Source organism: Taudactylus pleione, unplaced genomic scaffold (genome assembly GCF_031769625.1).
Source record: "Taudactylus pleione unplaced genomic scaffold, aTauple2 ptg000012l, whole genome shotgun sequence".
Lineage (NCBI taxonomy): Eukaryota > Metazoa > Chordata > Amphibia > Anura > Myobatrachidae > Taudactylus > Taudactylus pleione.
Genome location: NW_028284415.1, coordinates 17228991 through 17301079, shown reverse-complemented (window position 1 = coordinate 17301079; position 72089 = coordinate 17228991). Strand labels below are relative to the sequence as shown.

Genomic DNA, 72089 nt, shown 5'->3' with positions numbered 1-72089 from the left:
GCATCATTTTGCATTTTACTCATAGAAATAACCTGCACTTTGTTTTATCTCCATCCGCAGTGTCGGACTGGGGCATGAATGTCCCACCAGGAGAATGCAGTCATAAGGACCCACTAAGGAATTTGCCACTCTCCGAAAGGGGTGTGGCTAACCACCAGAGAGGAGTGGCCAGCCATTATAGTAGTGTCATAGTATACTATATAAACAAAACGTGGACAAATAATATGCAGTAAAGGCCTGATTCTGAGTCGCACACGATGCTGATATTCACATAATTTAGCGCTTATGTGCTACTGTGTGTGCATGAAAATTTTAGACAACCCATACGGCGCATGCATAACCCTGAGTCTACGCCCAAAGGTGCTACTGCATTCTGGACGAATTTCATAATTTAAAAGTCAAAATGTTTGAACTTGACAGAATGCTATAGGGGACACTGAGGGCTCTATTCTTCATCACTTAATTTATACAAAAGCAGATGGAAATTATTATTTTCACCAACTATTGTATATATTATCAGTTCGAACCATTATTATAAGATAACGTCGGAAATTATATCATGATATCTCCTGCTTACCTTTCACTCCCAGGGCGGGGTTGGGCGGAGAAACAGGTGGACGGAGTGGGGGCGGGGCTGGGCGGTTAGCACCATTAAGCACCGCCTTTTGCGACAATTTGCAGCAAACTGCACATTTTTTAAATAGGGGGCGGGGCCAAATGACGCAATTCTCATAGAATCGCGTCATTAGAGCCGTCCCCGGGAATATTCTCCCCATTCTCCCCACTTCACTAGGAAGTGGGTGGAATGCGGGAGAAGTGCCTACCCTTGCAGGGGCGCGGTGAGTTACCTGAAAAATTGGGAGCCTCCTGTGACTTCCAGGAGGGTAGGTAACCCTGCGCTGTACCCATACACTAGTATGTGGACCTAAATTCATCAAGCTCCGAAAATACAAATACATTTTCAGAGCTTGACTGTGGGAGCATTCACCATCTTCAGATGGTTTTTGTTACCACACTGCAGCTGCTTCACTATGGAAAGGAGTCCCAGACATGAAGAGGAATCCATTTGCATCCCTCCGCCACTGCTCGTCTCCTACCACCGAAAGTTGCGCATGCCTGAACCCAAGTTCACACATGCGCAGGAGCACTGCCAAAAATCAGACTCGGCAGTATTAAGCATCACCTCTACTAAAGGGGACAGCTGATTGTCACACACCAGCGGTGATATTTAACATAATGAATAGGCCCCTGAGAGAGGTATAGGGGTTAGTGACAGATATAATGGACACAGAGATGTATAGAGGACAGTGATAGATATAGGGGGCAGTGAGTAAGGTATAGAGGACAGTGATAGATATAGGAGGCACTGAAGTACATATATGGGACACAAGAGATAGAGAGGGGGTGATAGAGAATATATATTTTTTAAATAAAGTATTCTTTATTCCTTTTTTATCATTTAAAACATATACAAAATAAAACATACACATACTAAACAGAATTAACATTCCACATACAGTATTGTTAATCAACAAAATAATATGAAATAAAATAAAGAGATCACAGTATAAACTAAAATTAGGTCAACCTTACAAAATATAGCTCTGAGGGAATGCATATCTCGGATCTATCCATCTAGTCCAAATACGGTCAAACTTAGACTCTGCTTTACGGACAAGGTACAAATATCGCTCATGTTCCACAGTAGCATTAACTAAAGAAACCCACTCCTGAAATTCAGGCCCACTAGGAGCCATCCATGAGCGAGCCAAACAGACTTTTGCCAGAGTACATAAATTAATAGCATATTGAGTGCTCTAACGGTCCAGCTCATCATCTTCTCTAGCCCCCAAACTACAGAATTTTGGTGTAAGTACTGTAATGGGAATACTGGTGTGAAACATAGCAGCCTTTACCTTAGTCCAAAACACCTGAATCACCGAACATTCCCACAATAAATGCCAAAATGTGCCCTGAATAATACCACATTTAGGACAGAGATCAGACTGTCTAGCTTCAAAACGTACCAATCTCACAGGGATTAAATATGTTCTATGTAAAATAAATAATTGTATCTGCTGAAAACGTATAGAATCATGGAAACCCTAAAGCAAACTCCCACTCCATAGATTCCCAGTCACTACGCAGTTTGGTTAAACCATCCCCATGTTGCGATGATATCATATAAGAATATACAATTGACACTGACTTCCAAGGACCTAAGGATAACACAAATTCCTTTACTTGGGAATTGGAAATAGAAGGAGGAACATCCTGAAATTGGGCATTTAGGACATGTCTGAGTTGCAAAAACCTATAGAAATATGTAGCCGTATGTATTCATTCAATTGAATAAAAGATTTCAAAACTCAATTTAAATATAACTGTCCCACTGTACCGATACCTCTTTTATCCCAAACCTGTCTAATAGAAGAGTGCCCAATTCAGAGAAACGATGCGAACACCACAAAGGGGTGTCCGGATCAATCCCATCAAACTGGACCAGTGCATGAACCTCACGCCATATCCTAATTGCTTGGGCAAGTAGGGGAGGACTACTCCTAAAAATCTTGCCACTTAGCAAGGTCTGCAACACAAAGAGAGTAAATAAGGAGGCAGCATGGCTGTCCTGCAACCAAGACCGAACATGAGACAAATGTGCAGCACAGTAGTAGAATCGAAAATGCAGAAGGGCCATACCACCATTCACCCTGGGTCTAGTGAGAACATCAATTTTTAATCGGGGCCTCTTACCTGCCCAAATAAGAGAAGAAAGCATACTATTTAATTTCCAAAATATAGATGCAGGAATATATACTGGGGACAGTTGCAATATATAAAGAAAAGTTGACGCGTGCTCCTGGGTATATTGTGTAGGGGGGGGAGGGGATGGGGAGAGGGAAATGGTGGGGGGAGTCAGTGTGTATTGTGGTGGATGTTTTGTGGTGGGTGTGAATGACAACAGAATGCTGGGTGAGTGGGTATGAGTGATAATTTATTCAATTTGTGTTTAATTGTGTGGACACAAGTTCCTTCCTTTGTCTGGAGGCACAGTGCTCCTCGAGAATTAGTTCAGACACACGCGTTACACCATCCATGGCCGCCATAAGCTCCACACACACATATCCACACTTCCCGATCCGAGAGCAGTCACCCACACCCACACTTATGACTGAATCCACAGTCCTCAAGCAACCCATGCACATGCCCACAGATCCACACCGCCTGATTGGACATCTGCCACCCACGCCCACACCAATCCACACAGCCGAACTCAACACTCCCACACACCTCTGATTGGCCCAAAGGCGACAGCTGAAAAATTAACAGGACTCTGCTGCTAAATAGACAGCCCTCAGAACAGCTCAGTACCTCCCTGAGAAAGGCCAACGGGCCTCAACGTGTCACAGACTTCCACACCTGCACCAAAGAATACTTACCTCTGAACTCTTGAACCTTTTTCCACGCATCTCCCGCCTGCTCGCACTTCACCAGCGGCACCCAGAATTACGTCCGGGTCCCTCACACCCGCGAGCAACAGCAGCGGCACGCCCCTATGGACACCGGCACCTCTCACACATGGCTGCACCCCCACCAGTGTGCAACCAACGCAGCCGTGCCAGCATCTCCCCAACCAGCGCTGGGTTGAGTTCGACACACACAGCCAGCACCCTTCACGCAGCAGCTACCGTCATGGCACGCGCCACTGTCTCGCACCTACACAGGGCAAACGCATAAAGCCAGCGGGTCAACCCTGCCCTGCACCCATGGGCACGTGGACGGCCCATGTCAGCCCAACAGAACATCTGGCCCCAATTGGACGCCGCTCCCTGCCACAGGAGTCGAGCACCTACCGGTAGGTACCAACCACCCCTCCTTAACAGTGCGGGACGCCGCCACTGGGGACACCCCCCAACCACCAATAGATCATCCCAGTTCCCAAGACAGTAGACCATAGGTCCAGCAGGGGTACATACAGTAGTAAGGACCGCATGGTAAGGAGCCCCCTCAAAGGGTCCACCCACCCCCATACTGTGGATTGCACCAGATCACCACCATCAGGCAGCACACACCCCCACGAACTATCCAGAGACAACAAATTCCAGAGAAGCACATGTCAACCTTTCCATATATAGCCAACCTACAGTAGGACCAGGTACCCCTACTCGCACGTTTCAGCACCAGCTCCCATCCCTCCTCCCCCCACCCCAGACGGTCCCAACCACACATCCCCTTACCCCACTCCTACACGAAGCGCATCCTAACCAACCAACTTCCTACAGCAATATATAAAGAAATTTGGTTTGCAACACCATTTTTATCAGGTTCACTCTGCCCATTATCCTTAGTCCAGGAACCAATCTTCTCCCTCAGATAAGAGAACAAAGGCATTAAATTCAAATCTATAAAATCTCTTGTTAGATTAGATATCCAGACCCCCAGATATTTAAATCTAGAAACCCAACAAAGAGGCAAAGGTATCTCAGGAGCAACAGGAGGAGCACCCCTTAATGGTAATATAGAAGAATTACCCCAATTAGTAACAAGGCCTGAATAGCCACTAAACTCTGAAATACTTTGAGAACCACGGGCATGGCATCCCTATAATCCTTTAGGAACAAAAGTAAATCATCTGTGTACAAAACTATTAAATCAACTATAGTCCCCAGCTGTAATCCCACAACATCAGAATGAGCCCGCAGAATACATGCCAGTGGTTCTATTGCTAGGGCAAAAAGGGCAGGGGATAATGGACAACCCTGTCTCGTACCACGAAATAATGAAAATGGAGGGGAGATAAAACCATTAACAGAAGCTCTAGTACTGGGTCTATCATATATAAGTTGTACCCATTTGAGGAAAACAGGTTCCACCCCCATACAACGCATAACCTCCCACAAATATGGTCAAAAGCTTTTGTCACATGTAATGAGACAATAACTGAATTTGCTTCTTGGTCATGAGATGCCTGCAAATGAGTGTAAAGACGTCTAATGTTTATTGAGGTAGATTTACCTGGCATGAAACCAGTCTGATCCGGATGCACTACAGAGGTAATAACCCGATTAAGTCTCAAGGATAAAATTTTTGCAAGTATTTTGGCATCGGTAGGGATCAGGGATATTGGTCTGTAGGCATAAGGGAATCTAGGATCCATCCCAGGCTTCGGCAAGACAATTATGACAGCCTCCGACATAGAGGACGGAAACACACCTTCCTCATACAAATCATTAAATAACTGAAACAATCTAGGAATAAATATCCCAGCATGTTTTTTATACAATTCAATCGGTATTCCGTCATTACCCGGAGCTTTGCCACCAGGGAAGGACTTGATAGCAACCTCTATCTCCTCCAAGGTGAATAGGGCATCAAGATAGGCTTGTGCCTCAGGTGACAATGAAGGCAACCTAATATTAGCTACATAAGACTGCAGTTCGGCCATGGAACAGGACAACCTAGAACTATATATATCCTTATAAAAAGTGAGAAAAAGATCAGCTATATCTGGAGTAGATGTAACAACCGTACCATCAGGATGCACAAGCTCAGCAAAGGTCGCAGATGGACGATCAGCATGTGCTAAATGTGCTAGAGAACTCCCTGTCCTATCTGCATTCACATAGTATGTATGTCATTTAAATAATAGAGTGCACATATTCCCATCAGAGATATGAGCTGTCCACGCAGACTGAGCTGCCAGCCAATTAATCCTAGACGTATCCAATTTGTCCCTCAAATAGACCAGTTCCAGTCGATGTGACTCTGACTCAAGTTCAGCTTCTTTCCTCCTATAATACAGCTTCAGTTCAGCAACACGCTTAATCAAAGTACCTTGCATATATGGTTTAAAAGAGTCCCACACAACGGCCGCTGAGGCAGAACCAATATTATCCGCAAAATACCCATACCACAAAGCCTCTAACTCAGAACCCGCTTTCATTTGAATAAGCCAGAAGGGATGTAGCTACCAAAATACTTGACCCCTAGGACTATCTACCTCCAAAGACATCATGAGGGGAGAATGATCAGATACCCCTCTAGCTTTATAAGTAACATGGCATATTTTGGGGAGCAGACTGGGGGAAACTAAAGCCAAATCAATTCTAGAAAAAGAATGATAAGTCGCGGAGAAACATCAGAACTGCTGTAAACCCAGATGTTTAACCCTCCAGGCATCTACCCACGCCAGGCTCTCTATAAAGCTGGCAAAACCCGATTTCCCTCTACCCAACTGTATATGAGAGGTAGCACGCCATTTGTCCATAGAGGGGTCTACAAGATTGTTAAAATCCCCTAAACAAATTATCGGAGTAGTTGGAGATAGAGCCACAAACTCAGCTGCACGTTTCAACACCTCATATGAAAAAGGAGGGGCTAATATATATAAGGTCATGGAATGTATCCTACAATCAAGAAACACATATCGTCCATAGGGATCCGACTTAACTGAATTTAACACAAAGGAGACAGATTTTTTCAATTAAAATCGAGACCCACCCTGTACGATGACGTGCGGGAGGCGTGATATTCCCAGCCCACCCACGGCCGCCTAAGAGAGAGGAGTCTACTACCAACTAAATGGGTCTCTGTTAAACAAACAATATCAGTGTTATATTGTTTAAGCATCTTCTGTACCAAAGAGTGTTTAACTTTATCATTGATCCCAAGGACATTCCATGTAAGAAAATTTACCTTAACCATAGCATAATGGAGAGCCCATAACTGCAAATTTCACAACATTTCCCCCTCGAACCCAGCATATAGAAACACTGAAAAAATAGCACCTAATATAGCACCAGATATAAAAATATTAATAATTTTTATATCTCCCAAGACCCCCAATACTCCCCTAACCCCACCCCGTATACCACCCCCAACATCGGCATAACTATATCCCAAACACACACAATTGGAAAATTAAACTGATATCAAACCCACAAGAAAGGAGCAATAGATTATAGCAGCTACCATTGCAAGGGAGCCCCCCGGCTATACAAAATGGAACCGCGCAATAGACACATATAATCAATTCTAAACTTCACACATCAAATTTAGAAAACAAAAATATAAAATTTTTGTAAATGACATATAGAATCTGCATCTTAAAAACAAACAAACACAGAACTATTATATAACAGCAATAAACATAGAGAAGTTCAGGTTGGAGCCAATTGACGTTTCCCCGAAGTGTAACGATCCAGCCACGCAGCCGCCTCCCGTGGAGTTGAGAAAAATTTAGAGTCCACATCTGCCACAATTCGGAGTTTGGATGGGAACAGCATAGCATATGATAAATTAAGGTCCCGGAGTCTACGCTTAGTAGGAAGGAATTGGGCCCCTAGCCTTTTGGACCTCCATTGCAAAATCCGGGAAAGTAGAAATCTTCACGCCATTTCTAGACAGAGGACCTTTAATGCGTCCCAGCCGTAACACTGCATCCCAGTCTTTATAATTGAGCAATTTCGCAATAAAGGTACGAGGTAGAGCACCAGGTGGAGGACGGCGAGCAGGAACTCGGTGTGCCCTTTCCACAGGAAATTGTAAGGTAAGAGAATCCCTGCCATAGAATTCAACAAGCCATTTTTCCAGAAATGATTCAGGAGAGGAGCCCTCCTCACCCTCCGGCAGCCCAACTAATCGGACATTGTTGCGGCATAAGCGACCCTCCATATCCAGCAATTTGTTTTGAATAGTGGCAATTTGTTGACTCATAGAAGACACCTTGGGGTCTATTTACTAAGCAGTGTTAGGAGACAGAGTGAAAAGTGATAAGGTGTCAGCCAATCAGCTCCTGCCATCTCACAGGCAGTGCTTGAAAAATCACAGATGGGAGCTTATTGGCTGGCACCTTATCACTTTTCACTCTGTCTCCTAACACTGCTTAGTAAACAGACACCAAGGCTTATTTTTCAGGGGACCATGCGAATCCTCTAGGGTAGATATACGAGTTTCCACCTCACCCACCCGTTCCCTGACTTGCTGCACAACCTGCCGCAGGAGAGAGAGGTTACATTGCACCTTTTCAATTTTATCCAAAAGACGTTTCTCACTACCGCCAATGGCCTCCAGTACCTGCTGCAGAGTAACCAGAGGTGGGGCCCCAGTACTTGATCCCTGTGAGTCACCTGCAGCTTCTGGATTAGAAGATTCGCTTTGTACCGGAGGATGCGGAGCCTGAGAGGAAGGCTGGCGAGCAAACCTTTCCAGCTTAGCTGCTGTGGCAGCAGCCTGCCCAGACTTTCCCATAGTAGCAGCACTCAGTCCCGCTGTGAGAAGATATAATATGCAGCTACTGTAGGGAGGGGTGGAAAAGGATCCAGACATGAACTGTGTTATTATATAATATATCAACAGCACTCAGTCCCACAAAGAGCCAGGCAGGAGCAGTGTTAGTATAATATGCAGGCAGGAAGGGCTGGAGGAGGATGGAGCATACCTGCCGACTTTCTGGCTGCTCCTTCCGGGAGGGAGCAGCCAGATCGGCAGGACAGGGGGGGCGTGGCCGGTACAAGGGGGAGTTGCCGGGCAGGTGACATCACTTGAAGGCGTGCTGGGGGCGGGGTCACACAATCGCGTCAGTTTGTCCCCGCCCCCGCTATGCAATGGCGATAAAATAGGCATTGTGTAGCAGGGGGCGGGGCCAAAATGATGCGAATCGCGTCACCGGCCCCCTCCGCTGCGGGGGTTGCAGGGGTCATTGCGGGGGGGACAGGAGGGTTGGGCGGCAGCCGGGAGAATTGCCTGCCTTCCCGGGAGGTCGGGAGCGGCACCCGATTTTCGGGAGGCCCCCGACCAAATCGGGAGGGTAGGCAAGTATGGGATGGAAACACTCAGAGACTGTGGAGTTATATACTATATTAGCAGCACTCAGTCCTACACAGAGCCAGGCAGGAGCTGTGTTAATATAATATGCAGGCAGGGAGGGCTGGAGGAGGATGGAGCCACTCAGAGACTGTGACGTTAGATAATATATCAGCAGCACTCAGTCCCACAAAGAGCCAGGCAGGAGCTGCAGAAATATAACATGCATGCAAGAAGGGCTGTCAGGGAGTGTAGTACTATATAATATGGCAACAACACGCAAACCCCCAATCAGGAACACTCTGTCCCACTCAGTGAAAGGCAGAAGCTGTGACACTGGCATGCAGGGTAAACTGTAGGAGGAAGGGAAGATGGCCGCCGGACCCGAGAATCCATGCCCACTTGTGTCCGGTGATTAGCAAACGGGCAGCAGAGGGAAGGCAGGCTTGCCGAAAGTACTGCAGGGCACCTCTGGGGAAACAGACCAGGGTCTGACTGTCCTCTCCAACACGAACCAGCTCCCAGCGTTCAGATGCAGAAGCTCCAGCCGCGCCCAGGACATCACACAGTCACAGGAGCTCAGCGCAGAGGAGGAGCAGGATCTCAGCAGAGCAGCGGCTGACAGCGGTAGCGGCAGCAGAGACCAGGGACCGGAACACACACTCTCAGGTACCCCAGACACATAGAGGTCTAGTGTGACCTAATTATAGCCAGTCTACTGGGTCAGGATTGCCAGGAATGGATCTTGAGCCGTGGATCTCTCCGGAATCACGTCTCACACCCTTGCCACCATAGCCAGGCCCCCGGGTGATAGAGAATTTAAGAGACAAAAAAAACCCTTGACTTTGAAAGAGTGATAGGGAACAGAAGGACACCTTGAGAGGTATAGGGAACAGGGAGGTATAGGGGACACAGAGAGGTATAGTGGACACAGGCATAGGGAACATTGAGCGGTATAGGACACATACAGATATAGGGGACACAGAGATATGTATAGGGGACACAGGTATAGAGGACACCAAAAGACATAGGGGACACAGAGAGGCATAAGGAATACATGTATAGAGGACACTGAGATAGGTATAGGGGACACACAAATATAAAGGACACTAAAATATGTATAAGGGACTGACACGTATAGAGGATACAGAGAGGCATAGATATGTATAGGGCATAATTAAAGGTATATGGGATACTGAGATATGTATAGTGGGCCCAGAGAGATAAAAGAGACACTGAGGGGTATAGGGGACACTGATACCATTATATTTATAGAGGGGAGTCTGAGGCTAATGATTGGTTACAGAAGGATCAGTACTCACTGTAGTCAGCCAGAAGAACCACATAGACAGTCAACTGGAAGAGCAGCAGACAAAGCCCCACAATGAATGGAAAGATATATTTACCCTTCAGTTTATGAACCTGGAAGTGACGTGGAGTGAGGGCGGAAGTGCGTTTCCCTGCCCATACAGCCCACCAAAAAAGGAACGTGATCCCCTTGCAGGCTCGCTTCACTTGGGTGGCTCGTCACAAGATTATATTCCCCTACTATGCCCACGTGGATGGTAGGGAATGACGTTGGACAGTAGCTGATGACATCATGGTACAAAAACTGTAGGGGATCTATCCACTTCCCAGAAGGAATAAATAACTCCCATGAGGCTACGCTGCTCTTGATCATCATGTTTCAGAGGAGCATGTGATTGCCTCCTGCAACCCTGCACCCATTATAGATATGCCCCTGAGGCCAGATCTGGGTACGTCCATCTGTGAATGAGTCTCTGTATCTCTCAGACTATACCTCTCATTTGAAGGTTCTACATCCTATCCACTTCCTCTATTAGTTGGAGTAGCTGAGAGATCAGTACTGGGTTTGGTGTGTTCTTCTTCCGGTGGGTCCCTGCGACTTCCAAGGGCTGTGCTCCCTAGGTCTTATTCATCTAGCAGACTTCAGCAGTGCTCTCCTGTCCCACGGTGTAAAGTAGTAATATTGGCATTTTAGTTGTTGCAGCTATGTGACAGATGGTGATATCCTGTCAGATTCAAATCACACAATCTATTTTAAAGCTGTTCAGTGCTCAGGATGCTGCCATAGGATTAGGGACCTGATTCAGACCCGGACGCTAAAGGTGCCTACACACTAGGAGATGTACTCACGGTTCAACATTGTGTCCGATTTCCCCTTGAACTCACCCCAGCAGCTCCCTGGCAGTCGCGCGCACGATTTGGTGTTAAAAACTGTCCAATGTGACAAACGATCTATCGTGCCTCCTAACTATTCCAGTGCATCGTGACTGAGATTGTCAGATCTGCCCTACAGCACGGCAGATCTGAAGATACAATATACGACCTGCGGGGAAGCGCATCGGCATCGTTAGTGAACACTCACGATTTGGGCATATTTTACACGATTTGTCGTCACGATGCGTCGGAATCGGGCAAATCATGTAAAATATTGCTAAGTGAGTATGCACCTTAAGAAGCGTTCGCTCGTAGATGGCCGATGTTCGCATTCTGAGCATGCATCGCAGTGGTGGTGACGGTCAGGCCACTAGAAATGGGGGAGTGGAGGTGCGAACGCAGGCGTGCCTGAGCGTCTTAACGCCGTTTCAGAGGCATGCATAATTAACAGGCAGTGTCATTGTACATGTCACCTGGTTGTATTTCACACTGAAGTGATCTCAGTGCTTGCGGCAGGGTATAGTCAACCTCAAACGCTGCGATCGCATCCGATGGTTACATACACTTCCAGGAGATGACGTGCGGAAGTGGGTGTCTTAAGACAGGCTGGTGGGCGTCTTCATACACAAAGTGATCACACGCCAAGGCATAGTAGGCGTGCTTATGCCTTGCCGTGCGATCGCCTGCCTTGCTGGGTGTGTGACAGATTTGCATACGCTGGGTGCGAGCGAACGCATCTAACGAGGGGGTCTGAATAAGCTCCTAGGTCTCCTTTATTCCAGTGTTCCTGTGCTTTATTACTATTAGATGTCCTATGCACCTGACTTTTGGCTTGTCTCCCATTCCTGGACTTTCTCTTGTGAGCCAGGATTGTCCAGACCGCTCAAGATGAGAACTCGGGCAAGGAGATGCGAGCTGCATGTCACTTGCAGCAAAGACCATACTCCCTTGCAGGGGTCCCTCATGAAAACCAGTGGCATGTTAGACTCCAGGGGCTATATTTACTAAAGGTCGGTTTGGGGTTTTTAATCAATTTATAGTTGGTTTTTCGGAAGGAGGGAGCTGAATGTAGGCAAGTATGGCCTGAGGGGGGGAGCAATCACACTGATCGCACCCCCCCTGGCTTCGCGCTGGGCTGAGGGGCTAAGCGGCACTGCAAAAGTATGTTGTTTTTTTCAAGGGGGTGTGGCCATGCCTCCTACAATTAGGCCACGCCCCTCTTTACCCCCTGATAATTTACAGTAGCAATGTATATTATCCATGTCCTTGTCCTGCATTGTATTGTAAGTCACTGGTCACTTATTTGTTTATGTACTCTGTAAGGCACTGCGGAACACTTGTGGCACCATATAAATAAATGATAATAATAATAATAATAATAAAATCACACTACCATCTCTATGCTCATGACAATCAGCTGTATACCTTGTACGGTGAAAACTTTTTTGCTCTTATAACACCAGTAAGAGCCTCTCAGCTACAATTACAGACAATTCTGGTAAGTTTATTTGTCTGATTTTGTTCCTCATTCCTTAGGTTGTCACTTTTCTAGCAAACATCAGTATGGGCTCCCACATGAGTGAGACTGGTATAAGTAAATATTCTCTGCCTCTCCTTACTGCTTTGTTACATCATTGGACAGAAGTAGAGAAGAGTTCATTCATGGAGGAGGAGCCACTACCCAGACTTGTTTTTTCAAGTAACCAGCTCTAGAAAAGGGAGAACATTTTCATGAGATTAGGAAGAGTCATGCTGCCAGTTCTATTTGCTGGGTTTCTGGCTGTTCTGGCCTTTCTCTACATAAATGCAAGGATGAAGAGGCGAAACCTACCCCCGGGGCCAGCTCCATGGCCAATTATTGGCAATCTACACCAGATTAATAAACTGGCTCCTTACGAAACTTTAACCCAGGTAAGTTGCTAAATCAACCAGAATGAAAGTAGGTAAACAAGGCAGCTATTAGTCTTGTAAACTTGTGTTCAGTTTATATTGTGCAGTAGTTTTACAGCTGTCTCAGTGCAATACTATTTACCATCAGAAACCTGTAAGGCAGTCTGCAAGTCTAAACAGGACTGCAGCACCAATACTGTAAGACCAGGTTAGAGAAGAAAATACACAAGCAGTCTCCTATTGGACAGCTCCATCCTCCCTTGTTTGTTTGTTTTTAATCACATAATTCAGCATTTTTTTATGTGGCACATATTCTCTCTGAGATAAAATTACCTAAAAACATAAAATATATATTTTTGCAGCTCTCCTTCTTGATTAAAACAATGGTAGTGCATTATTTACTATAGTGCAATTATATATATATATATATATATATATATATATATATATATAATTATATATACAGACACACATATGGGTTGGGTACGGGATGTTGGCAGTCAGAATCCTGACGCCACCATATATCTATCAAAACTGAACAGCTCCTCTCTTTGTAGTGTATGCATACCCTGTCATCTACTGTATACACAATTATTTTCAAGGAGGCAGACACATTTTTACTTTTAAGGTCTCTTGACCAATTGGTGGTTTATTGTGTGAAGAGTACTGAGGTTGAATGGACCTGTATTAAGGTGCGTATCCGCTAGCAGATAGTGGAACGACAGTACGATTACAACATTGTAATCGTACAGTCGTTCCTCTTCCCCCGTAGTGCCTACACTGAACGATATGTCGTTCAGTGCAGGCACCCTCCCTCATCCCTGAACATGCCCAATCTGTCATTATCGGCAGATTGACCGGCATGTTCAGGCGATGATTGATGTCGAAAACGACCAGCGGGAGTGAGCATCGCTGGCCATTTGCATGGCAGATTTATGCACGATTAATGAGCGATTGAACGATAACATTATCGTTCAATCGCTCATTTATATCAGCAAGTGGATACGCGGCCTACGTCAGAGCTTTTGACTCAAGGTTTCAGAATGCTGAAGTTCATGTAGTTGAATGATTATTTGCAACTGCGCATGTGGAAAAGTTCTGAAAATCCCAATAGTGCATGCATTACACAGAGTGTACGCACAAAGGTGCTATTGTGATCGATTTGGACGGTATAAAAGGTGGTGGAAAGTGATGGGCGTTCCTGGGAGGTGGCTAGATATTGGGCTGTTCAGTTGGAGAGCATTACAGGTGTGTTGATGCAAGCGGCTGTGTTCACAAACGCACAACCTCAAGCATAGGAGGCCAAGCTCAGACAAAGAAACTGCATCTGCGTAGGGATGGTGCAATTCTCGATGGTAGAACCGATGGTGATATATAACATTGCACTAATTGTTATTACAGCATGTATGGTTGTTAAAAGTGGGCATCTCAGTCCTTACACATTCAACCATATGGATGTACACATGGGAAAGAGGTAGCGGTATTTGTATAAACTCGCAAACAGGCGACTGCCGATTCACGCTGCTGCATGTGCTTTTGCATATGACTCAGAATCAGACCCAAGATGGTTGGAGTACCGAAAAACAATACTTTCCTACCTTCTGTATCAGCTGGCATAGGGGTCTTCTATTCTGAATTGGTGAGATTTCTTGATGCTGTATCCTATGAACATACCTCCCAACAGTCCCGATTTCAGTGGGATAGTCTCGCTTTTCAGGCACTGTCCTGTTGGCCCACCCACAGTGTCCCTCGGGAAGTCGGGAGGTTGGGGGTGCGTGCATGTGCACAGTGTCAATTTAGTGCAGAGAGAGACTGGAGACAGCTGCCGAAATGCTGGGCTCGCCCAAGCGTCATGAGAAGTGAGGGCGTGACATGCGGTCACACTCATTAAAACATCATACACCAGGGGGTGTGGTAGCGGTCACAATGTCATGCCCACTTTCCCACGCATGAGAAGTCCTGACCATCACTTTAACAATGTTGGGAGGTATGCTATGAATCAGCTCGTTGGGTTAATGAATATTATAGTATAATTAGAATTTTGGATGGAGTTCTGTATGGGACTAGTGTATGAAAGTATACTAAATTAGGACCTGATTCTGAGTCAGGCGCAGCTGAGTCTGTATCTGTGTCTTTTGTCCGTCACATGTCTGTGACTTGCGAATGCCGCTCATTAAGCCCTGCCCCTCGTGGTAAATTGGCGTGAATATTGCATATTTAAATGACGTGATTCTTATAGAATCGTGTCATTAAGCTTCATCCCTACTCACGGACAGCCGATCTACGGGAAAATGCTGCCCATTCTGCCCACCTCACTATGAAGTGAGCAGGATGTGGGAGAAGTGCCTACTCCTCCTGCAGGTTCCTGGAGAGTAGGCAAGTATGAGTTGTATGCAAATCCGATGGTCCCATGCGCATGTGCAGAATGTATCCAGCTTTGTCGCATGCATTGCCCCCTAAGCTCCAGCCTGATTGACAGGCTGCAGCTGTTTGGAGGCAGGGAGGGGGTGGTACCAGTCAGCGTTTTGGAAAATGGGGGCGTGTCCACCACATTTTATGGGAGTACCGGGGCCAGTGTCTATTTTCAGACGCAGATTTACTGGACTCAGCTACAGATATGAAACAGCTATTCGAAGTAACGTGAGAGTTACTCAGATGGCCGAAGTTCTCGCAAGTGGTCCGATGCTTCGTCCTCGGAGGCAGCAGTGGATCACAGAAGCATGCAGGGAGCGTCTATTAATACAAAATGCAGTATTAACATATTTACACACAGCAGCTGCGTTAAAATACACAACTGCTGTGTGTATAGCGTACAACTCTGAATCAGGCCCATTGATCCTAGTCACTTTAAGTAGTAAGGTTATGCTACAAAAAACAAAACAGTACATAGAACTGTGCAGATTCTCCACACATGAATTTGTGACATTTTCAAAGACTCCAGGCCAAATATAATAGTGTGCAGTATCCTGAAACTGCTGAGATTTCGGCAAGTTAGCAGTCAAATTTAAAGCAGCAATGTTTAGTAAGGAAAAACCAACCTGGTTACATTTAGCCCCCCATCATTAAACCTCTATTCATCCTTAGCCCCTCATCTTACATAATTAAACCTCCATTAATCATTAAACACTTATTATTAATCACTTCCATCATTAACCCCTTTCATCATAACTTTTTATAAATACCCTAAACCTGATATCATCAATTTGTTCACCCTTCCCCTCACTCAGGGGTATATTTACTAAAGTGCGGGTTTTTAGATTTCAGATTCTACTTATCATTTATCTAGCATCATTTAGAAGATAAAAGCTAGAATCTGATTGGTTGCTGTGGCAACATCTCCACTTCTAAAAACCCGCAGTTTAGTAAATATACCCCTTAGGATCTGATTTAGAGATGGACGGGGTTGCAGAGCTGCACACAAGCGACTGTTTAGTTCCATCCATCTAAAATGCTAATGTAGGGAACAGACACCTCTTTGCTGCACCTGTGATCCCAACGCTGCTACCGAGGTCGTAGCCTGGGATCACCATCGGTCACAATCAGCGGTGGCTCCTGCTCTCTTACCTGAGGGAGGCTGCTGCTGCTGGTCTGGCTGGGTCCCGGGGGCATGTGCGGCGGTGGCGCCACGCATGCACATGACATCAGCTTCTGGGGGCTGCATTCATTGCAGCCCTGAGAGGCCGTGTAGGGCTGCCCAAAAGGTAGAACAGCACCTTCCACTGGAAGCCGCTCTCTGCTAATTGCAGCCTGGAGACACCTCCCCCCTGGGGCTGCCTGTCCTGTGCGTGACTGGCAAGTGGCACTCCTAATGGGAAGCCACCTCCAGTCACAGTGTGGCCTGCATTGGCCCACTGAAGTGGAGTATTTTACTGGGGGGCTGCAGCCCATAGGTAAAATCCACCACTGGTCGCAATGGTTGCCCCTTTGACAAGGCTGCGGTAGCTGAAGCTTACCGCATGCCTGTCCAAGTCCTGGCAGCTGCGAGGCCAGGAAATCTGCGTCCACCCTGGCCTCATATTTTTAGGAACCAGGACTGGTTGAGTAGCCCGAGGCTGGTTATGCTTTATGGGGGGGACCCTACGTCTTTTTTTTTCAACATTAAACAATTACATCATTATTGCAGGCAGAAACATACACAAATCACATTGATCTGTGTATGTTTCTGCAACACACGCAGCTCAGGGGGTGGTCTATTTTAAACTTCAATTTAGGACCAAGGCCCTCATTCAGAGCCGTACGCTCTGAGCAGAGCGCACGCTCTGAATGAGGGCCGGGCTCCATTTTCATGGAGCGTCCTCCTGGACGCTCGTATAGCTGTGGGTCACCACCCACAGGCTATACGAGCGTGCATTGTGATGGTCGCGATGGTCGAGACCATCGCGACCATCGAATTTGCGAGCCGGAGCCTGCGGTTGAGGTTTTCAACCGCAAGCTCCGGAGTGATTTTGGCTCTATTAGAGCCAAAATCACTCCCACTGACATCACTAGTGATGTCAGTGGGCCGGCTTCTGACGGGAGGCGTTCCCGTGGGAACGCCCCCGTCAGGGAGGCACGCCCCCGGCACGCCCACCAAAGGGGGCGTGCTGTCAATCAACATCATTGACAGCACGCCCCTTTTGATCGGACACAACGAGCGAAGGACTTTCCTTCGCTCGTCGCGTCTGGCGCATGCGCACGACGGAGCTCCCTCCGTCGTGCGCATGCTCAGTCCATAACATCGACCCACTTGCGAGCGGACAGCCGCTCGCGAGTGGGTCTGAATCAGGCCCCAAGTTTGCTACAATTACATCGGTAATTCTAAACACGGTTCTTGGTAAATTCCAGAGTTGTATATTTTCCAGTGAAAGTGCTTTCGAGTTTGATGGTGTATTTAATCGGGTTTGCAATCTCACCCGAGTTTTTCAGTGTAAATAGAGAAATCTCTCCCGAGTTTGTCTTCAGTAAATTTGCGAGTTGAAAAAAATTACTAAACACACCTGAGATTGCAATCTCGACCAAACACGAATCTTAGTAAATTTACCCCGCAGAGCTCAATTTAGAACCCGTAGGACTCCAGGCAAGATATGTGTCATCCACTCCCCATCTGATACATCCCTAAAAATAATACCTATTATAGATATCTCTCCCTCATTTTATATATACATTCAGTGGCCATTTTATTAGGTAAACTTTTTTAGTCCTGGGTAGGATCCCCCTTTTGCCCACTGAACAGCCTAAATAAAAATTAGTCATGTTGTGGATTTAACAAGGATTAACACTCTTAAAGATTGTAGCCCATGTTCATATGATCTTGCAGATTTGTTGTCTGTACATACATGCTGCATATCTCCTGTTGAGATTTGGGACCATATTTACTACAATCTGCATTTAAAATGAATTGCAAATTTAGGGAATATCACAGGAATATGTACAAAATCCATTGCAGGGACAGAGCTTGCGATAAATCCCAGGGAGAATGTGTCTGCGCTGCCTACCTCGCGATTTCTATTTAGACTACACAGCTGATCACTGGGGCCCGGCTCCGCTCTGCCTGTTAGAGCAGAGCAGGACTCGGGGGAAACCCTGGATAACGCCATCTCCAGGTGGCGTTATTATCACAGGGCTTACCCCGGTATTTTTTCACATTTTATTTCTAGTAAAACTGGCCAGATCACATTTTCCATTACAATTATGGGAAATGCGATCTGCTTACTAAAAATATGTGATAATTAGGGTTTGGAGTAGAATTTTATGAATTCTACTCCATCTGCCATTTAGTAAATATATGTGATACTAAAATAATATGAAAATGGTGTGAAAACACCCCTTTTCACTTTATTTTAGTAAAAATAATGTTAATAAATAGGACCCTTGGTGACTATTGAGACTTTGGGCTCTATTTATTAACATTATTTTTACTAAAAATAAAGTGAAAAAGGGTGTTTTCACACCCTTTTCACATTATTTTAGTTTCACCTGTAGTTATTACAGGGCAATTGGAGTAGAATTAGTAAAATTCTACTCCAACCCCTAAGTATCACTTATTTTTAGTAAAGCAGATCGCACTTCCCATAATTGTAATGGGAAATGTGATCCGACCAGAGTTACTAAAAATAAATTGTAAAAAAATACTGGGGGAAGCCCTGTGATAATAACGTCACCTGGAGGTGGCGTTATCCAGGGTCTCCCCCGGTTACCGGGCTACCACTCTGCTCTAACGGGGAGAGCAGAGGCGGGAGCCAGTACCAGTAATCAGCTATGTGGTCTAAACAGACCGCAAGCTGATTGCTGTAAAAAAAAAAAATTGAAACATTTTTTTTTTACTTACCTGAATACAGGGACCGGTGATCGGGCCTCCGGTGATGGCTCCTCTCCGGTCAGCTGGTCTCCCACAGTGCACTGCTGCCCGGTCATCAGGTGATCGGGCCCCAGTGCAGTATGGGAGATCACCTGATCGGGAAGCCTGGAGAAGATCACCGGAGGCCAGGAGGATGCAGGTAAGTGTAATGAAGGGAGGGGGGGGGTCGCGGGGGTCCGCGATCGCGGGGCTTAGCGTCGGTGGGGGGTTGCAGCGACGGTGGGTCGGCGCATGCGCGGGCTCTTAGTCGTGGTATTTTTTCTGAAAATACCACGACTAGAGTGCGGATGGGATCCGCAGGGACAGAGCTTTATCGCAAGCTCTGTCCCTGCAAGGGATTTATAGTAAATCCCTGTGATATTGCCTGAATTCGCAATGCGAATTCACTCGGTAATATCACACTACAATCCGCATTCAATATGCGGATTGTAGTAAATAGAGCCCCATAGGAGTACATATAAAGTTTATAAACAATGCACAATTGATATTAAGGGTCCTAATGTGAAAACTTTCCCTACACCATTACATTCCACCATCAGCCTGAACCAGTGACATAAAGGAAGGTTAAATCATACTTGCCAACTCTCTCACTGGATAGTGGGGGTCGAGGTGCGGCATATGGGGCGTAGCGCGGCATAGGGAGCAGAGTGAGGGCGCGACTGCACTATTGCATCATGGTACCCATCAGGGGTGGATTGGGACGGAAAACCAGCCCGGGAAATTTATGGAAGCAGCCCTTATAGGTGCGGAGTCTGTTGAGGAGGTGGGGACTGTCTAGGGGGCCGGGATCCCTTCTCATAGGGTCTGATTCTGAGATGGACACAGTAGCCTCTGTCCTTGTGTCTTTTGCTGCAGTTGCGTCTGTGACTTAAGGCTATAAACACTACAATGCCCTTCCCTGGTGTATAGCCATGCGTTTGAATATGGAAGTACTGAGATGCCAACTGTCAGTGTCTAAGGGGTCTATGTACTAATAATCGCGGTACTGCAACGATTGTTATCGGTTCAACTCGCATGGGGATATTTTCATCTGTAATGAAAATATCCCCGCTATGTACCAAGGGGAGCTCGCAGGGACAGAGGTTGTGGTAACCACTGTGTCCCTGCAAGTTGTATCACCAGCAAATTATAAAAGAATTCACGTTTGTGAAAGACTTCACCGGGGAAGCTGGCACAGCGTAAGCTTCCAGAGCTGGCTGGGGCTGCAGGGGAGAGATCAAAAGATCTCTCTCCTGCCCCTGGAGTCCCCATTGGCTTACAGTAGTTTACACCATCTGAAGATGGTATAAACTAACGGGGCTAAACTCTGAATAGCATCGCTTTTTGGAGTTCAGTACATAGGGGTCAGATAGTAGCCCATACTTGCCTACCCTCCCGATTTTGTCGGGAGCCTCCCGAAAATCGGGTGCCGCTCCCGACCTCCCGGGAAGGCAGGCAATCCTCCCGGTTGCCGTCCACCCCTCCTGTCCCCCCCGCAAAGCCATGTAAAACCCCCGCAGCGGGGGGGGAGCGGTGACGCGATTCACGCGGAATCGCGTCATTTTGGCCCTGCCACCTGCTTCACACTGCCTGTAATATCGACAGTGAGTAGCGGGGGCGGGGCCAAAATGATGCAATTGCGTGGCTCCGCCCCCATCCCGCCCGCAAACCTTTGTCATCTGGCCGGCCCCACCCCCGTTTGCTGGCCACGCCCCCAAGTTATGCCGATCTGGCTGCTCCCTCCCGGAAGAGGCAGCCAGATAGTCGGCACGTATGTAGTAGTCCCCATTGATAATAATGAGGACCGCTATCTGCAGCGCTAATTAGCACTTTGCTGGAGATTTCTGTGAAATCTCCTGCATTGTGCTTTTAGTACAATACATAAAATTATGCAGAAACTGCAGTTTTTTCATAATATTATGTATCAAACAGCTTGATACATAGGCCCCTAAGTCTTTAGACAACCTCCTGTAACACACTTCTTGGTGCATGTGTCTAAATCCGCACTGCAACTCAGACCCCTGCGCAGATGACAAACAATGCACAAGAAAAAAAATAAAACACTTTGGCCCCCACAGGAAAAAACACATTAGCCTCCACAGGAAAAAAACAACACATTGCCCCCACGAGAAATACATAAAAACACATTAGCCTCAACAATAAAAAAACAAAATACACACCGGTCCCCGCAGGAAAAAAACACATTGGTGCCTGCAGGAAAAAAATCACATTGGCACCTGCAGGAAAAAAACACATTGGCGCCTGCAGAAAAAAAACACATTGGCACCTGCAGGAAAAAAATACATTGGCCACTGCAGGAAAAAAGCACATTGGCCCCTGTAGGAAAAAAAACACATTGGTCCCTGCAGGAAAAAAACACATTGGCTCCTGCAGGAAAAAAGCACATTGGTCCCTGCAGGAAAAAACACATTGGCGCCTGCAGGAAAAAAGCACATTGGTCCCTGCAGGAAAAAAACACATTGGCGCCTGCAGGAAAAAAACACATGGGCGCCTGCAGGAAAAAAACACATTGGCACCTGCAGGAAAAAAGCACATTGGTCCCTGCAGGAAAAAAACACATTGGCGCCTGCAGGAAAAAAGCACATTGGTCCCTGCAGGAAAAAAACACATTGGCGCCTGCAGGAAAAAAGCACATTGGTCCCTGCAGGAAAAAAACACATTGGCGCCTGCAGGAAAAAAACACATTGGCACCTGCAGGAAAAAAATACATTGGTCCCTGCAGGAAAAAAACACATTGGTGCCTGCAGGAAAAAAACACATTGGCGCCTGCAGAAAAAAATACATTGGTCCCTGCAGGAAAAAAACACATTGGTGCCTGCAGGAAAAAAACACATTGGCCACTGCAGGAAAAAAAATACATTGGTCCCTGCAGGAAAAAAACACATTGGCCCCTGTAGGAAAAAAATAAAAACACAGATCAGGTGTAAGCTTGGAGTAGTAGTGTGGGGACAGGCAGGGAGTAGGAGTAGTGCGGGGCAGGCTTGGAGAAGTAGTGTGGAGCAGGTGGGGAGTAGTAGTGTGGGGCAGGCAAGGAGTAGTAGTAGTGGGGCAGACAGGGAGTAGTAGTAGTGTGGGGCAGGTGGGGAGTAGTAGTAATGTGGGGCAGGTGGGGAGTAGTAGTAGTGTGGGGGCAGGCGGGGAGTATTAGTAGTTTGGGGCAGGCAGGGAGTATTAGTAGTTTGGGGCAGGTGGGGAGTAGTAGTGTGGGGCAGGAAGTAGTAGTAGTGTGGGGCAGAAAGTAGTAGTAGTGTGGGGCAGGCGGGGAGTATTAGTAGTGTGGGGCAGGGAGTAGTAGTAGTGGGGGCAGAAAGGGAGTAGTAGTAGTGTGGGGCAGTCATCGAGTAGTAGTAGTGTGGGGCAGTCAGGGAGTAGTAGTAGTGTGGGGCAGTCAGGGAGTAGTAGTAGTGTGGGGCAGGGAGCAGTATTATTTCAAAACAGGCAACAGAAAGGGAGTAATAGGAGTAGGTCACCTCAGTTCATGGGTCCTCCTGGCCGCCGTCCCTTTCTCTGCCCTGATGGCTGCTACACACAGCCAGAGTAAGCCTCCGTATCCTGCACCGCTCCTCCGGCTGCCATGTGTGTCCTGCTGTCTACTCTTCCATCCCAGGCCGACTGACCACTGCATACACCCCGCCCCGCTACATGGTCCCGCCCCCTGGCTCATCTCCCGCAGCCTTGCTCCGACATCCCACGGAGCTGACGGTGGGCAGAGGAGGATGAGTATGCCAGCAGGTAGAAGTCATCGCTGTGCAGTATGAGAGTGTGTGAGGGAGGGAGGGGACACTGGCACCGCACAATTATTGTGGTGCCTGGGGCTTCAGGTTTGCGTTCCATAGCGAAACGTAAACCCCGGAAGTGCTGCAGCCGGCAGTCAGTGCCAGCCCTGCTCAGCCCAACCAGCAGAATCGGCCAGCCCAGCAAAGGGGTTTAGGGGTCGGCCCAGCGGGAACTTTCCCGCTGTCCCGGCGGCCCAATCCGCCCCTGGTGCCCATGCCACCACTATACAATGCAAAGATTACCGGCATTGTAAAGCGGTGGGCGTGGCTACGATGGCGTGATTTAGAACAAATCACGTCATGGGCCACCGGACCGCCCACTTTACTTGGACTGAAACTCGGGGCCTCCTTGCCATTCCTGGAAAGTAGGAAAACATGGTTTAAGGGCCTGATTCAGCAGAGGACGGAATTGCAAAGCCGCTCATAATCAGCTTTGCAATTCTGTCCTTGCTAAATGCAAATGCAGTAGCTGTCTGACACCTCCTGTTGCATCTGCAAATACAGCATTGTGACCGAGGTCGCAAACTGGGATCATGATTGCAACCATTGGTTGCGATGTTGGACAGCGCCAGCCAGCTGAGTAAGCTTCAGCTTGTGCAAGTTGGCCGGTATTCTAGACCAGGAATCTGTGTCCATGATATTGAAAGCCGGATTGGTTTTCTGCTACCCATCCATTTCAAGGTTCAATGTGCTGTTAGTTTAGAGGTTCTCTTCTGTATTCCACTGTTGTAATTCCTCTGTATTCCACTGTCATGTAGTTGGCATCCCGGTGTGCGGGAGTTAAGAGTTGCACTTGTGGTTTCAAATGTATCCATGGAGATTTGAATTGAAAATGTAGTGGTCGTTCTTGGGCGGTGACAGGGAGATGTCTTAGCGCATGCACGGAGATGGTACGTCTTATGGGCATATTACAGGAGTGTCACGGGCGTGTCTGTGAGAGTGCGTACACAGACATTCAATCGCTCACGTAGGAGGGTGTACTTGCACGGAAAAACTGCATCTGCCATATGGTTGGTGCAAGTTTCAATGGTGCGACCAATAGTGGGAGCTCCGTCGTGCGCATGCGCGAGACCCGACGGGCGTGCCTGCCAGACGTAGGCGTTCCCAAGGGAACGCCTACCGTCTGAAGCCGGCCCCACTGACATCACTAGTGATGTCAGTGGGAGTGATTTTGGCTCTGATAGAGCCAAAATCACTCCTGGCCTTGCGGTTGAAAAACTCAACCGCAGGCTTTTGCTCGCAGTTTCGATGGTCGCGATGGTCAAGACCATCGCGACCATCATCCTGCACGCTCGTATATGCTGTGGGTGGTGACCCACAGCTATACGAGCGTCCAGGAGGACGCTCCATATTAATGGAGGTGGGCCCTGATTCAGAGTGAGCGCTCTGGTCAGAGCGTCCGGCTCTGAATCAGGGCCAATGTGTCTGCTTTTATACATTTAGTTGGTGGCACAGAATTGGTTGATGAGATAACTGATAATCAATAAGATAATCAAAAAGCATTTAATAAATGAAAATATATAATAAAATAGCGTACCCATATCAGCCTCCACATAACATTTATACACTCCAATATCAGCGACCACATGACACAAAGGGGTATATTTACTAAGATGGGGGTTCTATTAAGAAGTGATGTTGCCCATAGCAACCAATCAGATTCTGCTTCTCATTTATCTAGCACCTTCTAGAAGATAATACCTGGAATCTGATTGGTTGCTATGGGCAACATCACTTCTTAATAGAACTCCCATCTTAGTAAATTTACCCTAATACCACACACACACGCCCCAGGTAACATTAATACTCATGGCTGACACTACCACTAAGGGAACCTAGTATGTGTCAACTAGTGTTGTGCCAAGGTGTATGGGGAACCTAAAATACTGTACATAATATCACTCATTCTGTGCTTTTATTTTCTCTGAGGTGTCCCCACAATGGCTGCCATCTACTGACATGCAGAGACAGCAGCCAGCAGTTTTGTATCTGTGAAGGAAGCAGCATCAAATCATCTGTGAAACCGTCGGCCATCTGAGTAACCCTCAGGTTACACAGGATGGCTGGTGTTTTCACTCTGCTGGGGCCAGGAAATCTGCATCAGAAGTCGCAGACCCTGTTGGCATGCCTACAAAATCAGGTTGACACCCCATACTTGCCTACTCTCCCTGGACTGCCGGTAGCCTCCCGATAATCGGTGCCGCACCCCGCAAGACTAGGCAAGTCCCCCGGGTTGGGCACCGGCACCCCGCATAAGTGGGCGGTCCGGGGGTGCGATGACACCACATACTTGCCTACTCTCCCGGGACTGCCAGGAGCCTCCCGATAATCGGGTGCCACTCCCGGCACCCTGCAAGACTAGACAAGTCCCCCGGGAATGGCTGCCAGCACCCCGCAAACCCCCTCACCCACCGCAAAAGTGGCCGGTCCAGGGGTGCGATGATGCGATTCGCGCTGAATTGCGTCATCTTAGCCCCGCCCCTGCCTTATAATACCAGTAATATTGGCATTATAAAGTGGGGGGCAGGGCCACTATGATGCGATTGCGTCGGCACGCCCCCTCTCCGTCAACCTGAACCGCCCCCACCCTCCCTGCTGGATGGACCTGGCAGCCCCCTCCTTGAGCCCCCTGCAGAAATGTTGGTAAGTATGTGACACCCCCCGTCTTGTAAAATGCTCACCATTGCCGCCCCCATCCTGCCCCCAAGCAGCTGCAGCATGTCAATCATGCTGCAGCTTGGGGGCACTGTGAGCAATCTGGCAGAAGGAGACCTATATATGCGCACTACTGATCCTGCACATGAGCAGATGTCTTACCATCGGTGTTGTACACAAACCATCAGGTTTGTGTACAAACTGATTCAGGCCCATAGTCCAGTATCACACTCCCAGTCTGACAGGAGCTGACTATTGCTATGTTAGCCATCAGCTTCCATACACAATCATAGCATCAGTAACTCAGTATACTAACCACGGGTGGTATACAGGATCTCTTTTTACTCTCACTATTAATAATTTAACCTTTAGTGCCACTATTGCAACTTGGAACAAACATCCATTGTGTTTTACTAACAGGTGTGTGTGTGTTTACTTTATATTAATAGTAGTAAGGCTGTAACCAGCTTCCTGGCAGTTGATATCTGACAATATGTTTTCTGCTCTGTGTGCCAGCTTGGGGAAAAGTACGGAAATGTCTACACAATTTACTTTGGATGGAAACCAACAGTGGTTTTGTACAGCTATGACACATTGAAGGAGGCCCTGATTGGACAGGCAGACGACTTCAGTGGGAGAGCAGTTCTGCCAGTATTCGAAAGGATTGCCAGAAGAAAAGGTATATAAATTGTGAATCACAAAAGGCTGTCATATACCATTCGCATATTTATTATAATCCGTGAGTGTTGAACTTCAGTTGTACCCGTCGACAGGGCAGTTTCTAGGGTCTGAGGCTCCCAGTGCGAGCAGTCAAAATGCGCCCCCCCCCTCGAAGCAGTAATATTGTGGAGTGGGCGTGGTGTCATTGTGAGGGGGCGTGGTATCACAGTAAGGAAGCGTGATCTAGAAAGACCACAGAATGACAGCCACCGTGACTACTGAGTACAGGGGTGTCTAACCTGTCAGAGGCAAAGCGCTGAAAAATATATGTAGCTAAACAAAAGATAGACAACATGCGGAGGCGCGCGCACAAAAAATGGGGTGTGGCCTAGCTGTCACAAGCCCACGCCGCATTTCTGTGTGCATGCCTTTGGTGTAACATTTGCAGAAGTATGACCTTGCATCACACCCGGTTTTAGTCGCGTTGGGAGCGAGCCCAGCCAGATCCACATAAAATACACTGCAACAAACCACTTCCACATAAAATATATTGGAAAAGCCAGAGGCACATAAACTACGTTTTAAAACCACATCCACCTCAAATACATTATTAAATCCAGAACCACATAAAACACATTGAAAAAACATGATTCACATAATACACACTTCATTCCAGCCCCCTCCCTTACCATTCCAGCCCGACAGGTCTTAGGCTTCCCCCCCCACTGGCTCTCAGGCAAAAGTGCCCATTATACAGTGCCCCCTGTAGTTGTCCCCATATGCAGTGTCCCCTGTATTTATGCCCCTTATGCAGTGCCCACAGTGGTGGTGTAACTTATGCAGAGCCCCCATTAGTAGTGCCCCCTGTAGTCATGCCCCCATCAGTAATGCCCCCAATAGTAATGGTCCCTGTTGTAGTGCCCCAGTAGTAGTGTCCCCAGTTGTATTGCCCCCAATAGTAATGCCCCCTGTAGTAGTGTCCCCTTTATAAATTCCCCAGTATTAATGCCCCTGTATTAGTGCCCCCAATAGTAATGCTCCCTTTGTAGTAGTGCCCCAAGTAGAAAAGCCCCAAGTAGTAGTGCCCCCAGTAGAAGTGCCCCTGGCCCCTGAGTAGTGCACCCAGTAGTGGTGCCTCCTAAGCAATAACCCCAGTAGAAGTGCCCCCCGAGTAATGTCCCCAGTAGTAGTGCCCGGGTGCCCCCAGTAGTGGTGTCTCCCCCAGCAGAAGTGCCCCCAGAGTAATGTCCCCAGTAGTAGTGCCCGGGTGCCCCCAGTGGTAGTGCCTCCGCCAGTAGAAGTGCCCCCCTTATAATGTCCCTAGTAGTAGTGCCCGGTTGCCCCCAGTAGTAGTGTCTCCCCCAGTAGAATTGCCCCCAGAGTAATGTCCCTAGTAGCTGTGCCCAGGTGCCCCAAGTAGTGGTGGCTCCCCCAGCAGAAGTGCCCCTAGTAGTAGTGCCCGGGTGCCCCCAGTGGTAGTGCCTCCCCCCAAGTATTGTCCAGGCTGCCTGCACACACACAAAAAAACCCAAACAGTAATACTTACCTTCAGCCCCGCTCTGGCGTCCGCTCCGCTCGGCTGCTCCTCTCTTTGCACTATGGGAAAGACGTCATGACGTCCCCCCATAGTGCACATTGTGGGAGCCGGAGCCTCCGTCTCCATCTCCGGCTGCTCTGCCGGGCGCCCGCTGGTAACTGAATCTCAGCGGGCGCCCGGCAGTTAACATGCTGTTTCTGCAGCAGGGGTAGGAGGCAGCGCGCCCCGTGCGATTGCACGGGTCGCCTGCCCCTAGAAACGGCCCTGCCCATCGATGTCAGTCTGATTTTGCAGGTTTAAATGCTGTCGGTTTTGGTCTTTTGTTTTAGGCAAATATAACCTAAAACACGAAGGCATACCTGCCCAAGAAGAAGCACTGCACAGATCACTATGATCTGTGCAGTGCTTCCTCGTGTTAAAAGCACTGAAATAGTTAACAATAAAAAAAAAAAACAACAACGGTGTGGAGCACCCCCTGAGTTTATAACCAGCCCTGGACCTTTCAACTTGTTCTGGTCATGGAAAATCAGGGGGGAAACCACTCCACTCCTTCCATTCCACCCTTTCTTTCCAGGATCCACTCTAGTCCGGTTTCCAATCGGGATGCGGCCGCCGGTCACAATCCCAACGACGGTACGCCGAGCGCGACAACCCAAATGAAGGTAAGTCCGGGTCGCCCTTAGCATTAGCCGTGAGGGGGGGAGGGAGGGGTGGAGGGTTAGGAAGTCTGGCGGGGTTAGGGTTAGGTTTTTTTTGGGGGGAGATTAGGGTCAGGCACCCCCAGGGAGAGGTTAGGGTTAGGAACCCCCCCTGGGAGGGTTAGGTTTAGGGAGCGGTAAGGGGGGGGTTAGGGTCAGGCACCCCAGGGGGTAAGTTAGGGTTAGGCACTAGGGGGGGAGGTTGTGGTTAGGCACCACTAAGGGAGGGTTAGGGGGGACAGGGGAGGTTAGGGTACTTGCCTGCCTCTGTCGGGATCTTGATCCTGTCGGGCATCCGCTGTCGGAATTTGAACAGCCGCCGGCATTTCAGTCCCATTCCTTCTAATCCTGCCACTATATGGAAACTATACGGATCTGCCTTCGCCAAGGTCAACAATGATATTCTCACTGCAAAATCTAAGGGCCTATACTTGTTCCACAATCTTCTCAACCTCACTGCTGCGTTCTACACTATCGACCACACCATTCTCCTGCAGGTCCTCCACTCCATTGGCCTCCATGGTACCACAAGCTTTTGGTTCACTTCTTATCTGCCTAAATGCACTTTCTCTGTCTCCATGTCTATCTCCATCTTCACCCCTGATCTCTCACCCGCTATTGCAGCTGCAACTGCATATTTTTACGCAGTGAGACTGTCTTTATACTGATGCCGCAGCCTTTGGGCTTTCTACTGAGATGCTCAACGACTGCGGCGCTAATACGCTGCTGTGTGTACCAAGACATGCCATCGGTCGCACCATCAGATATTTGCACTGTCAGCTATTGCACAAGCCCTATGGAGGTGCATAATGCACATCTGATCATGGCCACCCGTGTCAGTGCAAAAGACACAGTCGCTGGCCACGACACACCCGCAACATGCTTGCGTCTGGCAAGCTACCAGGAGAATTGCGCCCAAAAAAGTTCTGCTTCTCCCAACGGTAACCATCGGGATGCATACATAGTGCAGCTTGGATTCATGCACAGACTCAAAACATTGGCCACTTGTGAGCGGCATTGACACTGCATCCTCCTCTGAATAAGGCCCACTTTAGCTGTTCTCAGCACCTGACATTGACAAAATATAGTACTGCATATGACTTTAGAGATTAATATGTGTTGGTGAGATAAATACGTATATCAGTTGAGTTATAAAGACAGAACAATGTGCAGTGCATCTAATCCTTCTGCATCTCCCTATTTTCTATTGTCTAATAATACTGGTAATCTAAAGACTGTACTATATTTTAGGACTGGTGTTCACTAATGGACCTCACTGGTATCAGCAAAGAAGGTTCTCCTTGACCACCTTACGAGATTTTGGGATGGGGAAAAGGAGCATTGAAGAAAGAGTGACCGAGGAGGCCAATTTTCTGGTGGAAATCTTCAAGGCAAGAAATGGTAAAGTATTTACAATTTTCAATGGTTTAACAATGCTCAGACAGAGACATAATTTAGGGCCGGCTTGACCCTATAGAGGTGAGCAGGCTATCATAATAGACTGTGGGTCTGGTTCAGCAAGGAACTCAGTTGCTAATACACTCGCAATCGGTCGATTAATTCGCACTGCCCATGCATCGCATTGCGCAAACTAGCATTTGCGATCCGAACTGCGATTACAGAGGGTATGCAGACCCAGAGCAGTGATTAACAGGAAGTGCCGTTTGTGGGTGGTGACAGGAGAACACAGGCGTGCCAGTGCATTGCAACGCCGTTGCAGGGGTGTGTATAAATTATCCACTTTGTGGCCATACGCTGACTGAGGCCTCATAGTGTGCGCTGAAGTTAGCAATACCTGAGTAAGGTCTGACCTGCCATTACTGTGCGTATGGGTCAGATGTTACTCGATGTTACCGAATAATTTTGCTATGTTGCCCAAGTATACGGATGTGAGTAAGGGGAAGTGGGCGTCCTTATGTTAGGCTGTGATCGCAATGCGATTGCAAACATTTGCATTTCACTGCTGATATTAGCAACTGCGTAGCGTGTGTATTAGCAGAATACCGATCCTTGCTGAATCAGGCCCTGTAATCTGTGCATCTGCACATCACACTAAATTAATTTCCACAAATCATTTCTGTAATTTTAAAGTATACACACCTGTACAAAAATGTGAATACTGGAGCATAATTGCAAATGTTCCATACTGTACTACAGCTTTGTTTTTTATTTCTAGGGAAACCTTTCAATCCAGGTCCTGAGCTGACGGCTGCTGTTTCCAATGTAATATGTTCCATTGTGTTTGGAGATAGGTTTGACACACAAGATAAGACTTTCCAAACCTTGCATGAAATGATCAGCGAAAACCTCACTTTTCTGGGGAGACGTGGATTTCAGGTGAGCGTACTGTAGATGAGCGTATATATTTGTCAATGAGTCAATTCCCTATTCAAAATCAACTTGATTCTGAGCAAGTAGGGTGCATGAATTTCATGTATATGTCAACATAGAGGTACATTTTCTAAGCAACGGCTTTTGCAAGCTGACGCTTCTAGGCAGGTTTCACCCTGAAATTTAAAGGACACTGTGTTTGGATTTTAATATCAGAGCCATTTTAAATTTTGGGTCAAACCCCATAATTTTTAATAGGATCTTCACATCACTACTCTGTGCTGTTGAAGACCCTGCTCCTCCTACTATCTAACAGTCAGTCTGTTTCTGTTTGCCTCTAATCCCCTCCTCATACTGTATCATGACACAACCCCTATTTCATTCAGCCTGTCCTCAGTGAAAAAAAAAAATCACATGTATAGAGGTCACTGCCTCCCAAATTTGTCTCCAGAAATACAATATGCTGTTGTGAATACAAAGGTCTAAAAAACGGCGTACACAAAAACACGCCAGCGATGAAGGTTAAAGACAATAATGCATCAAAGAGCCGTATTCAATTTGAGCGGACCCGTGATACTTTTCCGCCTCCCAGACTTTTCGCCTACTCGCCTGTTTTGCAAGCGGAAAAGTATTGCGTGCGTCCCCCGCGTATCCCCGTATTCAATTTGAAAGTACGCGAAAACGGGACCCGCCGAAACTGAAACAAGCGGAAGTCATATCAGATTTGGGGAAATCAGCCTGAGACCCCCCAAAAGATGCTCTGACATGGGGGTTCACTATTGTACCCTCCGATTTGGCTTGCTGAAGGTATTTGGTGTTTTTATACGGGCTCAATAGCTGCTAAATTGCGTTTTTGTATAAGTGGTGAAGAATAGAATTCAGGAGTTTTTTTTGGCAGAAAATAACTTATCACAGCAAATTTGGGGTACTTGTAAATGGGGGCCAGCATATTTTAAAGTTGCTAAAGTTTAAAAAATCATGAAAAATCCACCTGCCGGAAACACCTGCAATGAAAAAAAACACCTGATGCATACTTGGGGACCCCCCTGGAGTCTAGTTCGCTAGTTTTTAACTTTGTCCCCCAACATTTTTTTTTTTCGCCCCCAAAATGAAAGTTATTTTTTGGGTTACTATTTTTATTTTTTTTTTTGACGCAGTTTATCTTTGGGGGACTGTCTGAAGGCTGCACGGGGGTTCCCGCAATGTTGCACCCCAAAACCCCAATTCTGCACTCTTTTCCGCCTGCTATTCATAGGCAAAACTTTTTCGCCTGTTACATTGCATTGACTTTCAGCCTAGGCGGAAAGTCTTTCAAATTTAATACGGCGATAATTTTTCGCCTGGCGAAATGACGTCATTGCCGAAACTTTTTTGCTGATTCCGGCTTTTCGCTCCAAATTGAATACGGGCCTAAATGTTTACTAACAACTTAATGATTTGTTTGAATGAGCCATTATTGATTTGGCTGGGGTTTTCACTCTGTGGGGCTGATTCCTGCGTGCACTGCTGATCACAGATACCTGATTATCGGAAATCTTCGCGTGTCTCTGCTGAATTGGCATTTACGGGACAGTGCGGAGGAGGCCGGTGTTCCCGGAAACAGGGGGGTGTCTGTCCCGTTTTCTGGGAGTGGCAACCACAGGATCTGCATGTCCTGGGCTTGCAAGCCGGCCAGCCTGAGTAGGCTGAGGCTTACTTAGCTGGCTGGAGGCCCGGCGTCGTCCACCATTGCGACCATAGATGGTCGCAATGGTGATGCCAGCCTGCGGCCTCCGTTGCAGTGCTGGGATCGCAAATGCCTGCCTGCGTGCAGCTTTGCAATTGAAATCCTTGCTGAATCAGGCCCTGTATACGATTATCTGCAGACCCAGATCTGCACTTGTGCAGTGCGGCTCCTGTACATGTGCAGTTCTTAAAAGATCAGAGATGTGCGTTAACATCGAATTAACGTACATCTCTGAGTCAGCCCCAGTGTTCTGAAAGCCGTACTTGATGATAGTGGTAGTATACTCAGGAAGCAGAGTCAGCAAACTTTCCATTAAGATTGCCTCTGCTCTGAATTTTTGGATAGAAATGAATACTTTGGGTCTGATTCTGAGTCTGGCGTTATTCTGATATTCACACAGACGTCCATTGTTTTTTTCTGCACATGCGATTGAGTCGCACCACACATGCGTTGTCATTTTTTACAGACAGTACAGATTTGAACTGTCGATAGCAGAAATGTAAGAGAGGTAGCGGGGTGGCTAAAAAGATGCACAAAGATATTGCGTTTTGTGGGAGTGTCGCTGATGTGCTGCTGAATGCGGTTGCGTACAAAGTCACTTAACCTCTTACATAGGTGGCCATGCTAAGATGGAGAAACTGCACCTGCCATTAGGGCTGGTGTAAGTTTTGATGGTGCATCCAACACCATGCAGTATTTCAGCATCTACAGACGCTGACTGTGGGCGTCTCAGTCCTTGCACATTGGGAAAAGAGGATGTACACCATGGAAGGGCTTTGTAGCGGCACTGCAGACGCAGACGCAATTGTAGCAAAAGATGTAGCCCTGGCTGTGTCTGCATCTGACTCTGTATCTTATAGACAACAGTGTATCTTAATGTGGCATCAATGATCTTTTTTTGCTTAGTATTTTGTAAGTGAATGATGGCGGTGTGTTCTAATGCTGCAGCTGTACAACGCTTTCCCTGAAATCCTGAGATGGCTACCGGGAGAGCATAACAAGATCTTCCTGAATGGTTCCATGTTACAGTCGTTCCTGAGAGGTCTCATCGACAATCACATACTCTCCCGAGACGCCAATTGTCCACGGGACTTTGTAGACACCTTCTTAAATAAAATAGATGAGGTAATATATGAAACTTTTGGGGGAGGTAGGGGGGAGTATGCATAATACTATGAAAATGTGTTTTATAACAGAAGCTGGCTAAATCCAAAGCTCCTAAAAGTTAACTTCAGGTGCCTTAGGAATATAAGAAAGTCATACACATCTCAATGCATAAATTGCTTCCCTAGCTTTCTAAAATCTACCTAAACCTAATCTGACTTATTTTAAAGAATTAGTCTCTATGAGCATTCAATACTTCTTGAGTCAAAATAAGTAAATTCTCAAAAAAATAATACATTGGAAACCTTTCTTATTAACTATTGGCTATAATTATAGGGAAAAAAGTAATAACTAATATAATAAGAACGTTGTGTCTGTCTGTTCCAATTTGGCTCAAAAAGAACCAATTTTCATGAAACTGCATAATTTTGTAGTGGAAACTCCTCAAAATAACCTGACTTTTGTTTCAACTCCATCCGTCAAGTCAAAGCTGAGCAATAACAAAAATAGTGCAAGAGATAGGTGTGGCACCATGCACGTGGCCAGTAAGGGGTGGGGGGAGAGCGGTTTGGGCCCACGGTTACTTGAATAGGATAGGAGGCTACATAGCAGTCTGTGCACAGGGCACACAGTGACATTGGTGTGAGTGGTGGGTGAATAGGATAGGCTACATAGCAGTCTGTGCACAGGGCACACAGTGACATTGGTGTGAGTGGTGGGTGAAGGCGTAGCTGCCACCAGTCTGTATAGCGCTACTGGTCACATGGGCCACTCTCTCGGCAGGACCCCTATGCAAAGAAATACAACTAGAACACCTCAAATAAAGAAAATGTTGGTAGAAGTGTTTTCATCGTGGGTGAAGCCGTGGGCAAAAGCTAGTATATATTAATATATACATATATGGGCCAGTTAACTTTGCACAGGTGAAAAAGGGAGTTAGACTCTGGCTTTATCGTCTGTGGCTATACAATTAGTCTCCCTTTGTCACCCGAGCCCCTTTGTAATGAGTGTGAAAAAGGGTTGTTAAGTGCAGTAAATAAGTGTTAAATAATAAAGCTCGTTCATAGTTTACGGACTTATGCGTTAACTGGGTGTTTTCACACGTTAACTGCATACTTATAGGGGATTTCTGTTTGGGTCTCAGCCTAACACAAATCCGTAAAAAGTTGGGCTAATTGAATAGCTGCCAGTGATCAATTCTTTTATTTTTTTCTTCTCTCTCTCTCTCTCTCTCTCTCTCTCTCTCTCTCTCTCTCATGAGCAGTCTGGGTGGCATTCAGACGAACATTTGAAGTAAAGACACTGAGCCTCAGTAAATCAGCGTCAACGTTTCAATTCCATACACAGAGTTTTCATCAGGACCATAATAATAGAGAATCTGTACTATAATCGATGCTTGATAACTAAACTATTAAGTCCCTATTTATTAAGCATTTCGGCCCCAAATAATCATGTGGAAATAGCAGATTCTGCATAATTTTCTCAAAATAATTATATTTCCTATTAGACAATCTCTAATGCAGGAGATATAGCAGATCTATCCTGCATTCATGGCAGAATCAGAGAACACCTCCATCCCTTGACAATGTATGGGAACGTTGCGATTGTACTATTAATTAATCTTGCTTCTGATAGCTAATCAGTTTCAGATGGCGTAATCAGGGTCTTTCCAATGGAGCTATCTGAGTGTGAATAGGGATCTCCTCAGATCCCTTCGGCTCTTGAAATGTGCACAACCCAGCAGTGTAAGCTAAAGTACAGCTTTTTTAATTTGCCAGAGCAGCTGGTGTGCTTTCAGCGGGTTTTGCCTTTTAAGTAATTGCGGCTTTAAATTTAGCTGCAAACTTACTGAAAACACCCCAGTTTTTTTAACCCAGAGACTATTTTATAACCTCTATTTCTAAACCTGTATATATATGACATATGGGCAGATGTGTACAGTAAATGATGTTGCATATTGTCTTTAGGAGGCTGATAATCCAAGTTCACATTTTACCATTGAGAGCCTGACGATGACCACCTTCAATCTGTTCATTGCTGGCAGTGGGACAACGTCCTCCACCATTCGTTGGGCCATTAAATTTATGATGGAATATCCAGAAATCCAGAGTAAGAAATTCTTTCTTATCACAGTAAAGGCCAATGATAATATGTATGTATTTGGAGTAAGTTATTCAGATGTGTCCACATACATATTACCTCCGTGTACTACATGTCGCGTTAAACATAACGTGTGAGTGCTGTGCAACATTTTACCTTGAAATGCGTCTTATTCGCACAACTATGCAAATAAGACGCACAAAATGATATGCAGCATGCCTATATTCTGTGTGTGACTGAGGCTGTATCTGATTGCGAAATGCTACATTACAATGTCACAGCCGCTGACACTGTAATGTAGCAGTTTGAATGCAGATACACCCGCAGTCACACACAGAACATAGGCATGCTGCATATCATTTTAATCAGCAGAAGCTGCTTGTGCGTCCTGTTTACATAGCTGTATCTGAAGCTGTATCTGATTGCGAAAGGCTACGTTACAGTGTCACAGCCGCTGACACTGTAATATAGCATTTTGAATGCAGATGCACCCACAGAATATAGTCATGCCGCATATAATTTTAATCAACAGAAACTGTTTGTGTGTCCTGTTCGCATAGCTGTGCGAATAAGGTACATTTGAAAGTGAAAAGTCACACAAAAGGAAGCACGGTGCTACCGAATCACGCCACGACATGGTGCATCTAGAAGAGCTGTTTAACGTGCAAGGAAGTAAGATGTATGTGGACACATCTGTATAAGCAGCGTATTGTCATTACATTTTCTTACACCAGCAATGTACAATATAATGTTTGTCCCACAATCAGCATAAATGCAGAAAAGGCAGGACAGTTAAAGCCACTAGTTAAACCACTATATGGGACGACTGTAATACAGAGATTATGGAAAGGGACAAAGACAAGGTGTATGGTAATTGGAGTTGCGGGGGCGGGAATGGAAAATCCACAGACGTGGGAGCTGAGGACCAGTGCCTGATAAGGTAGTTGGTGATGGGGTGTTCTGCAGACACTGTATACACTATTTAACAGAGAACTGTCAGAGTAGTATGTGAAGCATGTGAAAACTTGCAGATTGCCCACTGGTATGATTTCACGTCATTACATGACTGATATGAACAATCTGCATGTATAGTGCATCCTTACACAGAGGGAAAGCACATGCTCACAAAACGTGTTATATCATACAAATATACGATTACACAATTTTATATGAAAAATGAGTCATCATATTAAAGGGGTTGTTCACTTTATTATATTTAAGGTTGAAGATTATCTGTTGTCCATCTCTGATTTATATTAAAAAAATCTCATAACTTTAAGCCATAAATTATCTCCATTAAGAAAATAACTGATCAGTAAACATTTTCAAGATAAAACCACACTAGAATAAAGAAATGATAAGAATTACAAAAAAAGGAAAAAAATATGATTTTAAAAGCGTAACAGTATTCTAAGACAAGGTGTGGGGGGTTCTCTAGCCATCTGTCAGGATTTAAAAGCATAATAGTATTCTATGACATGGGATGGAGGTGGGGTATGTTCTCTAGTGATCTGTCTCTTACTGCAGCAGACTCATTTATTAAAGTTATATTTTTCTGCAGAGAAAGTTCAGGCTGAGATAGATGATGTTATTGGCTCTGAGAAATGTCCTTCTCTTGGGCACCGCGTCTCTATGCCTTATACTGATGCAGTGATCCACGAGGTGCAGAGATATGGAAGCATTGTCCCCAACGGTCTACCTCATGCCGCCTTAAATGACATAAAATTTAAAGGCTACACTATACCAAAGGTAAGATAATAAGACAACACAGCATGTTACAGAGGCACTGCACTCCAGACACATGAGATATATTCCATGTACATCATGAGTAATTTGAATATTAACATATTTCGTGTACCAGGAAAAACAAATGTTTCTCTTTAGCGGGGAGAACAATTCAGAGAAAAAAGGCAGCACAGTATAAGTGACATTTTCTTGTGTGCTCCTTCCCATTTTAGCAATGATATTTTTCTGACAAGAACGGGTAGTGGCAACTGACATGCAAAATGTTCCTACCTACCAGGCAGAGGCAATTTAAGAGAGGATGGGGCCCATGTAGGCACCAAGCGGGCCCCCACCTCTCTGACAGTGCAGTAGACCCTGCCTTTGTGCCAGAGTCTAATGTGCATGCCATTTGCAGGTCTCTGGGAACATGGCACCCGTGCCACGTACCAGGGGACTTTTCTATTATGCAAAACACAAGGGAAAATTACCGCAGCACCATTTTCTCAATGATTTCTGCTGTACAGTACTGCAGTGTCGATCGACGCAGGACTCCGGAGAGGTAAATATAATTATGGACTCAAGGGCACTCTGCAACCATTATAGATACGCCAATGCTACCAGGTTCAGGCTGTTAGACATCATTGGTTCTTGCTGGCATACATTGATGATATGGGTAGGTCAGGAAATTGAGACTTCTAGGAAACTAATCCTGACCAATAACTACAAAATCAAATGTACATTAAGGGCAATAAATAAAGCAAAACTGAAATATAGTTAAATACAAAATTTTAAAAAAGGGAGCTGTTAGGTGATTTATTTGGGAAAAAACAAAGACCATGGGCCAAATGTAATAGGTAGTCAGTTTTAGTAACAGTACAAACTCGCACTTTCTCGCACTTTTAGAAAGTGCGAGTTTGTACTGAAACTCGCAAATTCAATAGCCTGCGAACTTTTCAGCTCGAGGCTACTGCATTTGCGAGGGCAGGCGAGTTTAGGACTATGTAAACTGACACCTTTTAATGCGAGTAGCATTAAAAGGTGCGAGTTTTAGAGAAGCCATCACAGATCAGTGAGATCCGTGATGGCTTCTGTGTGTGTTAAAAAAACAAAAACGTGCACCCCCTCCCCAAAAGCATAACCAGCCCCTGCTTTATAAAGCCTGTTCTGGTTCTAAAAATACATGGGCCAAAATGCGTAGGGGGCCCCTGTATATTAAGAACCAGCACAGGGCTTTGTTGAGCTGGTCCTGGTTCTGGAAAATCAGGGGACAAAACGAGTAGGGGTCCCCTGAAAATTCCTGAACCAGCACCGAACTCTTTCTAGCAGGGGGATAATGCCACAGCCAGGGAAAACCTTTCACCGGTTTCCCCGGCCAAAGCATTATCCCTGACTGCTAGTCAGTCCAGGCCGGGGATCCCTGGGGAGTTGGGTACCCCCCCCAATAAAGTGGTACCCCTCTCCAGGGCACCCCAGGCCTAGACTGATAGCCCGGGGCTATCCCCGGCACCCTAGGGCGGTGGGTGCCGGGTTGATAGTGTAAAGTGAAAGTGTAAAATTAAATTTACCATATTGTCTTTATTTGTAGAACCACAAGTACCAGCAAGCCTCCCCTGCATGCTGGTATTTGGAGAACCACAAATACCAGCATGCGGGACATTACGGGCCCACTGGCACTTGTAGTTCCACAACTAAAGAAAACAAGAGATATGGTAAGAACTTACCTTTGTTATCTCTGTTTCTACGAAGTCCATAGGGTCCACAGGGTGACCTTGGGGTATAGCTGGATCCTGGATCCTCGGGCACCACGGAGTTAAAGCTTTCAGCTGCTCCCAGGATGCACTTGGGTCCAACCTCCCCTATACCCCGCCCCCGAGCCACAGGCACCTCAGTTGGTAAGCAGCCCAGGCCGGAGGAGGAGACGAAACAGAGAGAAGGAAGACTGGAACACACAAGAACCATACTCACAGAAATGGGAGACGGAAAACCGGTGACCAGTCACAGAGCCCATATGAAGCCAGGTGCGTCAGGGCGGGTGCCCTGTGGACCCTATGGACTTCGTAGAAACAGAGATAACAAAGGTAAGTTCTTACCATATCTCTTGTTTTCTACTTCAGGGTCCATAGGGGTCCACAGGGTGATCTTGGGGATGTCCCAAAGCAGTCCAACTAAGGGCGGGGACGCTCCTGTGCTGATAGGAGAACCCGGCGCCCAAAGGATGCATCCTGAGAGGCAAAGGTGTCAAACGCATAGAACCTCAAAAAGGTCTGAATGGAAGACCAGGTGGCTGCCTTACAGAGCTGAACAGCAGAGGCGCCACGGCTAGCAGCCCAAGAAGGGCCCACGGACCGAGTGGAATGAGCCTTAACAGAGGCTGGAACAGGTAAACCCTCCTGCATATAAGCCTCAATAATAACAGAACGAAGCCAACGGGCTAGAGTCTGTTTGTTGGCAGGCCAACCCCTCTTGTGAAAACCAAAGAGGATAAACAAAGAATCCGACTTCCTCACAGAACTAGTCCGGTCCACATAAACCTGGAGTGCCCTTACAACGTCTAAGGAAGTCTCCCCAGCCGAAAGATCAGGTGACTGAAAGGCTGGTACAACAATTTCCTGATTAATGTGGAACCTGGAAACCACCTTAGGCAGGAAATCAGGACGAGTGCGAAGCACCGCTCTGTCCTGATGAAAAATCAGAAAAGGGGGACGACAAGAAAGCGCCCCCAAATCTGAAACCCTCCTGGCAGAAGCAATTGCCAAGAGGAAAACAGTTTTAAAAGTTAGCCACTTGAGCTCCACTGACTCCAAGGGCTCAAAAGGAGGACCCTGTAAGGCCCTAAGAACCACCGCCAAATCCCACGGGGCCACAGGTGGCACAAAGGGAGGCTGGATTCTCAAAACACCCTGGAAAAAGGTGTGTACGTCCGGCATAGCAGCGATCCTGCGCTGGAACCACACCGACAGACCAGACACGTGTACCTTCAGTGAAGAAAGACGTAATCCTAAGTCCAAACCGGACTGAAGGAAAGCCAGAATACGCGAAACTCGGAACACCTGGGGATCATAGTTTCTGGCCTCGCACCACTGAAAGTAAGTGTGCCACACTCTGTGATAGATCCTCGCGGAAGCAGGCTTGCGCTCCCTCAGCATGGTGGTAATAACGGAGCTAGAAAAGCCCCGAGACCTCAGGACGGCTGTCTCAAGAGCCACGCCGTCAAAGATAGTCGACCCAGATCCGGGTGAAGACAGGGCCCCTGAGACAACAGGTCCCGCCGTTGAGGTAGGAGGTACGGAGCGTCGATGGACAGGCTCCGCAGATCGGAGTACCACGGCCTTCTGGGCCACGCTGGGGCCACCAGGATCAGTGTGCCTCCGTCCTGTTTGAACTTGCGCAGGACCCGAGGCAGCAGAGATATCGGAGGGAACAAGTAAGCCAGTTGAAACAGCCATTTCACCGACAGCGCGTCTATCAGACTTGCGCCTGCGTCCCTTGTCCTTGACCCGTACACAGGCAGCTTGTGATTGTAACGGGACGCCATCAGGTCCAGCTCTGGCAGCCCCCACTTGTCCACGAGTAGTTGGAATACCTCTGGATGAAGCGACCATTTCCCGGGATGCACATCGTAACGGCTGAGGAAGTCTGCCTCCCAATTGAGGACTCCTGGGATGAAAACTGCCGAGAGAGCTGGAAGATAGCGCTCCGCCCAAGCCAGGACGCGGGACACCTCCGACATCGCAGCTCGACTGCGAGTCCCTCCCTGGTGATTGATGTACGCCACCATGGTGGCGTTGTCTGACTGCACCTGAACGGCCCTTCCGTGAAGAGCGGTGCCGGACGACTGCAGGGCTCTGTGTACTGCCCGCAGTTCCAGGATGTTGATGGGAAGAATCGCTTCCTCCGCCGACCAACGACCCTGAAGTGACAAGGAGCCTGTCACCGCCCCCCAACCCCGGAGACTGGCATCTGTCGTGAGCAGAACCCATTCCGGGATCCAAAAGGGGCGCCCCTCCAGGAGATGCGCTGTCTGCAGCCACCAGGCTAGGGCCAGACGCACCTCCGAGGACAACACCAGCATCTGAGAGCGGATCCTGTGTGGCAATCCGTTCCATTCTGAAAGAATCAGCCCCTGCAGGGGCCTGGAATGGAACTGGGCAAACTCCACCATGTCGAATGCCGACACCATGGACCCCAAAACTCTCATCGCTGAGTGCACCGACACTCTGCCACTGCTCAGACAACTGTGAATCTGCAGCTGTAAGGAGGAGACCTTCTCTGGAGTCAGAAAAATCCGTTGCTGACGAGAGTCCAGCAGGGCCCCCAAATGAACCATCCGTTGTGATGGGATGAGGGAGGATTTCTTCCAGTTGATCAACCAGCCGTGCGCCTGTAGACAAGCGACCGTCAGGTGGAGATGCTGGATCAGTACCTCCGGGGAGCTTGCCAGCAAGAGGAGGTCGTCTAGATACGGTAGCAACCGTATCCCCTGGCTCCGAAGGTGAGCCGCCATGACCGCCATCACCTTGGTAAATACCCTTGGTGCCGTGGAGAGACCAAAGGGTAGAGCCCTGAATTGGTAGTGGTTGTGGAGAATAGCAAACCGCAGAAACCGTTGGTGCGATGTTGCTATAGGCACATGGAGGTAGGCGTCCTGGATATCCAGGGAGACCATATAATCCCCCGGTTCCATCGCCAGTATGATGGAACGCAAAGTTTCCATCCTGAATTTGGGAACCCTGAGAAACCTGTTCAGGGACTTCAAATTGAGGATGGGGCGATGAGAGCCATTGGGTTTCTGCACCAGAAACAGCGTAGAGTAATACCCCATCCCACGTTGAGACTGTGGTACGGGTATAATGACCCCCGCCGTCAGCAAGGCCTCTATGGCTTCCTGAACCTGCAAGGCCTTGGTTTTGTCCTGAGAAGGACTTGTGCAAAAAAACTGGCAAGGCGGCCTGTGCCGAAAAGACAGGGCGTACCCCTGGGAGACCACTTCTCGCACCCAGGCATCCGTGGTGGTATTGTGCCAGCACTGGGCGAATTGAAGAAGTCGGCCTCCCACTCTGGGGTCCCCCAGAGGGAGGCCCGTCCCATCACGCAGAAGGCTTATCTTCTGGCTTGGAAGAAGGGCGCCTAGCACTCCAGGCTTGCTTGCGGTCTTGGGTGCGGACTGCCTCGGGAAGGACTGACCCTTTGCCTTGCCCTGAACCCGAAAGGAACGAAACGCCGAGCTCCGGACCTTAGCAGGTGTAGTAGCTGAAGGGAGGAAGGCTGACTTGGATTTTGCCAGGGTATCTACTATTTTGTCCAGGTCCGGACCAAATAGTAATTCCCCATTAAAAGGTAAGGCCTCCAAGCCTTTCTTTGAATCCGCGTCTGCTCTCCAAGACCGCAACCACAAGGATCTACGAGCAGACACTGCTGCCGCCGAAACCCTAGAGGTCAACAGGCTAGCATCCAAAGATGCTTCTCCAATGTAGGAGGCGGCATCTCTCATCTGTCCTAACAACGCCCCCTGGACGTCCGGAGATTCATCCGTAAACGTGTCCTCCAAGGCGTTGGCCCACCCCTCAATGGCCTTGGCCACCCAGGAGATGGCCATGGACGGCCGGGCTACAGCCCCTGAGAGAGAATAAATAGACTTTAGACAAGTCTCCACCTTCCTGTCCGTAGGATCCTTCAGCGAGGATATAGACGGCAATGGCAAAGTAGCACTCCTGATGAGGCGTGTTACATGGGAATCGACTGCAGGCGGAGTTTCCCATTTCTTACAATGCGCTTCCGGGAATGGATAATTGGACGCCAAGCGTTTCTGTGGCAGGAAACGCTTACTGGGCGTCTGCCAGGCCACCGCCATGTGATCAGTCAACTGATCAGACAAGGGGAACGCTGTAGAAGTAACCTTAGCTTTTTTAAAACTAGGATACCTTGACTTGGGAGCGGGTGCCTCATCCTCAATCAGAAGAATAGCCCGCACCGCCTTAACCAGAGCCCGCACATTGATGGAAGACTTAGTGTCTACCTCCTGGACTGAGGCATCTGAGGCTGAGTCATCCTGTACCTCACCATCATCCGAGAACCCCTCAGAATCCGAAAGATGCGCAGCCTGTGCCATGACTGAGCGTTTAGACGCCCTGGAGGGCACGTCACTGCGCAACATCGACTGAAAAGCCGAAGATGCTGCCGCCAAATCTTGGACAGTGTGGGAAAGCGCATCCACCCAGGGTGGAGGAGCTGTCACAGGAGCCTGAAACGGCACCACAGCCGGCTGTGCCACAGGGGTGGACTGAATATACATTGGCAACCCCGCATAGGGACCAACAGGCTGAGACCCCGGGGGAGTCTGCAATAATTGTGGGACACCCGGGGAATGGGGGATGGCAGGCTGGGGCAACGCCCTAGTAGGGGCGGCAGTCGGGACCGACAGACGGTCCGCGATGGACACCAGCACCTGGGAAAACATCGCCCATGGTGGCTCCTGCGAAATGGGAGGTTTAGACGTACCAGGAACCGCCTGGCACCGTCCGCACAGGCCGTCCTGTGACAAATCCTCCCTATCCACTCCTGCAGAACAGCGCCTGCAGGAGAACAATGCTGGAGCCCCGGAGTGCTCAATCTCCTCCTCAGACATGACTTAGGAAGAAAACGTGCGCACTCACCAGTGTGCTGAACAACAGCCCACAATATGGCACCGTGTAGCACACAACTGTATGTGACGGACCTCACAAATACGTGATCTATATAGGTGAGGTCAGTAGAAACACCCTTCCCCCGCACACCTGTAGGGCTTGTAGGAGAAGGAAAGGGATAGGTACAGGCTGACAGTAAGTAGAAAAAAGACACAGACAGGCAGCACTAGCAAAAGTCACATACCATGCAGGAAGATATACTCACTGCACCTTTCCACTACAATCAACCTCCCAGATTCAGTGTCTGGGAGGGCTATAGCGCTGTGTACACTGTCCTTCTGCAGGGGAGAGGTACACAGGGGGACCGGTCCGCGTGCTCCCTGAGAGTATCCACGCTGCCACAGAGAAAATGGCCGCTGGAGACCTCAGAGGAGGAGTGGCCGAGTATCTGCAGCTCAGCGACGCCAGACTCCGAGCTGAAAGGCGCGCTGAGCTGAGGGGAGGAGCCGCTAGACAGGGAAGGCTTCCTCCCCTGGCTAGCATATTAACCCCCGGGTTGCCGGCATCCCGCTTGCCGCGATATTAACCCTGGTGGTCTAGTGGTCTGGCGGGGTAGCTAGCGCCCCCGGTCTGTCCCCTAGACCGGGGGCATGGGACTGCATTTGAAAGGAACCCGCGCACCGCCGCTAATCAGCGGTGCGCGGCTTACCTGATCTCCCCGGCGTCTTCCGGCAGCAGTCCCGGGGGAAGCCAGAGTCCGGCTAGTACAGACTCTGGCTTCCCCCGCCGCGATCCCCAGTTCAGTGCTGGCGTCGCGGCGCCAGCAGGGAGAAGAAGCGGCAGCGTGGGCGTCTGTACAGACAGCCCAGCGCTGCCGCTCTGTAGAAAAACTGTAGTAAAAAATAAATAAATTTAACTAAGATAAAAAAAGCTTTAGGGGGCTGCTCCTGCAGACCCCCCCCGCAGGGTGACCCGACTCCGGCCGGGCACCATCTAAAACTGAGGTGCCTGTGGCTCGGGGGCGGGGTATAGGGGAGGTTGGACCCAAGTGCATCCTGGGAGCAGCTGAAAGCTTTAACTCCGTGGTGCCCGAGGATCCAGGATCCAGCTATACCCCAAGGTCACCCTGTGGACCCATATGGACCCTGAAGTAGAAATACGTAAATAAACAAACTTACACCGTGAAAGTATAATTTTAATAAAACATACATGCACACTCACACTCACACATACTTACCTAGTATCCGAAGTAATCCATAGGGGTGTACCTGAAAAAAAAATCCATACTCACCTCTCCTATGCGTAGATCACGTCCTCTTCTCCAAGTAGGCAATCCAGGGGTTAAAATAAAAAAACGAAAAAAACCCGATCCATGCCGGACACAGCAAAGGTATGTGTGTACACATACCTTTGCTCCGCGTAAATGACCGGGGCACACGTGTGCGACATTGTATCATTGATGTAACCACAAGATTAACATCAATTAATCTTGCGGTTACTATGTAGCGGCTCTCACCATAGACGATATGGGGATTTCTCACCATAGACGTCTATGGGAGACAGAGGCTGGCCGCATTCAGCTAATCAGGGAGCTGCTCCGACGGAGATGCTCCCTGATTGGCTGGCGGCCCCTGCACTGATGGGGCACAAGTTGGCCCCGGTCATTTACGCGGAGCAAAGGTATGTGTACACACATACCTTTGCTCAGTCCGTATGGTTCGTTTTTTTTTCGTTTTTTTATTTTAACCCCTGGATTGCCTACTTGGAGAAGAGGACGTGATCTACGCATAGGAGAGGTCAGTATGGATTTTTTTTTCAGGTACACCCCTATGGATTACTTCGGATAATAGGTGAGTATGTGTGAGTGTGAGTGTGCATGTATGTTTTGTTAAAATTATACTTTCACGGTGTAAGTTTGTTTATTTACGTATTTCTTTAGTTGTGAAACTACAAGTGCCAGCGGGCCCGTAATGCCCCGCATGCTGGTATTTGTGGTTCTCCAAATACCAGCATGCAGGGGAGGCTTGCTGGTACTTGTGGTTCTACAAATAAAGACAATATGGTAAATTTAATTTTACACTTTCACTTTACACTATCAACCCGGCACCCACCGCCCTAGGGTGCCGGGGATAGCCCCGGGCTATCAGTCTAGGCCTGGGGTGCCCTGGAGAGGGGTACCCCTTTATTGGGGGGGTACCCAACTCCCCAGGGATCCCCGGCCTGGACTGACTAGCAGTCAGGGATAATGCTTTGGCCGGGGAAACCGGTGAAAGGTTTTCCCTGGCTGTGGCATTATCCCCCTGCTAGAAAGAGTTCGGTGCTGGTTCTGGAATTTTCAGGGGACCCCTACTCGTTTTGTCCCCTGATTTTCCAGAACCGGGACCAGCTCAACAAAGCCCTGTGCTGGTTCTTAATATACAGGGGCCCCCTACACATTTTGGCCCCTGTATATTTAGAACCAGAACAGGCTTTATAAAGCCCGGGGCTGGTTATGCTTTTGGGGAGGGGGTGCACGTCATTTTTTTTTTATTTAAAACCATTTAACATAAGTATACACAGAAACGTGTACATATCTCATGGATATGTGCATGTTTCTGTGTTAATCTGACCTGCTCAGGATGTACTCGCTAGCCTGAAGCAGGTCTATTATTTGGGGACTTTTGGTAATCTTTTTTTTGCGAGTCTGAAACAGACACCCTATTACATTGGGCGAGTTGATTGTTTTCAATGTGAAAACATCTGGATGCGAGTTTGAGAATGGAGAGTTTTAGTAACTCTGAAAAATGCGAGTTTTAATGAACAGACACCCTATTACATTGGAGAGTTGTGAAAAATTGCGAGTTTAGCATCAAACTCGCAATTTACCAAAACAGGCTACCTATTACATTTGGCCCCTAGACTTAGGAGTAATTGGAGAGGGGGTCTCCAACTGCCTTATTAAATCAGCTACAGTATTATCATGCTACCCATCTAGTGCAAATAGTGAAGAAGTCACGCAATTTAGCAGTTAAACAATGGCTCTACATTGATAAACACTCCTTAGCAATCTCCATGAGGCTCCGTGTCTGGTCAAAAGCAAAACCCTAGGATTCTTCACCCCACACTTGAACCCATGCTACAGTGGTGATTTACATTTTATCACCTTTCACTGTTTGCTTCCAGAGCCTCTTTGCTCAGCCCTTTAACATATATAAGGTAGACTGACCACTTGGTCAACAAATTGGGAGCTTAGGCCTTTTCAGATCTTTAGGTTGCCTTCAACCTTCCAGTCCATTATTTTTGGCTTTAATTTCTGCTTCAACATTTTATATGCTCACTCTCCAACTTCCAGTTGCTCCTCAGAGCACCATCTGTGTTTGAAGCTTTGTGAACTGTAACACGCACTGTGGCCGGGGATACTAGCCACCCAGCAAAAATTGCCACCATTGCATAAACTTTTGTGCTGCGGGGACATCAATGCACTTTATGTGGACTGCTTGTAATGATGTAGTAAGTACATTTTTTATAGCTAGCTGTGGCTTCTGAACAACATCTTGTGGCTGCACCCCCAAGGGAGTTAAATCACAGTGCTGGGCCAGGGCACAGTGTAGATAATGTGGAATTTTCAAACAGAGAAGGAGAGCCTGTATTGTTGTTACGATCCGCTGCCGTGATTTCTGACAGCCTTGCAGTATCTAGTCCTGGCTGTTGCTAGGCAGCAGGGAAGCTGTCAGTATTGTGGAAGTTTTCAACTACATCCAGTCTGTAATCAAGCTTTCAGGGTATGTGCAGCTCAGCTGCAAATTAATCTCCAATAAAGAAGATCTTTTGTATTGGTTCCTCTTCCTGTTAAATTGCAGTCAGTCCCAGCATTCTCTGCCGGTGATAGTCTGTTCCTAGTGTCCAGTTTATTTTGGTTCCGTCCTGCTCCCGGTCTCCTGTCTCGTCAGAGCCAATTACTTGCACTAATTCATCTGTGTTCCTGGACGAGCATCTCCCAGTCTGCTGTGATCATGTTACCAGCCTGCAGCCTAGCCATTTTACCAGGCTCCGGTCCAGCTGTGTTACCAGCCTGCGGTCCAGTCGTGTTACCAGCCTGCGGCCTAGTTGCGTTATCTTTTATCCACATCAGTCTACAGTTCAGCTGCACCATCGGTAGCCAGCCGCTGTTCCTTCCTGCGGCCAAGATGTCTACAAATCAGCGGTTCCCATTCATGCCTGCGACTTTTACCATCTAGTGCAGCCCTACTGCAGCATATCTCCATCACTAGCTGCTGTCCACTCACACTCCGGTGTGCGTTCATATCTGCGGAATTACCATCTTCGCTGGCAACAGGGAACTGCCTTACCTGTTGTCCACCTGCTGGCGTATCAGTCCTCGCCAAGTGCATTGCTGGGTATTCAGATTTGGCCTTCACCCAGATCGAGATTGCCAGCTCATTTACGTCCCAACTGCGTACCATCTCTCCGATCTTTAGGTGTTAGTAAGATAAGCCTACACTGTGCCAAGAGTAATGGTGCATACACACGTAGTGATTTAAAAGGACGATTTTATCGTTATCGATACCGTTATCTTTCAAATCATTCTTTTAAATGGTCCCTACCAACTTACCTTCGACCAGCAATGCGCGGCCACGTATGGACGATAGCGATATCGTCCATCGGCCGTGCATACCGGCCAACTTGCTCAATTTTGAGCAAGTTACTATAGGGCGCGCTATAGTCGGCGGTAAGTTGGTGGTGTGCTGGATGATCGATATTGATAGCACACCAGGGAGGGTGCATAGCGATCTGCCAGCGATATCTTATTGCTGGCAGATCGCTATGTGTGTATATAGGTGGTGCCAGCCTAAGTACCAGTGCATATTCAGTCACTAAGGGAACAATAGGTTGGTGTTATAGGTGGAAGATCTCACTTAATGACTCTGTGGGTTTACCTTGCGTCACACTGTAGCATCATAACAATTGTAAAGCCTGCTTACTGTATTAAATGCATAGATATAAAATGTACGCGTTTAAATTACTGTTCAACCTCGGGCAAGGTAAATTCCGGACTGCATGGCTGCTCGTACAAAGTCTAGCGTTGAGCGCTGACCAAAGAATATCTAAATAGTATATATATATATATATATATATATATATATATATATAGGCGGTTCAGTAAATAAGGTAACAAGACCTCTTATTGCGTAAATTTATAAATTGATTCAACTTGTGCATATATACAGTACGTACGTGGTTGGTTCTATCAATAAGTAAGGTAACAAGACCTCTCACGTGTGTAATGTTCTCTATTGCATTCTAATATCCCACTAGGCCAGAGCAGGTAGACAACTATTTCCCCCAATGACCATTAGACTCATATCAAGTAATAGGTTGTCTGTAGCAGCGCTCTGGGTGTCCGAGATATGTGTTCTCTGTTAATACTGGTATATAATAAGAACTATCTCAACCCAGTCATTTCACTACATAGTGTAAGCCATTATTATATACCAGTATTAACAGAGAACACAGAGGATTGTCACATATTTCGGACATCCACACACCTTACCATATTCAGCACACACATGGCAAAACCAATTAGCAAGACACAATTACAAAATATCTCAACCCTGTCATTCCTCCACAAATTGTAGAGATCTATATATATCTATATTAACAGAGAACACAGCGGATGCAATAAAAACCTCTTTCTTTAACACTGGCATTTTAACCAACCTGAAATAACAGCTACAGATCTGACCAGACCTATAATCTGAAAACGGGCGCACTAAGCATTTTACACACATAAACTGGGAATTTTACATCATCTGCACACAGATAGCAATCAAAGACCCATTCCCCCAACGTACATCTGGCATCAAGGACACATCATTATACAAGTATACGCCCATAGAGCCACCATTGGTCAGAGGGAGCATAAAGCACACCTCTATACACACACCCCATCCTTGACAAAGGCCACGATTGGCTGAAACGCATTGGAAGAGACACTTTCATTATATCTCTGGTCACCAGAAACAGCAGCAACATATGCTGTGCAGTGACCACTACAGCAAAACACTTTTCTCTCCATCATTGCACCGGACAGCGGAAACAGGAGCGCCCCACGGGCCCGTGGAGGTACCTCCAGACCACCATTCAAGTCACCAGCAAAGGCACCCCTAAGAGAGAAGCAGATTCTATTTATATTCAGCATTGGACTGCCAGAAGCCTGGCTAAGAGCATCTGCCAGACTTATTGGTAAGCACGCAGAGCGGGACGCTGCCATTGCTCATCCTTATAGAGTACATGCACACATAAATAGCATACGGACAGAGACCACCTAAAAGGGTCATCTTACATCCTAGTAGGCAGTCAGTTGTTACACCAGAGGTGTATTAAGGATACGTAGATAGAAGGTATACTATGGAAAGAGGCACCCTAAAGGTGTCTACTTATCTCCCAGGCAACTCAGTTCCATTCCGTCAAACAGAGTGAACACTGCTCATTTTACCATATTTAATCAGGAGCACTGTGTCTCCAATTGAATAAATACTTCGACCACACCCATAACAGTTCAGTGTGTTTATTTGCGTAATATCAAACACCAAAAAGGTGCAGCGCTTAGTACAATCCCTTTTTTGTCTATGCGTCTCATATCAGTCATACTGTCCCAACATCAGTTGTAACATGGCGGGGCTGACGGAAATATGGTCAAACATTGAGGTGCGTAGTGTGATCAGATTTCTGCGTGTAAAGGGCACATCAGCAGCTGAAATTCATCTCCAACTTGTCGAGGTGTACGGTGATAACGTCATGCCACGGATTGGGTTTGGTCTGTCCTGCCTTTGATAACGGAAGGATAGACCAAGCACGTTTACCACAGATGACAATTTGTGTTTCAATGCGGTCTGATTCAGGAGGACAGACGCATTCGAGTTAGTGATATTGCTGACCAACTGAACATCTCAGTGGCAGTGGCGTAACTAGCAGCGTATCCGGAGGTTGCCGTTTATACAAGAAACGTCCCTTGGAAATGTAGTGTCCTGCTCTGTGAGTCTCAGGCCAGCATCTCTGCGCCTGATCACATCTGCTCCCCTTCAGTCATATTCACATTTCAAAATACAGTCATAGATGGAATTGGAACCTGTCACCTCATGCTTTGCAGTCAGACAGCTTACCAATGAGCCATCTGCTGTTATAAGGGATGACTGTGAATTCTAAGCTACTTCACATTCTTATTAATGTAAAACATTGTCATAGCTAGGATTCAAACTTAGAACCTTCATGCTTTCCAGTCAGTCACCTTACCAAGGGAGCCACCTGCTACTATAGTGGAAGCCTGTGAATTCTAACTATATCAAGCTACTACATATTCTTATTAATCTAAAACACAGTCATACCTGGGATTCAAACTGAAATGGAAAGGAATGTTTCCAGAATGACAAGAGTTGCCACACCCCTTGTGGCATGTGGCCACGCCCATTTTTTTAAGCACAGTTGGGGGTGCCATTATTTATCTTGCCCTGGGCGCCAAATACCCTAGTTATGCCTCTGCTCAGTAAATGAAGCAAGCATCCATGATATGGGAACACACATCGCCCCCACCTTCAAAGAATTTAAAAACTAATCCATCAGTAAAGAAGGTCATGGCGACCATGTTTTGGGACCATAAGGGCGTGCTTCGTGTTGATTTCCTCACCAAGGGAATACTGTGAATGCTGTCTGCTATTGTGACACATTGAGCCGGTTGTTGAGGGCAATTCATAGAGAAAGAACTGGGTTGCTGCAAACATGCGTCGTATTGCTGCACGATAACATCAGGCCACACGCAGCCAACCGCACGTGTGAGTTGTTACGGCACTACCATTGGGAGGTACTGGACCATCCTCCATACAGCCCTGACCTGGCACAAGTGATTTCCATCTCTATAGACCATTGAAGAAGCACCTGGGTGGAAGGCGATTTGCAACCGACAGTGAAGCTCAGCAAGCCGTCATGTCCTGGCTTCAAGCGCTTGACACTGATTTCTTCTATTCTGGGATAGATGCCTTGGTGTACCGTTGCTTAGACAAGTATAGGGACTATGGGCCTGATTCAGCAAGGAACGCAGTTGCTAATATGCACATAATTGTCTGATTGTTGCAATCTGCGCATGCTTAAACTAGCTATTGCGATCGGGACTGCGATCGCAATGACTATGCATACCCATCGCAGAGTGATTGACAGGAAGTGCTGTTTTATGCGTGGTGACGGGGGGGTAGTCTGACGAACGCAGATGTGCCAGTGCCGTTTCAGGGGCGTGCATAAATTATCCACTGCAAAGCCATATGCAGTGTGAGGCCTCATAGCGTGTGTGACTGTTAGCAATTTCTGAGTAAGGTCAGGGCTTGTGCAAGTGAGTGTATGGGTCCGATTGTACTCGATTGCACCGATGGTTTCGCTATTCTGCTAAATATTATGGATGTGCGTATGGTAAAGTGGGCGTCCTTTTCTGGTGCTGAGTTTGCATTGCGATCGCAGTGCAGTGGCTTAGCTTGCTATCGCAGTTGAACTGCATGTGTACGCAGTATTGCGATCCGTAGTGAATCAGGCCCTATGTGGAAAAATAATCTGTACCAAGGCCATACTATTGATTATACGTATATGTACGAGTTGAATAAATGTATGCAAAGAGAGGTTTGTTGCTTCTTTACTTTTTGAACCTCCCTTGTGTGTGTGTATGTGTGTAAATGTGTATAGGCATAGCTATTGGGACGTGGGCTGCAGCTAGTGTTAATAACTTATTACTAGGAATGGCTTTTGGGAGAAAGTAAAAACCTGACATAACAACCCTTATGCAGGACATAAAAAAATGGCTGATAACAGTTTGTACTCACTTGAACAACAATTATACATACAATTGTATACTGTATATGTCAAGTTCTGTCATGATATGGAAACTTTCATAATTTTATTTGGGAATACAATTCATATACAGCATATCTTTTAATATGCAGCACAGTCGGTGTAATGGTTAGCATTTCTGCCTTAATGCACTGAAGTCGTGGGTTCCCACTACAGCCCTAACTGTGTGGAGTCTATATTCTCCCTGTGCTTGCATAGGTTTGCTCCAGGTACTCCTGTTTTCTCCTACACTCCAAAAATATACAGATAGGTTAATTGGCCCCCAACAAAACTTAACTCTAGTGAGCATGTAATAGGGATTGCAAGATCCACTGGGGAAGGGACTGATGTGAATGGCCAAATATTCTCTGTAAAGTGCTGTGGAATATGTGTGCGCTATATAAATAACTAATAATAAATAATATGGCTTTTGCTAGTAGTCTATATACAGGGACGGACTGGGGGCCTCATTCATTAAGCATCGCTATTGCGATCGCATCGCTGTAATCGCGCACAGGTCTGCTGTAAATATATGCTAATGATTGCTATCACACTGCCAGCATAGAGACGCCCACTGCCTCCCACTACCTCACATCCGTAATACCTTGCAAACCTCCATAAACATCGGTAACATCGAGTACCAACGGCCCCTCTGCAGAATTACAGCAGCCCTGACCTTACTTAGAAATTGCTAACTTTGTTGCGTGCAGTAATTACTCAAGCTGCATATGCAATCGCAGTGGCTAATTTATGCACACCCATGCAACGGCGTTCAAACAGTCATTCATAACTGCATTTCTCCAACCACCTTCCCCGTCACCACCCCTAAACCCTCACTGCCTGTCAATCACTCTGCAATGGCTTTGCGTGGTCTCTGTGATCGCAGTGCGATCGCAGTGGTGCGCACTGCGATGCAAACACATGCAGTAAGTAACAATCGGCCGTCTGCGTACGCTTTAGCAATAGCGATCCATAATGAATCAGGCCCTGGGACTGTATATGTATGCGTGCCCGCAAAAGGGGCGTGGATTTGGCTCACGGGGGTGTTCCGCGTGTCACTGGGGCCTAGCCTCGCGGCACACCCCCGTCAGTATCCCGGCCGAGCAGAGAGCTAGGAGGCGGAGCTGCTAGGCCGGGATTTAACGCTGGACTGGCCCTTCTGGCATCGGCCCTGTCTATACATGAATTTTGTGTTGAGGGCTACATACATGTTTTAAAATCATTATTCTACATGTTATCAAGCAATCATTGTCATCAGATATATCACAAGGATGGGAGAAGACTAGGTCAAGTGAGTAACCACTAGAGTGGGAGTGGGAGGAAGTCAATTGGATGAGGTGAGGGAGCACCATCCATAGTAGGCAGCAGCATCCAAGGGATTGTGCAATGGGATATTGAAGTCACCCAGGATTAGAGATAGAAGATCGGAGGAGAGGAAGTAGGGAAGTCAGGCTGCAAAGTTAACTAGGTACTGGGAGGAGGGACCGGGTGGGGGAAGGGCGGGGGCAGTAGATGCCCATGATATGAAGGTGAATAGGGAAGAAGAGACATATAGAGTGGACCTCAAAGGAGGAAAAGGAGAGGGAGGGTACAGGAAATCCGAAGGTTCCGTGGTCGGAAAGAAAAACTACAATGTCTTCACCTTGTTGGGCACCAGGTAAGAGAGGGTCCACCAATAGAGAGGACAGCCAGGAAAGTGGTGTGAGACGGGTAGAGCCAGGTTTCATTAACGGTAAGGAGGTTGAGGAATCAGAATTAATACGGTCGTGGATCAAAAACACTATGCAGCGCATTTTGTTTATTCTTTTCAGGACACCCAGATCATTACATTTTTACACTCTGCTCTGTATGACAAAAAATACTGGGATAAACCGGATCAATTCAACCCCAACCATTTCCTTGATGAGAATGGAAAGTTTGTGAAAAATGAAGCTCACATACCATTTGGAGCAGGTACAAACAAAACCCTTAATTTGTTTATATACATTAGTATGCCATCACTGCATAGTTTTTTATTAAAATGTAAATACAGTACTACTCTATTAAAATGTATTTTTTAATATAGCTACTTTCTTTGCTACTGGTATCTCCTGTGAGCTGGAATAATAATTTTAACGTTATATTAACAACCATGGAGTTTTACTGTAGGGGATGCGGTCAATATCCCGACCGCGGGTATTCCGGCACTCAGAATGCCGGCGCCAGAATCAGAATCCCGGCACCGGCATCCCGACTTCCGGAATCCCGAAGGTGGGGAGGGTTAGCGTTAGGCACTAAGGGGGAGGATTAGGTTTAGGGTGTGGAGAGGGGGAGGTTAGGTACAGGCACCAGGGGGAGAGGCTAGGTTCAGGCACTGGGGAGGGAGGGTTAAGGTAGGGAGAGAGGGAGGGTTAGAATACCTACCGGCAGGTGTCCGTATCCTAACCCTGTTGGGATGCAGGCGTTGAGATTCTGACCGCCGGGATCCCAAGTGCGCACAGCCGCTGAGAAGGTAAAGAGGAGGCGGAGGAGGGATCCGCAAGGCTCTCTCTTCGCATCCCCGGAACTCCTTCCCATAGGAAAGTGCAGGGATCAGAGAACAAGCGCCGTCTGAAGATGGCGCTTGTTCTCGGAAGCTAACTCCGAAAAGTATGCTGAATGTCAGGGGGTCCGGTATGCAATCGGGAAGCCAACTGCCTAAATACCGGCAGATGGCTTCCCGACTGTCATATCCTGGCAAGGGTGAAATGCCGGGCATCTAGATGTAGGCGCCCGCATTTCCCCGATGCCGGGAGACCGGCATCTGGAATCCCAATCGTAGTGATACCGGGCACCGCGAGCGGACAGCCGCGGGGGGGGGGAGGGTTAGGCACCCCCGGGGGGGACTTAGGGTTAGACACCCCCCCGGGGCTTAGGTTTAGGCAGCGGGGAAGGGGGTGGTTAGGGTTAGGCACTTAGAGGGGGGATTAGGGTTAGGCACCCCTAAGGAGGGTTAGGTTAGTAGATACTCACCTATCCACTATCAGGATTTCCAGCGCTGTCGGGCTTCCGCTGCTCCGAACTCTGCTCATGTCGGGCTGCCGCTGATGGGAATCGAACCGCTGGCCATGCGGCCGGCGGTATTTCATACCGATTCCGGGGGTCCATTTGGGAACCCTGATGATGAATAGCCTGGTAACCTAAATATGCGGAAACTAGCGTTTCCACATGGTTATCGGGCCATTTATTGGTTAATGAATAGGCCCCTAAGACTGAGAGGACCGGTCACATGATACCTCAATTAACTGTCAGCGAGAGCATTCACCAAGATATGATAAAGGGTTGCGAAGGATTTATCTTATATTTTTTTATACATGTTATTGATTGATGTCTAATTATTATATAAAATATTGATTTTGAGTATATTGGCATCTTGATCTTCTTTCTGCCATACCCGGTATTAATGTAAGTACTGGTAACTTTGTATTGGTGCAAAAACCCTATTTCTATAGTTTACTTCTGACTAGTCTCTAGTCATTTTGTGAGCATACACAGGCTCACTGCTGTTTTTGCTGCTGCTATTATTATTATATGAGGTTGATTATATATTAGCGCCTGCCTAATAGTGTTCCTTTATATAGCTCTTGCTTAGTGCTAGTGGCAATCTGTATGCAAATAAGAGGCAATAACATCTGAAAACATTCTGAGCAGGAAATTCTATTCTCTGCAATGTGCTGCCATGATGTTCGGTTGCACATCGTAGAATAGAATATGATAGCCTAACATAGCTAATTTTCCTGTATACCTAGGGTGAGAGGGAAAATGAGGGATGTTACTGGCCACAAAGTGCCTATACCCGACCGTTCCGGGTTAGCATTGAATCTCCCCCTAAAAGAAAAAAAAAAAAGATGTAGCAGTCACTGTGCTTTAGGGATTATAGAAATGTAACTACAACAATTAATTTATGTTTTTAAAAGATAAGCCTACCAAGATATGTTATTATTTAAGTCCCTAATAATGTAACACTATACCCCAATAAGTACCTGCTTTTCTACACCTGTTCTCAAGTTACAAGATTTTGCTAAGGAGGAGATATGTATGAGCTCTGCAGCTGTTTATAACAATGTCTCTTATTGATGGCAGGTAAAAGGTCATGTATCGGTGAGGCTCTAGCAAAGACCGAGATCTTCATCTTTTTTGTCAGCTTACTACAGAAGTTCAACCTAAAGTTTCCCCCTGGTGAAAAAGGACCAATTGGACTGACTGCGGGGGGGACTAGGGATCCGCAACCATTCAATGTGTGTGCCGAATGGCGCCTATAAGAAACAGTGATTGTCTGCTGCAGAAAAGGAATGTGATGTTTTCTTTTAACCAAGTATTTTTTATTGATTTTCAAATTATGTAACATAATATAGATCTTAGAAACCAGATTAAATAACTGAGCTAATTACAGCAGTAACAATGGGTACATTAGATTTACAAATCTAATGCTGCATACACACTGAACAACTTGAACAACCATAGATATAGTTGATATGGTGCATACACACAGTCAGATGTCTTATCAGATATGAACGATAACGATTGTAAGAATCGTTCAATCATTCATATTATTGACATGTAGGGCATGCATCGACCAACGATGCGCGTTCCCGCATGTCAGAGAACGATATCTGACATCGACTGTGTTTGCAGACTGATTTGGACGATTTCATTCATTTTAATACTGTCAGAAATCGTTCATCGTTAATGAAATCGTTGGTCAAATCATTCATCGTTGATCTGACCGTGTGTATGCACCAATAGATTTCCCTCCAACTGTCTGTAGTGCAGGTCAAATGATTTTGGTTGTACACACTGACAGATATCTATGATAGATTTTTCACTGAAGCTATCTTTTTACAGGCAAATCTTTACAAAATCGTCGAAGTTGGCCTGCATGCATGAAAGACCATAGATTTCGTAATCGTTCATGCGGGAACGCGAATCGTTGGTCACTGCAAAAAAGTGAACGATATGAATGTTCAAATCGCTCATAAAAGTCGTACCGTGTATACGCACCAGAACACTGTGATAATTTATCCATACACATAAGTTACAAAATTCCCATATCTTCTTAAATCTGTCAGTGCGCATACTATATAAGAAGCAACATTTTAAATCAAGCAGAGAGCAGGTAACCGTTTCATTTTATTGGACACAGGTGAGTGTTGTTAAAGTTTCCAGTTTAGAGTAATAGATTTCCTGGTATAAAATAGCTGGTAAGACCGTAGGTTATGTTCAGCAGTGGGACAGTTTAGGAGGTACAGTATGTGTTAGCAGCTGCTAAATAAAACTGCATATAACAATGTTTTCTATTACCACCACTGATAACCCTTGGATATCTTCTTTTCTTTTATAACCTGCACTATAGGGTTCACTGTGACTTATATTTTACACGTTGTGTTCCATATTACTTAAAATTCTTTATTTGGAGAATTCACAAATCACAAACATATCAAATAATAAATCCTATATCTGTACAGACACAATAGTAATATTTTCTAGATCTACTCTTACTGTAAGACCATGGTGCTGCTTGTCATAGTGCTAGGTAAAACCACCTTCTTTAAGAAGTGTTTGCATTTTTTAAACTAAGGTTATTCTCAAATATGTCCAGTCCATATAATGTTATGATGCTTACTGTAAGTATGTGTTTGAACTTTTTATATTTGAAAATAAACTAAACCATTTACAATAACACCATTGGATTTCTATACACATTGGAGGTCCTTTATGAAGTGTAAACTGGCCACAGAGCAGAGCAAATGTAGATTTGGGCTGAAGTACGCCATGATTTGTTCAATTAAGTCTATACTCAACAGATGAATTGTGGGGGAGTGGTAGAAAATGTGACATTAGGAGGAGAAGGGCATGTAACACAAAGAGGAGGGGACTTGCGGAGAAAGGCATCGTAGAAGAGGCAGGAGCACAAGCAAAAAGGGCAAGGAAGAGAGGAACACAAGAGAGAGGAGGAGGAGAAGGGGAGATGTACAAAAAGAAATGAGAGGAAGCACAAGGAGATGGAACACAAGACGGGCTGGCAACACAGGAATACATGGAAAAATGGGGGGCGGGGGGGGTAAGCTTAACAGGAAAAGGGTAGCGGAGGAGAAGGGCAGGAGACGGTAAATCAGCAAATGTAATTATGTTAATTTTGTAGAGTTCCTAGTTCAATTGTGAGCAAGACACAAGGTGCAGGATGTAACAGGACAGGAGAAGGGCAGGCGAAACAATAATTCAACAAGAGAAGGTTGCAAGGGAGACAGAAGGGGCAGTTCAAGAGTATGAGGGAATGGCAGAGGATATGGCGCAGGAACCCAAGGCGTAGGGTAAGAATCAGTATAACTAGGTGCATGACCACCCTGAACTCTGTGTGGCCATTTATAACTGCATTCCAGAATAAGAATTACAGAGGAACTGCCATTCTTTAAGCCTTTACTTGTAATATGAACTAAGTCTCCCATTAATCCCAGGAGGTAGCATGGAAAGTATTCCTATACTATATTATACCTGGCTCACAGGAATTTGGGAAATCTGTCCTGAGCTGTGTCCTCACGCAGTGGAGGCAGGTACTTCTGTGGTGTATGGCGAGTAAAGGTATTTAGGAAGAGGGGAGGGAGGTTGGGGACAGCCTAGAACAACAGAAGTGCTAAGCATGTTCACAGAGTGTGTGGCTATACCCACAGCATGTCACCCCATCAGCCATTTCTCCATGTCCCAATTGAAAATCAATACATCATAATGTTTTGTAGTATGCTATATGTCAATATCTCATAGGAGAGGAGCTTTAGCAGACAGCAGCTGAGTGCATGTCTGTCTCTTCAGCTGACATTTAGCGTTTGCTTTGGGAAACACATGGTCAGGGGTGCCGTGGGCAGGAGCAAGTGGGTATAAACGTACCAAAGATCATGCCCTTGAGAATACGTGGCCATGCCACCTTTTGCCAAGACTGTGACCTCCCTCTAGTACTGGGCCTAATAGCTACCGCTACCCTCTGCTGAAAGGGCACTCTCTTTAGGAGATTGATAGATAGATGTGGATAGTATAGCTTGAGAAAAGACCTATGGGTAGAAAACGTTGTTGCTTTAATCAATAAACTAAGTGTTTATGTACCTTAACCTTGGAGTGCCGTTACCCTCTTTCTGCATCAAATATTGTCCATTTCTGGCACCCAACCTAATAATTGATGATATCTATTACAGAGTGCCCACCAATACAAGCCTCTCTCTCACCCTCTCTCTTTCTTTATATATATATATATATAGTCATTTGCGTTATGCACTCACCGCATCATATAATTCCTTATACTGGGGTGCTCCTACTTTGGACTTAGTCAAAATATTCACAAGTCCATAGGTACCACACACTAAGTCACGTACTCAAAATGGCACTCACCAGATTTCTTAATAAACAGTGGGCACATTTTTTTTTCATCTGTATAAGCCAGGCATTCCCAACCATGGTCCTCATAGCACACTAACAGTCCTGGTTTTAAGGATAGCCATACTTTAGCACAGGTGACTTAATCACCTCAGTTATTTTGATTGAACCATCTGTGCTTAAGCATGGATATCACTAAAACCAGGACTGTTAGTGTGCCTTGAGGACCGAGGTTGGGAATCACTGGTATAAGCAAATCATTCCAGGTTGCATTTAAATAGCACCAACATTTCGGTCTAAAGTTAGACCTTTTTCAAGGCTTGCAATCCATATCCACCAACTCAAAATTTGCAGAAAATCAAGTCAAACGTCTATTGCCACAATTATCAGCAAATGTACTAACGATACTGCCTTTGAACCTATATATACCCCTGCCTATACCGTCTAATATCCTGCCTATAAACCTCCAAGGATGACGCTAATTTGCGTACGCAGTTATACAGTAAATAAAGACTCCAGACCTAGAACCTGTGGTTCCAAAGCACAAAGTATTATTCAAGTACAGCAGTTACACGCTATGATCCTCATATAATCTTAGCGCAAAGAGATTATACAGACCCAAGTACAATTATACATACGCAGCGCTCTCTGGTCCAGATGTAGGCATCAGCAAGAAACCCCTCGTCAATCAGCATTCAGCACGAAGACTAGGAACCCAGGGTCAGAGCACACATATTTATACTCCCCAGAAATAAACAACACAATAGAGAAGTTTGTTGTTATACCATTGGTCCTAAAGGAGAGGGCATATGTTACAAGGCATTTAACAGGTTGGTTCAAATAGACACAGCCCAGCCTCTAACAACTGGTGGTCTCTGGTTTCCCGCCTCATGCAAATCCTAACAGTTGTTCATAAAATTTACATTTTGTTGCTTGAAGTCTCTGCGGTCCATAAGTTGAGAATGCATGTTGCGATCTCTCCATCGATATTACTGGAATACTGTTGAGAGAGTACGAATCAGTACAATACCAAACATTGCTTACTTAACACATATAAAACCTTAGTTACGAAATAACCTTTATTTCCTAGCAATGATAATAAATGTGCATATTCGAATCTTATACCTTATGGAACCTTGTATGTGAATATGTAATGTGTGAGTATGTGGGGTTTGATGTAAAGACGCTAGTTAACTTGGGGCAGATGCGTGTGCATGGAGCTAATATTCAGCGTTTTCATACAGGGTCTTATGCATTCGCTAATATGCGACTAGTTAACAGCGCATTTGTGCGTATTAATGTGTGTATGAGAAATGGTGAAAGATGCAATCGCATGATGCTAATAGTAATATCGCAACATGTACTAAAGTGCAATCGCATGATGCTAATAGTAATATCGCAACATGTACTAAAGTGTGAGTTTATCTAAAATGGCGCTTAGGCGGCCATTCGCAAATGGTGTCTTGCGATCTCATTTCCAAGATGGCGTCTTGCGGCCAGTCGCAAGATAGCGTCGCTGCGATCCAATTTTAAACTGATCTTGTCTCAGCCAATTATCCAGCTTCGACAGTCCACCCTTTGATAGCGAACAACATGCTATCACAATCTGATTTTAAAATATAATTTAGGCTTACATTTATATACTATTTAGTGTTATTATGGGATGGCACAAGGTGGTTCTTAATCCATCAATAATGTGTCTGTGAGTGGGGACATAAAACTACTATTATACGCACACCGCGGATCTTGGAAGATCATGTGAAAGGTGTGGGGATACACCAGTCCTATAAAGGCAGTCTTGAAGGGGAAATTTGAGACTTTACATTACCTGAGGTGTTTTAAAATAACATTTCAATAATACATTCTATGCATGTCTAAATATAATACATTAAATTATGGTATTTCCTAGTTCAGGGTTGTAATGCAGTTCTGTATTTACCTCGGTATTCATACTGACCACCATCATAATTTCGCACATATGCCAATTATTAAGATGACAATCAGTATAAGGATTAAGAATTTGCCGATGCTGGCGATCACTTCCTGGACCCATTCCCCTAGACCTGAGAACCATTTCACTGGGTTCAGCCATGAAACCCATCCTTCTATCTCCTCCCCTACTTCAGCCACTGAAGCATTATGGTTCTTACGAAATTCCCATTTTAGCTGCAGAATTTCATCCATCTTCCGGTCTATCACTTCCTTAGGGTCGCTGGTATCATTGGTGACATAGGTGCAACATTTTACTCCAAATTGGGTGGCCAACAGTACGCAATACCCTCCAGTAACAGCAGTTAAATAATTTAACACTAGCCTGTGTTGCACCAGTTCTTTCTTGTACGTTTGCAATTCTCTCCCTGTATACCTGAATGTGTCATCGTACATCTCGGTGATATTATCTATCAATTTAGCAAGTTCCTGAATATATCTAAAGTTTAATGTACCCCGAGCGATCCTGGTGGGATCCAATGCGACTAGAACTTCAAAGCCAGTTGTCTCACTAATTAACTAAGTGGCTTTGTGCACGTCACCAGGTATATTTCGTTTGCCTCTGTGTTCATATTGTGTGTGAAGATATGGTGACGGTGTGTTTTTATGTATACCAAGCATTTCAACATGTGTGAGGGTCATAACTTCTGGGACTACTCTTCCAAGGTAACACAAACCTTCGGAACTCGGGGAGAGCCACTTATACGCTTTTCTTCCACATATAAAATATACATTATCAGGGAGAACATAAGGAATGGTATGCATCATTATCATTAAGCACATTTCCCTTGCAAACAATCCTATTTCTGGTTCTTCCATCTGGTACATGCAAGTTTATGGCTGTATTATTTTAGCACAATAACCATCTGGCACCTTACCAATAATTTCTTTAGTGGAACTCAATGCATACCGGTACCTAAAATGTCTCCCACTAGATTTAATTGAGCGTAACAGATCATGGTTTATGGACTCATAATCAGCTCTTTGTGAGGTCATCGTCTGATTATTCCCTGTCACTTCCCAACTCCCGGGTTTATTGGGGTTGGTTATGTTTAAACACAAAAGTGATCTATCTACTTGGAATTGATAGAGTTTGAAATGAGGTGGTTTGGATGAGAGGAATTTTCCATCCAAGGTTTTCCCTTTCTGTAATTCTAAAATTTCCGTGATATTCAGCGGAAATGGCACCAACCCTATATTATGCTGTCCCTGTGGCACATGTGAACACATGCAGCAATCAGTTTGATTTAACACTTTGCCTACCATGTTATGATAATCCTCTAAAGGATACCCACCCCAATACGAGTTATATTTAGGCTGGCACTGCTGGATACAATTCTCATCAACTAGGGACCCACAAAGCTCACAAATACAGGAATCTTCAGACGATAAACCTCCACACCGTCCCCGAGTATCCGGAATAACAGCTCTCTTAACAATAACAGTACTAAGATTGGTCAGACACTCCCCTGATTGGCATTGCACTCCTTCTGACTCCACTTCATCAGCACTGCCATCAACTCCCCTCTCCACAATCGGTCCCCCTTCACAGAAAACGGACATTCCCAAACCGACCAGGATGATGAACATTCTAAAAGAGAACATGAAAATGAACACAGCAGGCCCGTCCATTGCCACAACAAGACCTGCAGATTTCTTTTAGTTCAGGTATCTCACTGCAACCTTTTCAATCCTCCCGGAACAAGTTCGCGAGCGACAGGTCCACGCTATCAGCCTTGTCTCCGACTTGTTTCTCCACCGGTTGCTTGACCTTTTTGCAGTGAGTGGAATGGACCCAGGTATCTCTCTCAGCCACCTTCAACGATGTAGTACTTGTCAGCAGCACCTGGTACGGACTTTCCCACCGATCAGTCAAACAACCTGAACGCAAGAAATTTCTGACCATAACATATTCTCCTGGTTCAACATCATGACAGTTAGTTTCAGGCATATCATTGGACAACAATTTCAGTTTCTGCTGCTGTTGTTTTAACTGCTTACTCATTGATATAAGATACTTTACAGTTACCTCGTTGTTACCCTTCAAGTCTTCCTGTGGACTTATAATCAAATGAGGTTGTCTACCGAACAGTATTTCAAAGGGAGACAGATTTAGAGGGGGTCTGGGAGTGGTCCTTATACTATACAGGACCAACGGTAATGCTTCTGGTCAACCTAGTCCAGTCTCTGCCATGATTTTACTTAACTTATTTTTAATAGTCCCGTTCATCCTCTCTACCTTGGCACTGGCTTGCGGTCGGTAGGGGGTGTGAAGTCGACTATTAATACCCATCAGCTTACACATATTTTGAAAAACATCACCTGTGAAATGAGTACCCCTGTCACTCTCGATGATTTTAGGGATACCGTATCTGCATAGAAATTCCTGAACTATTTTCTTGGCGGTAAACGCAGCAGTATTAGTGGCCGCTGGGTAATTGGATGAAATCAATTTGTATCACCTGGAAAGGTCCATCAGTCGGTGGAATGTGAGACGGTTCGGTAGGGATCGCTTTCCCTATGTTCTTCCTCAAGCAGGTCAGACAGGACATTGCTATCTTTTCTGCTTGTGAAGAAAAACCTGGTGCGCACCAGTATGCTCTCACCAACTTGCACATACCTTGTTTTCCCAGATGAGTCAGACCGTGTGCTGCCTCAGCCAGGCTGAGGTAATATGCCTTGGGGGCTACTGGCTTACTTTGTTCCTCCCTCCAGAGCCTGGAGGACTCTTGCCCACATTCCTTGGACTTCCAAATGGACTTTTCCTGGATTGAACACAAATTTTGCATCTCAATTAATTTCAGAATATCAATTGTTTGGAAAGACATAATTTTTTCAGTGGGAGAAAACACTTTTAACCCTGCTGCCCATTTTGCAGCTTCATCGGCCCTGTTGTTGCCCAGTGACACCGGGTCATCCTCACATGTATGGGCTTTACACTTGATTACTGCCACCGCTTTGGGCAGTTGGATTGCTTCTAAAAGATGTTTTATGTGTCGGGAATGTGCAACTGGTGTGCCTGCTGCTGTCATAAAATTTCTCAGACGGCAACCGTGTCCATGTATATTGCACACCTCTGTATGTAAATGCGAATAGATACTGACAGTCAGGGTGGGGAGGCACAGAGAAGAAAGCAGAACAGAGGTCAATGACAGTGAAATGGGTTGCGTTTGGAGGGATCTGCATAAGAATGACAGCTGGATTTGGCACTACGGGGAATTGGCTTTCTACTACCTTATTAACACCTCTAAGGTCCTGTACCAGCCTATAACCCATCCCACCAATCTTCTTCACTGGAAAGATGGGACTGTTGGCTACACTAGCTGTACAAACTAAAATTCCCTGTTGCAATAATCGTTCAATTATTGGAAAAAACCCTAATTCTACCTCCTCTTTTAGTGGGTACTGGGGAATTTTTGGAGCTTGCCTACCGCTTGTCAAATTTAACATTATGGGGCTTACGTTTGCCATTAATCCAGTGTCCTGTCCATCCTTAGTCCAAAGGGAATCTGGAATTTGGGACAACATTTGATCTACCTGGGATGGATTTTCATTTAAACTGGTAGAGTGATACATTATCCTTTGGGGAGTGTCCAACATATCCCGCACCTCGTGCGCAACTCTCTCAGGGATACCTAAAAATACACCATCAGGGGAGCAATATATAACACATCCCATCTTACATAACAAGTCTCTACCCAGCAGGTTAGTAGGAGCCGCAGCAGCCAGAAGGAAAGAATGCCTGGTATGCAACGGCCCAATAGTAACCTCTGTGGACTTTGTTAAAGGATAATGTTGCACTTTACCTGTTACACCCATTGTTGGTACTGTCTCGTTGGTCACCTGTAAATTAACGGGAGATTTTATCACTGACCTGGTCACCCCTGTGTCTACAAGAAAAGGATATTCAGTACCAGCTACATCAACCATCATGACCGGTCCTTCCCTAGTACTTCCCGTTAACGTGACTATCTGTAGACTACAGGTATGACCTGACCCCTAGCGTTGGCTACCATTCTCCAATAAAGCATTAACGGCCACAATTGGAGCTGGTGCTTGCTGGATATTTGCTGGTCTCTGTGCGTATCCCTTATGGGGATATCCAGGTACTCTCTGGTTTGGGGGTCCTACCCTTTTTACTCTGCAGGTTCTACTTAAATGTCCTGGCTGGTTACAATTAAAATATTCGTGGATTGGATGAAGACACAGGTTGTTGTGAGGTTTGAGCAGGGGGAAGAGGTGGTGGATATGGGTAGGGATATGGAGGATAAGGGTATTGTTGGGGATATGAAGTTTGTGAGTAGTGTGGGACCTATGGTTGTGTAGGGTTAGTAGAATAGAGCTGTTTGCTGTTGCGTGGGATTAGTGAGGGCATGTAACTGTTCAGGTGTAGGTGTGTGTGTAGATGCAAGTGTGTCTGTTGGCTGTGATGTTACCGTCATTCCTTCCAGAGCTTGAATACTGACAGCCATTAGTTTTTCGCTCTGGGTTTCTCTCTTCTTTGAGATGTTCTTATCATGTTCTATGGCAGATTCTATGAGTGTATCTATTGTAACTCCCCTCCAGCCAGGTTGTGAGGTCTGAACCCGAGTCTTTAAGACCGTCCATGAGTGACTATCATTCCCCTGTGGTGAGTGCTATCTTTAATATCTTCTATCCCAGTGTACTGGGTGATAGCCTGCAGAGCCCAGTCGCAATACTCTTCTGCAGATTCACTCTCCTTTTGCTTTATGGTGAAAATTTTGTTCCAGTTAACTACTACCGGAAAATATATACCCAATTGAGTTACAATGCGGGAAATGTTACCTTGGTTTACTTGGTCCGTTAAGGGAACGTCACCATCCAATACACAATCCGTGATAAATTTTGCCACATCGGTATTGCGTGGTAGACAAGCCCTTAACACCACACGCCAATCTTTATTAGTTGGCTCATGAGAACTACCCAAATTCCTCAAAAATCTCTGACATTTGGCTAGTTCCTTTTTGGGATCGGGGAAATCATTTATGATGGAATTTAGTTCTGCTCTTGTCCAAGGACAATGCATTACCACTTCCCTCGTGGGCACTACACCGTTCGCATCTGCATTTCCATTCGGAACAGTTATTGTCCGAATGGGATGCAGACCGGTAGCGCTGCTACCTCTGACCTTGTTACTTGGCTGGGGGTTTAATCTGTTGCTGCTACGTATGGTATTAACAACTTCCTCTACGGGTGCAGAGGGTGTTAGCACGTTCCTTGCTGTTACCGATGGAGATGGCGGAACCACTAGTGATTGTCGTGGCATAGCATCTATCATTTGTACAGCATGGGAAATGGCAGACTTTACAATAGGCTCATCATCCACATCATGAACATTTTCTTTATAGTTGCTTAAGAGAGGGTACAAATTGCTTGTTACATTTTTATGGGTATATTTGATAACTGTACTTGCACCTCCATCCACATAAGGTGCTTTACAGTATGTCAAAATTGGATTGTATTAGCTGAACAGAGCAAATGGCCACGTGACAACTAGCTTGTGAAGATAAGCTTCCTGGATAACGTTTGCTCTCACTCCAGGTGGCCCGGCTAGAATACACACCTTACCTTAGCAGGCTTCCTGCAATGAAATAACTTCAAAGCCAAGAGTGTTATCTTAGGTTTGGATCTTGTAGCTGGGCTAATTTGCATCCACACAAGAGTCTGGAAGAACAAAGGACTTTTTCTTTTGAGCCTGGGATAGGTGGGGGCTGCTGAGAGAGGGGGCATGTGGAACTATAATGCTCAGCAATCCACACTGCTAGGTGTCCACTTAGTAAGTGAAATTTAAGTGCACCATTTCTCATACACACATTAATACGCACAATTGCGCTGGTAACTAATCGCATATTAGCAAATGCATAAGATCCTGTATGAAAACACTGTTTTATTAGCTTCATGCGCATGCATCTGCCCCAAGTTAACTAGCATCTTTATATCAAACCCCGCATATTCACACATTACATATCCATATAAAAGGTTTAATAAGCTTTAAGGTATAAGATTTAAGTTTGTTTAGTTAGTATAAATGCTGTGAAATAAAGATATTTGATAACTAAGGTTTTATACATGCTAAGAAAGCCGTGTTTGCTTTCGTATTGATGCGTACTCTTTCAACAGAATTCTGGTATTATCGGTGTGGAGATCGCATCATGCATTCTCATGGACCACAGAGAATTCAAGCAACAAAATGTATATTATATGAACAACTGTTAGGATGATTGCATGGGGTGGGAGGGCAGAGACCCCCAGTTGTTGGAGGCTGGGTTGAGTCTATTTGAACCAGCCTGTTAAACGCTCTGTAACAAATGCTTCCCCCATGGGAACCAATGGCATAACCAACAAACTTCTCTATTGTCCTGTCTATTCTGGGGGGGGGTATAAATGCTCCAACACTGGGTTCTTAGTCTTCTTGCTGAACGCTGAGGGACGAGGGGTTTCTTGCTGATGCCTAACATCTGGACCAGAAAGCGCTGCGTATGTATACTGTACTTGTGGTCTGTATAATTCCTTTGCGCCGAATTGTGTATGGATCAATAGCGTGTAACTGACTGTACTTTTACTTGAATAATACTTTATTTTATTTACTGTATGACTGCGTACGCAAATTAGCGTCATCCTTAAGAGGTTTATAGGTAGGATTTTAGAAGGTACAGGCAGGGGTATATAGAGGTTCTGATCCAGTATCATCAGCTGGCAATACCTTCCACAATGCTACCTTGCTGCACGTGCGCGCCATTTTGCGGCTCGCCCGCATTGCAATTCAGCATCGCGGATGTATTCTCTGGCAATGCGCTCGCAACACTAGTTTGCGTCGCTTGCGCATTTTTAAGCCACGCATCCCCTTCATGCTGCCACAACGTTAAACATTCATAATATTTGACCTTTTTCTCTTGGGAACGCATCAGACTGATGTGATCCCGGACATTATCTAATACATCTTTATCAAAACTACCAATTCTGGGAAACGGTCTAACACTCTTCATCGTCATTTTAAACCATACATCACAATACCTTATTGCATAAGTACCGTACTTAGTATGCATAATACGACGGGCCGATCCAAACGGCGCTTCCATTAACAGCACATCATTGTCTAACATCTCTATTGTTTGCATGGCTCCCATTCTGAGACAACTCCTATGTTTTTCAATAAAGATTTAAACTGGTGAAAGACAGTCAACATACTTTCACTTACCTGTGGATGATTTAAACGGCAGCGCCCACACATCTGTGAAGATTTGAAGAAGGCTACTCCACACACCCGGATAAGATTTAAGAAGGCAACTTCCACACCTATGAAAGTTTAAGTCGGCTATTTCCACGCACCTCTCTACAACAAAGACAACATGTACACCTGCTACTGTGTATAGAACGGTAAGCTGCTTACCGAGCGGCTAGCACTTAGCCCTTAAAGGTCATACGGTACCTCTAACTTTAGGGAACAAGTTACCCCTACCAACAAATACTCACTGTTACACACTTTTTTCCTGCGCAGAAAAATACACGTTAACCCAGATATTGACAACAATTGAAAAGAATGTAATCCTCAACGGCTTTGTTTAAACACGTGGCAGCACGACCGGAAGTACGTATACGCTATTGTGCGACCAGTCGCATACACAATAATGCGACTACCACACAACCGTATGACAACCTTTAGCTGCGTACACAAAAGTGCGTCTTTACTGTGTGCAAAACTGCGACTCAGCCGCGTGTTCAATACTGCGGCACCCCTTTAAATGTTAGGTTCTATCAACAAAGGAAAACAAACTTTTTCCAATCTTGTCCCTGGATTCTAGTCAGCGTCCCTGGCTCACACGAAAACAGGTAGTGATCTCTCAGCACCGAGCGGTTGCAGGTAAACCCTGCATGTGGCCACTCCACCCTTTGGTGAGAAATTGATAACCGTAAGTGCCGTGTGAGCGGGTAAGTGACTTCACTATGAGCCCCCAACTAACGATACTGCCTTTGAACCTCTATATACCCTTGCCTATACCTTCTAATATCCTGCCTATAAACCTCTAAGGATGACGCTAATTTGCATACGCAGTTGTACAGTAAATAAAGACTCCAGACCTAGAACCTGTGGTTCCAAAGCACAAAGTATTATTCAAGTAAAAGTACAGCAGTTACACGCTATGATCCTCATATAATCTTAGCGCAGATAGAGATTATACAGACCCAAGTACAATTATACATACGCAGCGCTCTCTGGTCCAGATGTAGGATTCAGCAAGAAACCCCTCGTCAATCAGCATTCAGCACGAAGACTAGGAACCCAGGGTCAGAGCACACATATTTATACCCCCCAGAAATAAACAACACAATAGAGAAGTTTGTTGCTAATACCATTGGTCCTAAAGGAGAGGGCATATGTTCAAAGGCATTTAACAGGTTGTTCAAATAGACACAGCCCAGCCTCTAACAACTCGTGGTCTCTGGTTTCCCGCCTCATGCAAATCCTAACAGTTTTTCATATAATGTACATTTTGTTGCTTGAAGTCTCTGCGGTCCATAAGTTGAGAATGCACGTTGCGATCTCTCCATCGATAGTACCGGAATACTGTTGAGAGAGTACGCATCAGTACAATACCAAACATGGCTTACTTATCACGTATAAAACCTTAGTTATGAAATAACCTTTATTTCCTAGCAATGATAATAAATGTGCATACTCGAATCTTATACCTTATGGAACCTTGTATGTGAATATGTAATGTGTGAGTACGTGGGGTTTGATGTAAAGACGCTAGTTAACTTGGGGCAGATGCGTGTGCATGGAGCTAATATTCAGCGTTTCCATACAGGGTCTTATGCATTCGCTAATATGCGACTAGTTAACAGCGCAATTGTGCGTATTAATGTGTGTATGAGAAATGGTGAAAGATGCAATCGCACGATGCTAATAGTAATATCGCCACATGTACTAAAGTGTGAGTTTATTTAAAATGGCGCTTAGGCGGCCATTCGCAAAATGGCGTCTTGCGATCTCATTTCCAAGATGGCGTCTTGCGGCCAGTCGCAAGATGGCATCGCTGCGATCCAATTTTAAACTGATCTTGTCTCAGCCAATTATCCAGCTTCGACAGTACCCGACAAGGTCCCACATATTAATACCCCTCAGCCAATTCAAGATATCAGTAAGACAGAAACTCTGGTCATGAATCTTAGTACAAACACACCTGTTACTTACTTTAAGTTGTTGGATATGGATTGCAAGCCTTGAAAAAGGTCTAACTTTAGACCGAAATGTTGGTGCTATTTAAATGCAACCTGGAATGATTTGCTTATACAGATGAAAAATAAATTTTGACCACTGTTTATTAAGAAATCTGGTGAGTGCCCTTTTGACTACGCGACTTAGTGTGTGGTAACAATGGATTTATATATATATATATATATATATATATATATATATACACACAGGTATATACACTATATGGACAAATGTATTCGGACGCATGACCATTACACCAATAGGGACTGTAATGACATTGTATTCAAATACATATACTGTAATATAGAGTTGGCCCCCCTTTTGCAGCTATAACAGCTTCCACTCATATTGGAAGGCTTTCCACAAGATTTCTGAGTGTTTCTGTGGGATTTGTGCCCATTCATTCTGTAGAGCATTTATGAGGTTAGGCACTGATGTTGGCTAAGAAGGCTTAGCTCGCAATCTCTGTTGCAGTTCATCCCAC

The 72089-nt window shown here is 46.1% G+C and overlaps 1 protein-coding gene across 1 annotated transcript; it reads left to right on the top strand.

Moving 5' to 3' along the window:
* The first annotated feature begins 12687 nt into the window (after positions 1-12687).
* Positions 12688-58693, top strand: LOC148542496 (cytochrome P450 2H2-like). The gene is made up of 9 exons (XM_088468680.1): positions 12688-12897; positions 26161-26323; positions 29791-29940; positions 30716-30876; positions 33545-33721; positions 35668-35809; positions 37362-37549; positions 54807-54948; positions 57097-58693. Exons 1-9 carry the CDS (start codon positions 12718-12720, stop codon positions 57273-57275), a joined length of 1482 nt encoding a protein of 493 aa, XP_088324806.1. The 5' UTR covers positions 12688-12717; the 3' UTR covers positions 57276-58693.
* The last annotated feature ends 13396 nt before the right edge of the window (positions 58694-72089 follow it).

Excerpts from the sequence above, each read along its gene's own strand:
- LOC148542496 (XM_088468680.1), top strand. The coding sequence starts at position 12,718 with ATGAGATTAGGAAGAGTCATGCTGCCAGTTCTATTTGCTGGGTTTCTG. Across the intron at positions 33,722-35,667 it reads TCTTAAATAAAATAGATGAG|GAGGCTGATAATCCAAGTTC; the intron begins GTAATATATGAA and ends TATTGTCTTTAG. Across the intron at positions 35,810-37,361 it reads GGAATATCCAGAAATCCAGA|AGAAAGTTCAGGCTGAGATA; the intron begins GTAAGAAATTCT and ends ATTTTTCTGCAG.